This window comes from Elephantulus edwardii, unplaced genomic scaffold, assembly GCF_000299155.1.
Source record: "Elephantulus edwardii isolate Elephantulus edwardi_28Jun2011 unplaced genomic scaffold, EleEdw1.0 scaffold00276, whole genome shotgun sequence".
Classification (NCBI taxonomy): Eukaryota; Metazoa; Chordata; class Mammalia; order Macroscelidea; family Macroscelididae; genus Elephantulus; species Elephantulus edwardii.
In genome coordinates, this window is record NW_006400026.1 from 388,968 (window position 1) to 448,892 (window position 59,925).

General features: G+C 36.7%; 1 protein-coding gene across 1 annotated transcript; it reads left to right on the forward strand.

Annotated features, from left to right (window-relative positions):
• The first annotated feature begins 13,384 nt into the window (after positions 1-13,384).
• Positions 13,385-52,384, forward strand: LOC102847022 (V-set and transmembrane domain-containing protein 2A-like). Its single transcript, XM_006900194.1, has 5 exons — positions 13,385-13,630; positions 15,403-15,569; positions 16,729-16,779; positions 20,055-20,394; positions 52,138-52,384. The coding sequence occupies exons 1-5, from the start codon at positions 13,552-13,554 to the stop codon at positions 52,212-52,214; spliced, it is 714 nt and encodes a 237-aa protein (XP_006900256.1). The 5' UTR covers positions 13,385-13,551; the 3' UTR covers positions 52,215-52,384.
• The last annotated feature ends 7,541 nt before the right edge of the window (positions 52,385-59,925 follow it).

Consider the following 59,925-nt stretch of genomic DNA (forward strand, 5'->3'; position numbering starts at 1 on the left):
GGGATGGGAGTGTCAGAGACAGTGCGATTGGCACAGGACAGAGCGGAGTTTAGGGCTGTTGTACATAGGGTCGCTATGAGTCGCAGGCAACTCGACGGCACATAACAGCAACAACAACAATGTCTTTCTCTAAGAACTAGTGTCTCCTGGCGACATATCCAAATATGTATGATAAAGCTTCACCATCCTTGCCTCAAAGGATCATCCTGGTTACACTCTTCCAAGACAGACTTATTTAACCTTTAGTATGTCTATGGTTTGTTTAATATCCTTTGCCAACACCATAATTAAAGAAGCTTAAATGCTTTTTCTGCTTTCTTTATTAATTGTCCTATTTTCTAATACATATTGCAACAATTGAAAATGTTATGGCTTGCATTAGAATCATCTTAGTCCTAAAGCTGGCATAGCTGCTCTTTAGGACTTGAAAGAGATCTTTGAGAAAAGATTTTCTCAATTCAGTACTTCTTTTAATCTTTTGACTGCTGCTGCCATGCTATTGTCACTATTCCATCTTTTTAAAGTAAAAGTCTTCAGTGAAGAAGATATTGTTCACAAAAAAAAACAAACAAAAACGGTATCATGTGATATCCTTCTTCCTTTCTATTATCTAAGGCCTATTTTCTTTTCACCTTTGGCCCTCTAATCATCAGTTATACAACTTGATGTCATAATTGATCAATTTTATACTGTAAAAGTTGGTAGAAATCTCTCTTTCTTCATTTTTGTCTTTGTTGTTGATGTTATATACCATAGAATCAGAACTGACCCATAGTAGACCTTCCAATGAAGTTTTAGAGACAGTTAATCACACAGGAAGAGATTACCCATCTTTCTTCCACAGAGTGGCTGGTGGCCTTGAACCACATGCCTTCAGGATTGCAGGCAGTTTCTTGCCACTAGATCACCAGAGCTCCCTTCATTGTCATTAGTGATATTTATACTGTAATTGCATATAATACTGTTACAATGAGTATCACGGTAATATGAACGGAGCAAGGGAATGCTGCATGGTTTAAAATGAGGAAAATTTATTTGTCAAGTTTATATCTTTTCTCCATACCTATTCAATTTAAATTCTGAGAAAATAATTCACAAAGTCAGGCTCTATAAAGAAGAATATGGCATCAAGATTTAAAGAAGATTCAACAGCAACATATATTATACAACTGGCACAACTTGCTGAAAGACAGGAAAATATGAAGAATTTTCTTCAGAAGTATCAAGGATCTAGTGTTGGCATGGATTAGATCTCAGCATTAAAAAAAACAAAGGTCTTCATTACAGTACCAATAGTCAATATTATTTTAGATGAAGAAAGGACTGAAGCTAGCATTGATTTCTTCTTGTGTGGATCAACAATCAACATCCTTGGTACCAGCAGTCGAGAAATCAGGAGACATATTGTATTGGACAAATCCACTGAGGGACCTCTCCAAAATGTGGAGGAGCACTGATGTCAGTATGAATACTAAGATCCATCTCATTCAGGTCATGATCTTCTCTATCATCAGAGAGCTGGACAATTAATAAAGATGACTGAAGAAGAATTTCAACTGTGTTGCTTGAAAAGAGTACTAAATATCCCATGGAGTGCCAAAAGAACAAATAGATATATCTTGGAAAAAATACAGTCAGAGTGTTCTTTGGAGGCAAGATGGCGAAGCTTCATCTTTCATACTTTGGACACGTAGCCAGGCAAGGCTATTTCTTGAAAAGAGATGTGATGCTTAGGAAGATGAAGGGTCAGCAAAAGAAAGGAAGGCCTCCAAGGAGATGGATTGACATGGTGACTTTAGCAATGAGCTCTAGTGTGTCAGAAATTATAAGTATGGCACAAGATAGGGCAGGCTTTAAATTGGCTGTTTTTGGCGTTGTCGTGAGTCATATTTGATTCAATAGCAGCTAACAAAAATAGCATGACCATTACGCTTTAAGGTATATTTTTACAATATTATTTTGGATATATTATTTTTATAATATTCTATATTGGGTATACCATGGACTGCTAAGAGAACAAACAAGTCTCTCCTAGAAAGCATGAAATCAAGTTGTTTCTTGGAAGAAAGAATTTAAACAGTCCTTCTCACATACTTTAGGCATGTTGTCAGGAGGGACCAGTCCTTGAAGAAGGATATCATGGTTGGAAGGGTTGAGGAACAGTGCAAGAGAGTTAGACCTTGGATGAGAAAGAGTGACTTGGTAACCGGGGTAATGGGAGTAGGTATGTCAAAGACAACAAAATTGGCTCAGGATAGGTCACAATTCAGAACTGTAGCATATAGGGTCACTATAAGTCACAAATAACTTGACAATACATAGCAAAAACAATCGTCATTTCTGATGTAATTTATCATATATTTTCCTAAGTCAAAATTGCTAATTTAGATAGATATATAGATGATATAGATATAGATAATTAGGAATAGAGATACACACACCAAATACTACCAGAAGAAAAAGTAATGAGATCCAAAAAGATAGAAGAATATATCATGTGCATGGACAGGAAGACCCAAAAAGCAATCTATAAATTCAAAGCAATCCCAATAGAGACATCAATGTAATTCTTCAAAGAGATGGAATGGCAATTTCCAATTATATCTAGAGAAAAAAACACTTCTAAAATACTTCCAGTCACTTCTAAAAAAGAAAAAGAAAAAGCAGGAGACATCCAACTCTCTGAACTCAAAATCTACTATATAGGCAGGGCCAAAAAGGTAATGCAATTTACTCTTCCTTTCCTTTTCCTGGAAAGAAAGTGCCTTGGCCAAGGGAAATTCATCTCCATAGACCACTGAGAACTTTAGTAGACATTAGACATGATGGGATGCAGTGGGTGAGATTCCTTCAGGACCATAAGACCAAAAAAGGCATCTTCACATACAGTGAGTTATCTTCCTTTTCTCTGGAAAGGAAGTGCCTAGCCTAAGGAATTTTATTGCTGGCCATACCAAATTCCAGATAAAACGTTAAAGACTTTAGGAAAAGTGAACTTAACAGCAGCTGCACAGCTACAGAAAGGACTTTAGATAGAAAGAGTTACTCTCATCCTTAAAGGGAATCTTTATTTCTGCAAATTATTAATAGCACCATGAGTATAAGAAACTGTCAACAATCTATGTAGACACACAGAAACAGTGTCACATACACCAAGAGCTTAAAATAATTTCAAGAAAGCAGCAAGTAGCTTCAACTATTATGGGCGGGGGGGACAACCAAACAAATGACCAAACAGCCTTTTCTTAAGAAAACACTACAGTTTAGAGGGGAGCAAATGTCAGAAAAATATCTTCTAACAAAACAAGAAGGCAAGCAGCTTTAACTCAAGACCACCAGTAAGGTGATAAAATGTGCTACCTTTCCCCCTTCACTTCAACATCCCTGTTCAGCATGAAGAAGCCAGAGAGTCTGTAACCAATTCCCAAATGAGAAACCAACAAGTGAATAAGACTGTTTGTTTAATCACCATTGAACTTTGCTTACCATTGCCCTGTATCATCTGGTCCCCACTGAACCCTTTTAATTTCCTTCACCTGCTCCCCCCACGAACCAAATTGTACAGCCCTGCAACTGCATCCCTGCAAATTTTATCCCTGCCCATTATTACCCTTCTGCTCCCAATCCTCACCTCCTTGTATCCCCAACATGTTTTTCAAAATAAAATTTAAAAAAAAAATAGATTATAGACCAAATGAGCACCCCAAACATAGAAAGCTAGAAGAAATATGTTGATGTGGAATTAAAGAAACAGCTACTAAAGAAGTTAAAAATGATGGAAAAAAAGAATTTTTTTATTATTAAATTTTATTAGTTTCAATGAACACTCACAGGGATTCTGGGCTTTCACTCCTTCATTGCCGCACCATTCTCTCCACCCTCCTCCCCAGTTTGTTCTTCTTCCCCACCATCTGAATGTCTTTTTTAATTGTCCAATTGCCACAGTGCTTGTCAAAGTCAGTTCTGATTAATCTCCTTTGTCGGTGTGTCCTTTGCCATTCCCTATCACTCCTCCCTGAGAGAGACTTCACCCTGATTCGTAAGGAAAAGGGGATGGCGTATTCTCTTAGCTACTTCCTGCTGAAAAGGGACGCTGGGGGTTTCAGGGTGAAGATCTTCTCTCACTACTCTAAAGGGCCCCTTTGGCAGTAGGAAACACATAGACTATTATGGAGATTGATTTTGGAATTTAGATGCACTCTTATTAATTGTGCTTGGCCGTACATGTTCATATCCTGGAAGATGTATCATGGGGGTGTTGCAACCTAGAAGACACAAATTTGACTAACAAGTTATAAGTACATGAGTCAAAAATTATGGAAAAGTAAAAGAAAAGATTCTTTCATTGTTTTACAAACCCTCCCCCAGGTCCCCTCCACCATGTAGCCCTCGCTCTAGTCTCCTGTGATGACAGAAATACCTAGTCATATATCTCTTTTAAACAGTGGAAAAAAAGAATTTAAGCCATAAATAAAGTGAATTCCCCAAAGACAGGGGGCCAGAAGAAATATATTTATGTAGTATTACATGAACAATTACTGAATAAATTATAAGCTATTAAAGAAAGAATAATAATCATAAATAAGGAAGTAAAATAATTTTAAAAAATCATCACAGGACAGAGAATGGCACAACCAATACAGTAGTGAAAATAACAAAAATGCAAGAAAATTCAATCCAGACTATCAATACCAAAATAGAAGAATTTTCCAACAAGTTGGAGGGACAAAAATGTAGAATAGAACTTATCAAGCTAAACTTATCATTTGGAGAAGCAACACTTCTTCATCAAATACTGCAGATAAAACTGCAGAAAACTAAAACAGGATCCACACCTCATAATATGCACAAAAAATCAACTCTTTAACAAATGGTGCTTGCTGAAACTGAGGAGTACCTGAATCACTTGCCGCAGAGGGTCAAGGACCACAGCATCCAATAAGGATTGAGGCTCAATGTCAAGAAGACAAAGATTCTCATCACTGGGCCAATTGGAAGCATCAGGATGGATGGTGAAGAGATTGAGACTGTTCACAGATTTAGTTTGTTTGGCTCCATAGTCAACACTCTTGGCATCAGTAGCCATGAAATTAAAAGACGTATTGCCATGGGAAAGTCTGCTGTTAGAGACCTCTCCAAAGTAATGAAGTGCAATGGTGTCTCTCTGGAGACTAAGGTGCATCTGATACAGGCCATGGTCTTTGCTATCACCTGTTATGCATCAGAGAGTTGGAAAATGACTAAGGAGGATAGAAGGAGAATTGATGCCTTTGAGCTGTGGTGCTGGAGAAGAGTATTGAGAGTACCATGGACTGCTAGGAAAACAAACAGATTCATCCTGGAAAGGGTTAAACCGGGTGGCTCCTTGGAGGCAAGGATTCAGAGGCTCCATCTAACATACTTTGGACATGTTGTGAGGAGGGGTCGGTCCTTGGAGAGGGACATCATGCTTGGTAGTGTGGAGGGACAGCACAGGAGGGAAAGGCCCTCTTATGAGGTGGATTGATTCAGTGAATGGGGTAATCAGGATGGGTGTATCGGAGACGGTGAGATTGGCACAAGACCGTGCAGAGTTTAGGGCTGTTGTACATAGGGTCGCTGTGAGTTGCAAGCGACTTGATGGCATATAACAACTACAACAACAACTGGCAAAATTAGATATTCATTTGTAGAAAATCGAAACAGGATCCATATTTCACATCATACACAAAACCAAACTCAAGACTGATCAAGGACCAAGAGGTAAAATTAAAAAGTAGAAAAATCATCAAAGAAAAAACAGGAGCAAATCTAGAAGCCCTAATCAATGGTATTAATAGCTTCTCAAATAAAACAAACAAAAGAAATACAACCAAAATAAACCCCCAAACCACAAAAGGATAAAATAGATAAATGGGGCATTTTAAAAATTAAATCTTTGTGTACATCAAATTTTTTTCTTCAAAGTGCTCAGGCTGTTCGTTCATAGGGTCGCTATGAGTCGTCTATGACTCGACAGCATTAAACAACAACAACAACAAGGTAAGAAGGAAACCCATAGATGAAGGAAAAATTATATATCTGAAAATATCTGAAATGATTTATCTAAAGTTTATAGAATACTCCAGTACTTCAACAAGCAAAACACAAACCACACAATTATAACATGACTAGATTATATTAAAATACTCTTCACCAAAGAAGATTTCTTCATGGGCACAAATATACAAAGAATGCTCAAGATCTCTTGTTATCAGACAAATGCAAATCAAAACATCTCACTCCAGCAACAATGATCATTTTCAGCAAACAGCAAATATTGGCAAAGATGAGGAGAATTTGGCACATTCACACAGTGCTGGTGAGAATATAAAACTGTCCAACCCTATGGAAAACAGTCTAGCACTTCCTCAAAAAGTTGAAAATTGAAATACCGTGAAATCCAGCTAACCCACTACCAAGATTATACCCTAAAGAATTCAGCGCTGTGAAGTGAACAGAGATGTACACATTCATGTTAATTACAGAATTATTCAAAATATCATGGAAATAAGAGAAAACTAAGTACCCATCAACAAAATAAAGAAATTGTGGTACTCAAACAATGGAGTATTAAGCAGCATTAAAAAGCAATCAACTCATGAAACACTACACAGTACAGAAGATATTATGCTGACTGACTTGACTTCGTTTCAAAAGGACAAATTCTATATAAGGCAACTGTTACAAAAATAGGATAACTGGGTGAGAAAGCAGACAAAGAAAATAATCAATAGACAATTAACAGTATAATGAAATGGGAGAAGTGATCATCCTGACATGAATGGACAATCAGGTATTTTGTGTATTATAACTGATAATCTCAAAAAGACATATATAACTGGCTGAATGCCCACAAAGGGAGGAAGGAAAGACAGAGTAAGGAAAAGTTTATACACAGAAATAATTGCATACCCAGAAACAATTGTGGAGGAGAAAATAGGGTAAGAAAAAGCTTATACACAGAAACATTGTGAAAGATCATCACAGACAGGAGAGGAATAAGCGAGGGCAGACATTAGTGAATACATAGGGTAAAGAGAAAGGGGGAGGTTCAGTAAAGGTTTGATAAGGCATTGTAAAGAAAATGGGTGACCCTGGAGGACATTATACTGAATGAAAATATCTCAGTCACAAAAGGACAAATACTGTATGGTGCCACTGTTCTAGAATGAGGCTGACATCAGGGTGGGGGTAAGACTGAGAAAAGCTAGATAAATTATGTATACTGCATTGAAGCCAATGAGGGAGAGAACAGTTTAAAAGTAATATATTTTAGGACGTTAGGATTATCCTAAGAGTTCGAAATGAGGGTTGCAGAGTGGAGTATACTCGGGGTGGGGGGGTGCGGGGGGATTGTATACCAATGAAGGACTTTTTCTTTTGCTTTTCAAGGAGAAATGCGAACTGGGTGTGGGTATGGGGTGGGTGGGGAGAAAAGTGCAACAATGAATGAATGGAAATCCAAAATCTTTGTAAATGTTCATTGAAATTAATTTTAAAAAATTACAAAAAGAAAGAATGGCTTTATACCATCATAACTAATGTTATAAAATGAAATGTGTATGAGTGAATGAATAAAAGTCAATTAAAAAATTAAATATGTAAATATTCTAAAATAAAATAGCTACTTACTGTCCATTTCAGCTGCCTGGGATATACATTTTTATTTGTCCCATTTCATCTTTTACAACTATCAATTTTCCTATTTTTTTTCTTTGTACATTCCACATTGTAGCTATTAATGAGTATTTGTAACTTTTTTATTTTGAGTCATGCTACATCATTGTTGTTGTTATTAAGTGCCATAGAGTTGTTGGCAACTCATAGCAACCCTATGAATGAAAGTCCTCAACAGTTGCATGACTTTCATCCTTTCTCCAGGTTCATAGGGTTTCTCGAAGCCAAACTATTTATGGACGTGGATGCCACTCCTGCTACCAAGCTTGTTTTAGCTGGGGAGTTTCACCCAAAACTGTCCGCCATGGGTAACCATTATCACATTTAACACATATGTGTCACAGTGTTCAGCTTCACAGTGACCACAAGTTGTCTCTGTACGGCAAGTGGACACACCAGGGCTATAAGACCTAGATGAATGTTTCACCAAAAACAATTAAAGACAGGCCAAGGGCCCTATAGGATTTTAATCTTCTGCCTGGAGCAAGCTCCGCAGGCTCCACCCTTACTTCCCCTTAGTTTAGGGCTCTGGGCAGCCCACCTACTTTTGAAGGGGAAAAAAGAGCAGTAACACACAGCAAAAAGGACCCCAGAAACTTTCCTTGCCTTGACTGCCACCAAAGTCGAGCCCTCATAAAGATGCCAGCCATCTCGCCAGTCAGCCAGCCAACTTCCAGAGTAGAGGGAGACTCCAGTGTCCAAGCCTCATGAACATTATAACATGCTACATAAGCAAATAAATATGTACTTCATTGACTGAGAGCTTTCTTCCAACCACAGCATTATGTCAACTCTACTTTAAGATGACAGCTCTTTCCTATTGCATTTTGAGCATTTTCCAACTGAGGGTCTCATCTTTTGGTATTGTATCACATGATGCCACATTGTGCATCATAAAATTTTCAGTGGTCTGTTATTTCAGAATTGGGTGGTTAATTCTGCTTCTAAGTCTGTCTTAAATTGGTGGTTCTGTTCATGTAAATCACCAAAACACAACACACTGACAGATCAGTGATAGGTATCTAGGCAAACATTACTTTTAAGAAGAAATTAATATTAATGAGGAAACAGATGTGATAAAGCTATTGTTGGTTGCCATCCATTGATTCCAACTCATGGAAGCTCCATGTGCTCAGACAAGAACGGCTCAATAGATGTTTTAAATGAGCTTTGGTGCCCTAATGGGTAAGGACTTTCTCTGCCAACCCAAAGACAAATGCTTTGAATCTACCAGCTTCTACAGTGAAGAAAGATGGGCATCATCCTCCTGATCAATTTATTATCTATGAAAGCCCTTTGGAGGGTCTGCTAAGAGTTAGTTCCAAATGTGGCACATAATAATATATGTGTTTCAAAGCTATAGCCAATGACCAAGCTTATCTTTCAAGGTGTTTCTGAGTTGGTTTTGAACTACTTTTAGGCTAATCACTTAATTGCTTATAACATCTGCTGTTGTTCTGTCAAGTTGCAACTGACCCATAGCTGACCTTCCAGGTATCTGCCCATAGCTGACCCTTCAGGGAGTATTCAGAGACAGCCAAACCCATGGGTTGGTGAAGACTGCCCATCTTTGTTTTGTGGAGCAGCTGGTGGATTCCAATCTTCAGCTTTTGGGATTGCAGTGCAGCTTCTTACCATTAGTCACTAGAGCGGGATTGGAGAGTGACACATCAATAATCTGTATTACGCAGATGACACAACCTTGCTTGCTGAAAGTAAAGAGGACATGAAACACCTGTTGCAGAATATCAAGGAATGCAGCCTTTGGAATGGATTGCATCTTGATGTCAAGAAAATAAAGATTTTTACCACTTGACCTATAAGCAGTGTCATGATGCATGTACAGGAGGCTGAAACTATCAATAGCTTCATCTTACTTGGATCCACAGTTAACACCCTTCATACCAGCAAACAGGAAATAAGGAGATGCATTGCACTGGGAAAATCTCCTGTTAGAGACCTTTACAGATAATTGAAGAATAATGATCCAGATTTGAGGACTAGAGTGTGTCTGATTCAGGCCATAGTTCTTCTAATTACTTGCAATGCATCTGAGAGCTGGGCAATCAATAAAAAAGACGGAAAAAGAATTGACACTTTTGACCTGTGGTGTTGCAGAAGAGCACTGAGCATCTCATAGATGGCCAAGAAAACAAATAGATATGTCTTGGAAAGGGTGCAGCCAGAGTGGTCTTTGGAGGCAAGAATAATGAGGCTTTGCCTCACATACTTTGGGCATGTTGCTAGTAGATGCTATTCATCAGAGAGAGACATGAGGTTGGGAAGGGTGATGGGCCGGCAAAGGAGAGGAAGACCCTCAACCAAATGGATTGACATGGTGACTGCTGCAGTGAGCTCTTGTGTATCAGGAAGTGTGAGGATGGTGCAAGACAGGACTAGGTTCAGATATTTTGTTCATAAGGTCACTATTAGTTCCTAATAATAGCAACAAGTTTAAAACTAAGAACGGTGTATGCACGAGTTGTATCTTCTTTTCATATGTATTCAATCTGTCTGCTGAACAAATTATTTGAGAAGCTAGACTATACAAAATGTGGGATCAAGATCAGAGGAAGACTCATGCAATAACCTACGTTATGAAGATGACATAACTTTGCTTGCTGAAAGTGAGGAGGGCTTGATTCCCATTTCACTGTAGTCTTTGGCAGTAAGGTTTGGTTTGAGTTGAAGGCATCAGCAAACATTTTGAGAGAGATGACATGAGCAGGGGATATCTTTCTTATATTTAAATGCACATAACTTGTCTTTTTGAGTAAGTTATCTCCAAACTTATTAAAAAATATGTTTTAAAGGGACCTTAAATAATGACATTTTAGGGAGTAAAGAAATGGAAAAGGTCTGGTGTGAAAAAAAATGTATATGAACTTCATTTGATATGATGGATATATTTACCTTTTAGTTAAATTGTCATAGCATTTAAGATTTTTATTTTGAATATTTAATCTATCAGTAATTAAATCAATTGTTAGTTGCTCTAGTAGTTAAAGTTAATTTCTCCACATAAACATTCAATTAATAAGAATCTCAGCCAACATATCCTTTATGGTACCTGCAGGTAGGTTCAAATGACCAACTTTTGGAGCTATTAATGAAGAGCTTTGCCATCTGCACAACCTAGGAACTTTCTAAAACTTTTAAGACAAAACGTCTTAAAAAAATAAATGTTTTTTGTCAGAGATTAAACAAATGTCTTTTATCACCCCTTAGGAAACTAGTGGCACAAGGAGGTACACTGCTAACCCAAAGATCAGGCCCTTGTCACAGTTCAAATCTATCAACAGCTTCCTGGGAGAGAGATGGACAATATCTTCCTGTGGGATTTAGTCTCAAAAGCCCAATGGAAGGTCAGTTAACGGACTATAATGAGTGAGTGATTTGTAGTCCTTAAAATGTCCATAAAAGACATTTAAGGTAAAATTCTTGGTCTAAAATGTAATATAAAATACCCATCAGAAAAAAAAAATACCCATCAGGCACTTTTTTATAAGAAACAAATGTTTTTCCAAATATATTATCTCTTTTTCTTCTTTTCTTCCTGTCTTTCTTTTCAATAGCTTTAACTTTCAAATGCTTATAACTTTCTATTTAAAGTAGTTTGATAATTTATCTGTCCTATAAAAGTTTTTTTCATACTATATTTTTCAGTGTAAGTCTTATTTTTACTATGCTATTACAGGTAGTAATCAACTTCTTTCAGAAAGAAGCTGAAATGCTTTACTAAATTAATTCAGAACTTTCCTTGTTTAAAATGAATGCCCTTTTCTTTGTGTTGAAAACTGTTCTCACAGCAGATAACCTTTAGCTCAGGTCTTTTTCATAGCATATTAAACTCACATTTATCCTAATTGTTGAAATAAAGGTAAAATCTTGTATTAACCATTTGGAATATCTTGTTAGGCATAAAATTTTAACCTCTGAAGATTTAATATAATAAAGTTTATCCCTGAGGCAGGTATATTAATTTAGATTGAGCTTTTACATTCTGGACACATTCTCCATGAAAGAATGTTTGGGTTCTAAAGAGAAGCATTTGCTGATTAGTAGAATATAGAATCTGCTTGGTCTAAACATAAACAGATGTAAAATATTTTCTGTAATTTACTCTAAATCTCTTTTTTGTTTCTATTGACAGTGAACAATAAGCATATCTTTGGAAAAGAAGTAATAGTGCTGTAAGATTTCTCATAGCTTCCTAATAATTGAAGTAGCTACTACAGTCAGTGGTTAACCCAAAAGCTATGCTAATTTTATTGTTGTTGTTATTATTATTATTATTATCATCATCATCATCATCATCACTGGCCAACTTGGAGTCTTAGACAAGTACAAATTCTTCATTCTTAAACTGGAAATATATATTACTGCACTGGTTTACTGACTTAACAATAAGTAGCACTATTAAGACTACTGATCATTTCAAATAACACAATTTATGGTATAATGATATGGAAATAATATTGGTAATAAAATATTTGGTACCCTGTTTAAAAGACAAATTATCTTAATTTTGCTAACAATATTTAAATTATCTAATATTTGAACTCTGTAAGGACAAGTAGGATCTTTGACATAATAGATAGTTATTTAGATTACTAGTAAGAAATGCAGACATCTCAAATCTTCTCCAGGGCAGAAAACGTCATTTCTCACAGATTCTATGACTTGTTATTTTGTTTCTAAAAAACATATATATATTCTATATATATCCATGTGATCACAGGGAACATTACATAATTATTGTGCTAATCAAATAAAAAACAAGTGAACACAAATATTTTAATAAAGATCTTAATGCCTAAGTACTCTTTACAACCCCTTCCCAAAAATACATGTCTGATGGAGTCAGAGAAGATAAAGGGAATAATAATAATAATAACAACAACAACAATAAGTAAGGATAGTATAGTCAGCTTTGTTATTCTGGAAAATTCTCTCACTACGTGACTTTTTGTACTTTTCCTCTTTCCATTTGTCAGCTTCAGTAGCATGGTGTCTGCATGTGCTGCTTCTCTCCAGGGAGTCTGTGCAGCAAGAAATTCGTGTGAAATAATAGCATGTAATGATTCTAGTTACAGCAGTTAATAACTCGTTAAGCAGCATTTCCCTCAAATGGCTGTTTTCATTGCCCCAAAGCAACCTCCTCCATCTCAAATCAATTCTTTGCTCCTTTTAGATGATGCTCTGACTTCCTCCCAAAATCTCTGCTCCAATCCTGTATCACACAAGGCAATCCTACAATGATGCCCTTTTAAAGCACCCGAGGATCTGCTTTAAGAAGACATTGTAAGGTTGTCATGTGTTTCCCGAGAACAGGAAAGAGGGTAGGAGGAGAAGAGAGAAGAAGGAAATCCGAAAAGAAAGAAAGACTGCAGCGCCCCAGAAGGCAGCCTGTGACCCAGGTGGGGAGGCGCCCAGTGAGCCAGGAGTTAAAGGCCCCGCGCAGCCTTGGAGGAAAGTTGCGAACACTGGCCAAGGAGTCCGCGCTCCGGCCCACTTCCCACTCCCCACCCACAGAGCTAGCTGGGGTTGGTGAGGGCAGTGAGCACGCAAGACAAGCGGAGGCTGACGTGGAATGAGCTGCCAGGTAGCTCAGCGCCGGCAGAGGCAACACGCAGTCTGCAGCCAGGATCTGGACTCAACATTCTTCCCAATTCGCTCCGCGTGATTTTAACCTCCGCGAATCATAGTCCCTCTCTCCAAAGCCAGTTCTCCAGAGCTAGCAGCAGGATGCTAGCAGCGCTGTGCCCAGGGCTCAGAGACAGAGCCTGGGAATAAATTTTCTTTTAGGACTTTCTGGCTACTGGCTACACTGATGTGACTTACCCCTTTGGAATGATGGGGATCTTTATGGCATATGTTGGATTTGTTTTCTTTTCTGTTTTACATATACAGCAAGGACTTTCTTCCCAAGGTAAGCTAATGCTCATTGGCAAATACGTGTGTGTGTGTGTGTGTGTGTGTGTGTGTGTGTGTGTGTGTGTACACGCGCACGCGTGCGCGCTTTTGTGTGCAGCGTTCTTTACATTCAAAGAATGGTCAGACAGAGATTCTTAGCAAGTCTCAATTTACACCGCATGAAGGGTGCCTTTTTTTTCCTTTTAAGTTTATTACATTTTAGGCAAGCTAGGTTAAAAACATTTTAGTTGGTGCTTAGTGATAGAGTGGGTCCTTGAATGACCACAGTTGTGTGTGTGTGTGTGTGTGTGTGTGTGTGTGTGTTTTCTGTGTCCATGCACAGGATCACCACTCATGCATGCATAATTATCGCAAACCAACAGCTGAGGATGGAGGACTCTGCCTGGCTAGTTCTCCTTTTCTTCAGACTAGACAGGATAGGTTCAGGAGTTTCCCTTGTCTGAGTCACTGTGACTTTGTTTGCATATTTATTTTTCAAAGGACATAGTCTTCTGAGGACCTGGAAAAAAATGATAGACTTGCATTGCAAAATTAATCAGCAGCTCTGCCAGAACCCAGTTGTTTGGAATTTAGCAGCCTGCAGTGCTCTTTTCAGTGCCTTCAACAGATCACACTGCTGCTGCCAAAAGACTGCATCACCTTAGCACGCAAATAACCAGGCTTCCTTCCCCAGAAAAGTCCTTTCAGACTAGTGTACCAGCTATGCATCCTTTTAAAACTGTACAGATACAGGTCTGGTGCAGTGGAGATCATTTTGGGATTTCATATCATTTTGAAAAGATACAGTGTAATGCTGGAGGGGGAGGATTGGGTAAAGTGTATTCACCCCCCATCCACCATTTAGCCCCTCTGTTCTCTCATCTCTCCCAAAGTGGGCATCTTGTCCATCAACCCCTTTAGCCAAAGACTGTTCTAACACTATGTTTTGCAAACTCTCGGTGCTTTGTAAAGCATCCCTTACAAAAGAAAAAAAACATGGAGCTAAAGAAACATCTTTGAGAAAAAGGATATTTTATTTATGTAAATTTCACCATATGTCTATGAAATCTTGTGAGCTAGAAGTGGCAAGATAAATAAAGAAAAATTGAGAAGAAATATGTAATGACTTCAAAATAATCTATCATCTATACCGAAACTGGAAATGAGACCCTTGCAATTTAAGATTAGTGGTTTGAGAGGAACAAATATGAAGGTTAATTTTCAAATAGAAATCTACAGTCAAGAAAGTGTTCAGGTTGATCCTGATGTAGGCTTCAAAATTACAACTGTTGGTAACTATTTGGATGTATCAGAAATGTGCATTTTGACAAATAATCATGATTCACTCTCTACTGCATGAAACACCCTGTTAGTCATAGCTTGTTTAGAAACTTAAGAAGCCTCATACATCACCTTGACAGACTGTCTAAATTTTACTGCACTGTATCCCTCAGTAAGTTTGGGAGAATACTGCAATCTGACAAAAGGTGTTTGGGTCTGGGAGCAGCTTGGCTAGCAGAGGGGGGAGTTATTGGCAAGCTCCTTAACCTTTCCATTATCTGGACTTGATCAACAACAAAGCGATTTAGGCCCTATGCCAAAAATAAGACAGGCACAGCAAAAGAACTGGGGGAGCTAGACAAAGTCAGGCTGTAAAAAAGGGGTTGGCTGTGCTGTTCTATTAGTACCCTTTCCCATCAAAAGCTGATGCAAAGAGCTTTCTCAAAGAAAGAGACCTTAACTACAGTGCTGTGGGCATTCCAAAAAGATGCATTTCTTTTTTCGCAGCAAAATTCACTGAGTTTCCTCGGAATGTGACAGCGGTTGAGGGCCAGAATGTGGAGATGTCCTGCGCTTTCCAGAGTGGCTCAGCCTCCGTGTATCTTGAGATCCAGTGGTGGTTTCTGTGGGGGCCAGAGGACCTGGACTCAGGGGCTGAGGTAGCAGGTGCACAGGTAATGGATGCTTTGCCTGGAATCTCCCCCCCCCACACCCGTACCTGTCCCTGCCCCACTTACTCTAAGTCCTCTGGGTATCCAGCTTGGATCAAGGTCCAAGCTGTGCCTAGGCGCCCTATGCACTCATGAAGTGAACTTGATGGCCATGAATGGCACGAGTGAAGTGGAGTTTCATGGTTACATTAAGTAAAGCTAGGGAATATGTCTAAAGCTGGAAGACCCTCTTTCTCTTGGTATTGATTCTTATTAATGTTTTCAGAAAGCCAATACAGCTCCAAAGACACCAAAGGTTCCTTTCCGGAACGAGGGGGCAGGAGGAGTAGCATTGTGTCAGGTCTCCATTTCCATCTGTCCATAGGTGTTCACTTCGGTTGCAGAAAAGAGTCTGGAGAGAGAAGGGGAAATTGAGGGGGAGGGAGAGAAGAGGAAACTATGGAATTGGGAGAGCGAGTGCACAAGAGCAGGAAGAGGAGAGAGGAGGGAAGGGAAGAGAGAAAAGAGAAGGAAGGAGGGGCACCAAGAAGGCAGTGGAGAGAGCAGGGGATCAGTGGAGAGCAAATGAGGGGGTGAGAGGTTGGGAAAGCAGAGAGGAGAGAGGAGGTGGAGAAGGGAATGGTAAGTGGGAAGTATAGAAGGAAAGAGAAAAAAGCAAGGTCACAGAAGAGGAAGCCTCAGTTGAGCCAAGGGAAAGGCAGTGAAGAAAAAAAAAATTGTGCCAGCGATCCCAAAAGAAGGGAGCTGGGGCCCTTCTGAGACCAGACTTCTACCCACTCCCTGGAGCCACCTGGCCTTACTTTCTCACTGCTCAGGGTGTTCATCTACCCTACATGGATCCAGAGCTGGAGTCAGAAGGGACCTGCCAAGACAGGGCTGCGCTTCAGCGCAGTAGCCACAAGCCCCGGGTTCCTTGGCGCGGTGGTGACTGACACCATCCAGCCCTGTGAGGGATGGACACAGGCAGAGAGGTAAAATCGGAGAGTAGCCCACATGCAGTTCTGGATGACCTTGGTTAGAATGTTTCTATAAGCACAAAAACCTATGTCTCCAGTGGCACTTTGCTTCGGCTCCCTGGACTCTCAGTTCAGGGAGTTGGAGGGTTTGGGAAGGGGCAGGGCACAAGAGCCTGGCCAGCTTGAGCTTTTGTGTCCTTGCACAGGTGGAGCTCTTACCTGAGAGAGACCTGGACAATGATGGCACCAAGATCAGTGTAAGTATCCATGGGGACAGGCCACAAACGCCTTAGCAGCCACCAGACAGGCCCATGGTGGGATTGTAAATGTTGAAAAACCCTTCAAGTTATGCATTGGTGACAGAAAAATTGAAACACATTTGGATGCAAATCATGAACGTATTTAACCTGTGAGCAGAAGATTATTTTGCCTGACAGAGGTTTTTTATATTGTAAAAAGTAAAAGTCTGCAATACTAGCATCCATTAAAAATTACAGAGACCATTACTCTTCAGTGGGAAGTAGGACACAAATCTTCCTAAGGAAAAAAAGAGCTACAGAATTCAACAGGATGCCAATGTCCAAAAGGAAACAATGTGCTTAAAATGTCTTTCATAACCTCCGTAAAAGATATGCATTGCTCCTGCCAGGGTTCAAAGTCCTATGATATGAATAAAAAAACCATAAGAGAGGAGGTTGACCTTTTGAGAATGCAGAGATGTATTTTTACTTTACCAGTCATTAGTTTTAATAATTTAATGTGAACTTTAAATTCAGCAAAACAAAACATGGCAATATTAATCCTTATTTCTATGATTTAATAAAGTCATATAGAACCATTAGGTATTAATAAGGTGAAATACACTATGTATATTATTACCTTTTTATTTTATTTTAGATTTTTCCAGTTGTTATTATTTGTTCATGCATGCACTTTCCTCCCCTTTTCAATTACCCCTTTAAGACTGTTAATTGTCATACATGTAGTTTCTAATTGCCACTTTCAGAAAGCTCTTCCTTTTTAAGAGCCTAAAAATTCAATTAGGCACACTCAAAGCTAAAATTTCTTTTGAAACTATTACAACACAAAAAATAGTATTAAGATTGGATTTCCAACACTCTTAGAAGTGTAAAATTATAATGTAGTATAAAATTATAATGTAAAAATAAGATTAAGTCCTGTCTTCTAAATCTACAGTCTCAGCATAGGGAAAATTATTGACTGCAATATATTATTGTAAGATAAGAACTGATTTCTTTTCATAAACATACTGACTGTTTTAACAGCTCAATTTCAGTTCTTATGTTACAAAAAATGTTACTTTCATGCAATGAGAGAAAAGCATGACTTATAAGAGCAGTTGTAAAAAATACATTATTTTAAATTATCTTACTTTTTATATCACATAATTGGAGAGACTGAAAGTTGAACATTCACCTTTCATCATTAAATACAGCCATTTTGCCAATATATCAATAACCAAAAACAGCCTTATGGGGCCCTGGCCCACGGATAAGTAGATGTTGTATGTTTTCAAGTAGTAACTAACTCATATTTGAGCCTCTAGTGGGATTTTGGAGGCAATGAATCACAAGGAAGGAGACTGCCCATCCTTCTCCTGCAGAATAGTTACTATACTTGCCTTTGGGATTGCAGTGCACCTTCTTACCTTGAGGCCACCAGAGCTCCCGTGTATAACCATAAACACAATTGCCAGAATTTTGATCTGTGCTGGTGGCACTCCATAAAATCTAGTGAGCTGAAAAGTGTCCTAAAGTAAGTGGAAAATATCATTTTACCTATCATATAACTTTGAACACGTGTCCTAGATCAGTAATTAACTAAAATTTCTCTTGGTAATTTTATAAACTGGTAGTATTGGTCCCAGTAAAAACTGACTTAATAGTTATACTTTATTACATTTGGGAGTATTGTGAAAAAAAAATACATACACACCCCCTTTTCCTGGTGATTCTGACATTCAGCTGCAAAGTACTGCCCCCAGCCCCTTAAGCATCATTTTAGTGATCTCTAAAAAAACAGGATGAATCCGAAAATCTCTGTAGATGTTCATTGAAATGAAAAATAAACAACCTAAATTTAAAAAAAAAACAACAAAACAGGATGATGTCAATAATTTAAACATTGTGACTACATCAAAGTTTGCTAGGAGAGTTCACTGAGAACATACTTGGTAATATTTACTTCTATAATCTTTATAGTTGTTATATTTAATTTTGCATTTATAAATTCATACATTGGAATTTAAAATTATTCATTAATATCTATAAAACATATATATTTATATACACAATTAATACTTCTCACATTATCCTAACAATTTATACCCATGTTATATGTGATGATCAGTAGCAAAACTTAACTTCTTCACTTTTTTCTTTATCTTTAAAATCATACCAACTATTAAATGTTATACACCAACTTTCAACAACTAATAATACATGATGTATATAAAATGTAACTGTTCTAATAAAGAGAGAGAGAGAGAGATTATCTATAACTATTAATCTGGGATAAAGATTTGCAGAAGGAATCAGAGAACAAATTTCAATTTTTCAAATAAAACTGGTGTTTTAGTTTATCATAAAGTCTTCATGATAGTAGGTGTAAGACTTTCAGGCACAGATTTCAAGTGATAATAATACGGCCATTCCAGGATCATACACAAGATTTCACCAGAAAAGTTGAGGACAATCTCTAATACCCAGTGTTATTTTGTTAATGCCTTTAGGAATCTTCTTAATGTGCAGATAAAGGTGCATCCTCACCTGGACTCTGTTGTAGCAAACAAAATTATTTCATGATCTTTTAAAATTCAAGAGCTTATTTTTAATACAAGGTGAAGAAAAGTGGCAAACTTCTACTTGATCTCAGTCTGTGTTTAATTCAACTGAATATACAAGGTAGAAACTGGCTCCAAAATTAGGAAAGGACAGTTAATGTTGGACCCTGGGAAAGGGCTGATTGATTCTAGAGCTGGGTTGATTAGATCCAGATTCTGTGAACCCAGCTGTGAGTAGAATGAGATAAATAAGACCTTCTGATTTTACTGTTGAGAAAATGAAAATCTTGCTCTTTATACTGGTTGTAAGGCCATTCAAAACTAAGCCAGACCCATGTCATGTGTTACACAGGTTTTCTTGGTTGGAATCTTAATAGAGGAAGTTCTGGTCTTGCCCTTAGTGATTTGTACTGCTAACCCAAAGGTTGTACCTTTCCAACCATCACTCTAAAAGAGAATGGTGGACAATCTTCAGCTCTACAATTTATACTTTCAGAAACATGCTGGAGGGTCAGCTATGGGTCACTTTTGATGAGTTTCAGTTTGACTCTTCACAGAAGAGAATCATTTCTCCTTTTCCCCCATGACACCTGATGTCAAGTGCAAGTCTTGTAGACCCATGAGATCATTAAGATCATCAGTTTTCAAACATTAGCAAACTCCACGAAAAGAATGTGTACAAAGTAATTTTATGTAGTATTCTATTTTATTTTACCTGTTATCTTTCAGACAGTGAAAGTTCAAGGCAATGACATTTCCCACAAGCTTCAGATTTCCAAAGTAAGAAAAAAGGATGAAGGCTTATATGAATGCAGAGTGACTGATGCTAACTATGGAGAGCTTCAGGAACACAAGGCCCAGGCCTATCTGAAAGTTGAAACCAACAGTCACGCAAGGAGAATGCAGGCCTTTGAGGCTTCTCCCATGTGGCTGCAAGACATGAAGCCTCGCAGGAATGCCTCTGCAGCTGCTCCCAGCAGCATCCACAGCTCTGCCAATCAGCAGCAGGTGCAATCCACTGCCAGCCCTCAAGCAGTAGCCAAAATCCCCAAACAAAGTCCACAATCAGGTATGGAAACTCATTTTGAGCCTTTCATTTTACACTCACAAACCCTCCACAGGAAGACCGACCTGACAGAGTAGACAGATATCTATCTGACAGATTTTAAAATTAAAGACCTAGTAGAGTTTCAATTATGAGCTTTTCAACTATGCAGACCTGAGGCTGGCTCTCACAGAAGGTGTGAGATTGCCACATTAGTCACTGGCAGTGCCTCAAACCCAGGGGACATAAGAGCTGGACTCTTTCCTTTCCCCTCTGTATGTATACATTATCCGTACAATAAATCTTGTAGTGTTGGTTACATTATAAATGCATGTTCATTTTCTCTACAGATTTATGAATCAATAATGACCTCAATTATGAGACTTATGCTTAATCAAAATGTAAATCCAAGAGATACACCATCTTACCTCAATTTCCAGTGGCCCAAAGCTTTCACAGAACTATTCTCCAACGGTTTTTATTTTGAAGGAGAAACTTCAGCTGCATGTGCTGAAAGTGCTGATTATAGTGGGAGAAAGTGAGGAGGGATAGAGGCAAAGATAAGGCAACCCCTGTAAATGTGCCCCTGATGCCAATTTAGAAGCTTAGTCACACATTTCCTAAGTCAGCTGTGCAAGTTAAAGCTATTCTGAATAGCATTAATTTATGCAATAATTCAGCCAATGGTAACTCATTGAAATTTTAACCTTGGTGTGGGATAAATGTCTTCTTTATATAAGCAATACTCTACATGACCTCATTGATGTTCAGTGTGTGTATGTGCTTGTGTGTGTGTATGTGTGTGTTTCCAAGTACTTGACATTAAGATTATAGGACATAAGGAGCACAAAAATATTATACTTCTCTTTATTTAAAGTTTTCATCTTTACATTCTAACATTGAAAAGTTATTTATATCACTTTATATAAGTATACAATATACAATAGAAAAATCACATTATTACTCAAGATCTCTTCAGTCAGTAAAGAAACATCGTATCACTTTATCATTTGATTCCTGAGTGATTTGTGTGTAGACACACACAGAAACACACATCTATAAATCTTACTTGTAAACAATGTTTTGAAAATATCAGGGAATGCTTGTTGTTGTTGTTATGTGCCGTTGAGTCGCTTGCAACTCATAGCGACCCTATGCACAAGAGCCCTAAACGCTGTTCTATCCTGTGCCAACATCACCATCTCAAACACACTTCTACCGCCCCAATCACAGAATTGAACCATCTCATAGAGGGTCTTCCTCTCCTGGACTGTCGCTCCACTCTCCCAAACATGATGTCCCCCTCCAAGAACTAGTCCTTCCTTGAAACATGCCCACAGTATGTCAGACAAAGCTTCAGAATCCTAGTCTCCAAGAAGCAGTCTGGCTTCACCTTCTCCAGGACAAACCCGTTTGTTCTCCTAGCAGTCCATGGTATATTCAACACTCTTCTCCAGCACCACAGCTCAAAGACATCAATTAGCTTTCTATCATCCCTAGTCACTGTCCAACTCTCCAATGCATAGCAAGCAATTGCGAAGACTAGACCCTGGATCAGGTGCACCTTAGTCTCCAGCCTGACATCGTTGCTCTTCAGTACTCTCGAGAGGTCCCTCACAGCCGACATTCCCAATGCAATTTGTCTCTAGATTTCCTGGCTGTTGTTACCAAGAGTGTGGAATGTGGAGCCAAGGAAACTAAAACTATTAACTGTCTCAATCTCTTCACCCTCCATACTGATTCTGCCAATTGGCCCAGGAGTGAGAATCTTTGTCTTGATGTTGAGCTTCAATCCATATAGTATGCTGCAGTCCTTTATCTTCTGCTTCAGGTCCTCCTCAGTTTCAGCAAGTAGGATTGTGTCATCTGCATAACGTGGGTTGTTGATGACTCTTTCACCAATTCTGATGCCACATTCCTCCTCGTACAGCCCAGCGTCTTGGATGATTTGTTCTATTGAAAAGGTATGGAGACAAAATACATTCCTGATGGATCCCTTCTTGATTTTGAACCTTGTAGTGTCTCCTTGCTAGGAAACATTTTATATACCTCCAATATTGTCTGATTCCTGGTTAAGAATCTGGGGAGATCCAGTCTTTTCTATCACGTCATTTTCTTAATGAAATTTTTCTCTTTGTACTTCATGTATTTGGGTATGTGACTTATAAGGCATTTGGCTGGAATGCCCTTCTGCGATTTCACTGTCCTTCAAGTATAGGTAGTGAAGGCAATTCTCCCTGCTGTCTTGGTTCTATCCAACTGTGAATCTGATGAGTAGATGTCTTAGCCTTTTTGAAGTCCAGTTTTCATAGCTTTCTTTTACTATCCTCTTTATCATATCTTTGATTTCTCAGATTAAAGGTTAAAGTGATATAATCCAGAGTAAAGAATATGTTGATGCCTTAGATATAATTTCGGTAGTCATTATTTTCAGAAACTGAGTTCTGATATCATAACCCATAGTGAATTGAGCTACTAACTCTCTCTGGTGTTTCATATCCACGAGTAGTTCCATAGAAGAAAGAAAGGCAGTTTCCTCCTAGGAGATTTACAGCCTGTGAAAAATCCCCTGGAGAGTCAGCTATGAGTCAGGTTCTGGCTCCACAGCAATCAGTACTTAGTAAGGGTATTCGAAAAACATTTTTTAAGACATTACCCCATGATGCTAGATACTATGTGCAAAACTACAGATTAGCCTTTGTAAATAATTTATGACTTAATTAGTAAGAACTCCCAATCATCGAAAATAAAATTGTTAACCTGCATAGAATATGCCAAGCTAAATAGCATAAATCCATTCTATAGAGTAATTTCTGACCGGCTTTTCCAAATGAAGAATTCTTATCGAAGAGTGAAATCCTCCTTTTTCAGAATTATTTTTCTTTGAGGCTTGTGTTAAATCACACATAAAGTTAGCGTCACTTTCTTAGTGTTGTGATTGGAACAAGATGGTAAACTTTCTGTATATTCTAGCAACTTTCAAGAGACAAAAAACTGCTCAGTTTTCACCAACATTCCTGCCCCACCATCACCACCACTCTTCCTCTCAGGTACAGAATTGTTTGGGTTTTGTTTGTTTGTTTTTCTCTGGAGTAAAAAAAAAAAAGTTTGTGTTTTTAAGTCTTGGGAAAATAAGTATAAATTTTATTCATCATGCATTGCTTTCTTTTTATTGAATCAAAGATGAGATATGGAGAAGACTTGATATTAAATCTCATTTCACAGGTCAACAGCTCTGCTAATCTTTTATCTGTGTGGCATTTGATACACGGAGTGTATCATAGTGATCTATGATAAAAAGTAATAATTATCTGAGTTACAAAAGGCACGTCTAGTTTACTTTTTGTTTTCTCCAAAACCATTGACTTGGTTATCTGGGTTAGTCAGTGAGTGTTTACTACTTCCTAATTCTTTCTAATCCTTTTGATATTTCTTTTTAACTTATTTTCATTTAATTCCAATTGCCAATCAATAATTACAGCTAAAATAATGAAGAAGAATTAAATGTGTGTGTGGGTTTCTTGTTGCCTATTCTTTCAAACCTTTTCTGTTTTTGTGTACCCATGACAAATATTGTTCTCATTTAAATTTGTTTTCTCATTTACCAAAAGCTTAGAAAAAGAGAGATACTAGCAGTGAGTGTTGTGTATTGGTAAAAAAGCACCTAATGTTAGAAGTGTATGAGATATTCAAGAAGAGTTCTGAGGAAAGAGAATTTTCTAGCTGCAAGACTCATGGAGTGCACCTGGAAGGAGAGACTATAGGGAGAAAGTGTTCATAAGATAGATATGAAGCTCTTTCACAGAGGAGAATGGCCTCAAGTGGATGTTGTAAATTGGGGATCTTTCCAGGATGAAGTTATTTAGTTCTTTCTTCACAGAGAGAAAAGATAGATATTTCCTTCATCTCTCCTCCAGTATGTTTTTATGCTGAATATACTAAACTGTTCTATGAGTTTCCTTCCATTTTGTTAAATATCAGTCAGCCATCTCCATAAATCATCTCTATTAGTTCTATTTAGTCCTATTAATGTTCCAATCTTTAGTCTGTCCTTTCTTTTCTAATCTTATATCATTATTGTCTCTCCACCCTAACTACAAATAAGCTATAACACACACACAACTGTGTTTGCAACTTCCTGCTATATCTCCCACTGCCACCATCCACTATCCTTAGATGTATCTGTGTGCTTGATATATCCATGATTATATTCCAACCCCCAGCAATCCTTTCTCTGAGCAATCCTGTGAGAAATTATCTCTTGTAAGTCACTGATGTCTCCTATACCTCCAGTTCAACACCTTCTTGTACCTCATTCATTTTAGTTTCTTTGTAGAATTTGTCCACTGATCACTCCTCTTCTTGATGCTTTACTCATCTTGTCTTATTAGGCTGTGTGTCTCTATTTATTTCTTATTAGCATCTTTCTCTGTCCTTTACTGGATTATTCTCCTAATTTGCTCTCCTAAATATAGTCCTTTTAGAATTCTCAACTCCCTGATCGCATATAGTTCTATAATCTTGACTTTCAACATTTCTGTGGAGTCCCCATACACATTTCTAATTCTTATTTCTTTATGAAAATTCAGGTTAGAGTTCACTGTTGACTCTAAAACATCTTAATCTTGTGAAACACGCAAATGTTTCACAAGTACTATGACAGAATAAATATGGCAGCTCATCAAGATGTAGAGTCTACTTTCTTCTCCTTGAAACTGAGTTGGCCAGTGGTTACTATGGCCAAACAAATATTACTCTGAGAAAAATGTTGATATGACAATTATAGGCCAAGTTTTTAAGTAGCCTGGCATCTTCAACTGTGGTATTTTGAAGGGTAACCACCGTACCAGAAAGACAAATAACTTGAGTCCATCATACTGAGTGAAACAAAGCAAGGCACCAGATAAGTGCTTCAGAAAGCCATCTTGGGCATCAAGGTTACCTCGTGCTGATATCTCCTTGGAGCCTGACTAACTCAAGCAAATATAATCAAGCTGAACCCAGATAATACAGAGAAATGTGAGAGATACTAACAAACTGTTGTTTTAAGGAACTATCTTTTGAAATAGTTTATTAGTCAGTTATAGATACCAGTAAGAAGTCCTGGTTGCAAAACCAATAAGCACCTGATTTTTAACCAAAAGGTTCTAACCTGCCCAGTAGATCTGAGGAAAAAAGAAGTGACAATCTACTCTCAGCCTAGAAAATTCTATGTTAGTTCCACTCTTGGCACATGGGCGTAAAGTCAAGTTACCCAGAACATACATCCAAAACTTAAATATTCTAAATGGAATCTGTTAGTTTTCCCACCAAAAACAAATGTTCTTCATTCTGTAGTCCTAAATTATATTAGTAATAGCATTACTATTAAAAATCTTGGTGATATTGTGAACATGCTCCAAATTGATCTGTCCATTCCATACTGTTTGTCCAAAATACCCTAAAAAAACACCACTGCATCTTTTTCAGTTTCACCAATATTGGCTTTATTATCTTAACTTTCCTCATTTATTATAGCCATTACTATCAGTTTTCTCATTTATTATAGCCATTACTATCAGTTTTCTGACCAAGAATGTATTTTAATACAAGTAGTAGATCACATCAGAGTAAATACTACTATACCCAAAGCAGCATCACTAAAATGTTTTTTAGTCTAAATTCTAAGCGCCCTCCCCCTTTTAAATAATCTTTCTTACATATCCCTGTTTGGATTTCTGAATCTTCTCTTGAGAATCCTTACAAGAGAGATGATACTATCTAGCCTCTATAACTTTGCAAATGTTCTTTATTTATACGAGTCAGTTTCTACTTGCTGAAATCTTATTCAAGTGTGAAATTCTTTTCAAAAGGTTTTTTCCTATTGCCTTAGAATTGCTCTTTCCTCTTCCATGATTCCAAAGTGGGTTATGATTTGTTGTTTGTTTGTTTTAATTTATATATACTCGATAACACTTTAAACACTGAATTCTTACTTCCTGGGAAATCCCTCCACCTCTGGTAAAGAAAAATGAATTAACACAGGGCCTGCATCCAAGTATATCAGAGATTATAAGGACAGCATAGAATAATAAATGGCTCAGATCTGTTGTTCATAGGGTTGTCATGAGTTGTATTTAACTCAAGGCACTCAACAACAACAATATTACAATTTACATTTCTTTATCTCTGCATCTAGTTAAGTGTGCTCAGTAACATTTGAGGGAGGGAGGAAGAAAGACAGAGAGATAGTATTTTTTGTTCTTTTAATGGTTTATTTAAATAATAACTTTGCTTTCAGAAATAGATCATTTTACCACAACTCCAAAACTTAATGCTTCTCAAAGTATGTAGTGCAGACTACCAATATCAGATTCCGCAAGATGCTCATTAATAATTTACTTTCTGGGACCGTGCACAACAACTTCTGAACTGTAATCTGTGTTTAGAACCATAAATAGACATTTTTATGTACAACTAATTGTGAGGTTTAAAATACTTTTTTAGGTGAGTTAAAAGTAGTATTTCCTATGTATTATATATGCTTGCACATAGGGTTTTCAGAGGCCAGCTATTTTAGAAGTGGATGGCCAATCCTTCCTCCTAGTCTGTCTCAATGTGAATGTTCAGATTTAGAAAAGTATCAGACCAGCATCTCTTTGGAGACTACGGTGCGTCTGATACAGGCCATGGTCTTCACAATCACCTGTTGTGCATCAGAGAGTTGGACAATGACCAAGGAGGATAGAAGGAGAATTGTTGCCTTTGAGCTCTGGTGCTGGAGAAGAGTATCGAGAATACCATGGACTGCTAGGAAAACAAACAGATTTGTCCTGGAAAGGGTTAAAATGGGTGGCTCCTTGGAGGCAAGGATTCTAAGGCTCCGTCTAACATACTTTGGACATGTTGTGAGGAGAGACCAGTCCTTGGAGAGGGACATCATGCTTGGGAGGGTGGAGGGACAGCGCAGGAGAGGAAGGCCCTCTATGAGGTGGATTGATTCAGTGACTGGGATAATCGGGATGGGAGTGTCAGAGACAGTGCGATTGGCACAGGACAGAACAGAGTTTAGGGCTGTTGTACATAGGGTCGCTATGAGTCGCAGGCGACTCGACGGCACATAACAACAACAGCAACATATATGCTTGCACATTTATGTGTGTGTGTTTGTGTGTATGACATGGTGTAAAATATATTTTCAGAGGTTCTATTATTTTGTTACTATTTTCTAGTCATGGGATAGACTTTTGCTAAGTCTTTTCACTCACGTGATCAACAGCTGGTGCTTGTAAGACAAGTGGCTATGGCTGAGGCTGTAGTTATGTTTCCATGTGTGGAGTCTGTAGTCACTCAGCAGGAATGTGAATTCTCTGAATTAAAAAATGTGATTATTATATTTTCTCCATGATATGAACCTGAGCGTTGAGAGGCAGCTGCTGCTACAGCTGCTAGGAGCCAAGAACTCACCGAGGCTTCTCTGCTGCTGACAAACACGGCACCTTTCCAAACAGGGCATGTTTTAACAGGAATGATTTGAAAACAGAATTTCAAAACTGGAGAGAGGAGGAAAATGAGCACTTCTATGTATCTAGGCTGAGGGTCTTTAAAAAGTCCTGTTTTCCTGAAGTAATGGATGGGTAAATGGTACACATTTAGATAGAAAACCAGTCTTACATGATTCAGACATTAATGCTAAATTTAGTTTAAATGATCCAACTTGGCTGCTTACACAAGCTAAATTTATTTGATCAGCATAAGTCCAACAGTTAAATGGCTACTATGTAAAGAAAGTATCTATGGATAAGATGAAAAATTGATTTGAGGCAATAATTTGGATACTATAGGTCAAAGAATCTTCAAGAGATATATTTGAACAGGAGTTATATAGACTAAAGATCTATTCTGATTCTATTACCCTGAAATTATATTTACCTTTACTTATTGAAGTTCGGTAACTAGCTGAGTATCTCAGTTTCTGCATTTGTTAAAAGGGAACAAGTTTGAAATGCTCATAAACTTTTGAGAATTAAATAGCTCTGGTGGAATAATCTGTAGAAGTTGCCCTCTCAGGTGGTTTGAATACAACAATGATTCCTTCAGAAAAAGCATTCTACTCTCATTAATTTCCAGTCTTGGAAACTCAATGCAGTGTCAGCTGTAAATCAGTTCTTTCTCAGCAGCAATGCATATTTTATAGGTAGATATAGACATAATAATAGATATATAGCTATCCTAGCACTTAAAAAAGAAAATACAACACAGCTTCCCAGACTTACTTCTCACTTTTCTGGATCCATGTGTTTGTTCTGGACCCACTAGAACTCTAATCCATTATGTTTTCAGGGCATGATACGTTTTTTTGAGGAAGGGGTTTTTTTAAATTTTATACTGTTTTACTTACAAAGTTGGTATATAATGTTTGCAGGCTGACTTTTCTTCTGTGGTACCTGTAGGTAAACCTCTAACCGTTGACTATCATCTGAATTCATGGAAGCCTATATATACCATCATGGAGGCCAATAAATGGTAATTATTAGATATGTAGGGAGCTCTCAAGGCTTAGTAGGAAGAAGTTGCACTATCAACTCAAAGACAGGTGGTTCAAATTCACCACCTACCCCACAGGAGAAAGATGGACAGTCCTCTCCTATGAGAATCACAGCTTCGGAAAACCCTCTGGAGGGTAAGCTATGAGTCAATAGATAGAAAAGCTCAATATCATTAATCAAAGCAAAACAAGGGCCTGACTGTGTAACAGTATGCAAGTTCAACTTAAAATTTATTGAGAATCAAAATATGACATTGACTATGTATCATAAAAATTTAGAGACAATCTCAAGAATAGATGTCATATACTGAGTACCAATGGTCAAAGACCAGAACAGTTGTGGAATGACATCAAGAACATCATATATGAAGAAGCAACACATTAACAAGACAGAATAGAAAAAAAAAGAGAAAAATGGATGACATAATAGAGAATAAAAATTTTACCTTGGACTTAAAGTAGCTTAAGTAAATTGGAGGAAAAAATAGAAAAATAGAAACTTTCATAGGGCAGCTCAAGAATACAAATTAAAGGATTACAATGAAATGTGAAAAGCCTAGGGTTATAAAACAACACAGAAGAACAGGGTCAACCTTTCTCAAACTGAGAAGACTGAAGAACAAGCTGAAACTTTAAATTTTCAAAAATAAAGGATTCTATAAAGAACCTTAGGATGCTTGGGTGACTTAATGGTAAGGAATTTTGTTGCCAATGCAAAAGTACATGGTTCATATCCACCAGCTGTTTCATATGAGAAAGATAGGCAGTCTCCTCCCATATGATGTATTACCTCCGAAACCAGCTGAAGGGTCAGCTATGTGGAGCAGTTCAGACTTGATGATACACAACAACAACACATAGAGCAGAACCTGTGCGAAGACCAAGAGGCTGTTATTCAAACAGAGCAAAGGAGTGTTACATACTTTACCATCAGAATTCTAGTAAATAAGAGTTATAAACATCACTATACTTTTTCAATCCTTTGTAAAAGATTAAAAAATTATTTGCTCAGCAAATAATTTGAAAAGTTGGACTGTATGAAGAAGAATGTTCCTTCAAATTTAGAGGAAGACAACAGACTGCAATGTGCAAACAAACACCATCTTGCTTGTTGAAATTCAAGATGTCTTGAAGCATTTACTGATGAAGATTAAAGACTTTGGTGTGAATTAAACTTTAGTATAAGGAAAACAAAAGCACTTAGACTAATAAGCAACATTATGAAAAAGATAGTTGTCATTCATTTTATTTTACTTGGATCTACAATCAAGGCTGATGAAAGCAACGGTGGGGAAAAATCATATTACATACTGTATTGGACAAATAAGCAATGAAAATGTGTCTTTAAAGTGTTAAAAGGCACTTTGAGAAGTAAGGTATGCCTGTCTCATGCCATGGTATTTTTCTGTCACTTCATATGCCTTTAAAGTTGAACAATATGTAAGGAAGACCAAAGAAGAATGACTGAATTTGATTTACATTGTTATCAAAGAACATCATATGTACTATGGAATACAAGAAGAAAGAACAAATCTATCTTGTGAGAAGTACAGCCTTAATGCTCTTTGAAATTGTGATCGTGAGACTTGATTTCATGTGCTTTAAACATGTTATAGGAAGAATCAGTCCCAGAGAATATCATTCTTTTTAAAGTAGAGGGTCACCCAAAAATAGGAAGATCATGAGTGAGATGGATTGACACAGTGGCTACAACAATGGACTTAAACATGGAAACAATTATGAGAATTTTGCAGGACCAGAAAGAGTTTTATTCAGCTGTGAATATGATCACCAAGAATCAGATCTTACTAGAGAACCTCTAAACAATGGTTTGCATTAGTATGAATATCATTGGATGTGTTATGTGTTATTACTGTTCATTGAGTAATAAAAGTAAATCATCTAAACTAACCAGTCCTTTAAGACCAATCAGTCAAGTAATGAATTAATGAAGAAAGATGTGATGCTTTCTTTCAATCTTTTGATTATGTGTATAATTCAGGAGTTCTCTTTCTTTGCTTTTGTCTTCCAATATGGTATCATTAGTTGATGTTAGTTGTTCTTCCATATAGATGCACTGTATCACCCACCAGTTAAGTTGTAACTAATTCCTTAATGAAAAATAAAATAAAATTCCCAAGAATTATTAAGAATTTTAGCTGTGTGACCTGAATAAATAACATATTTTTAGAAACCATAATTATACACACATGATGATATCTTAATTATACTCAATCTTTCAATTCTTAAAATTATAAAATATTCTTGATACGCCAGAAAGCATAGGCAAGTAAATATTTTGTTAAAAAACCATAAAAGAAGATAAAATGAGAATAGCAACATATAGTAAAAATTACATAATTGACAGTTACAGATAGATTCAGATTTGTAACACTGCACTCATCATCTATTCATTTACTACTTGACTTGTTTGCAATATTTGGTTTTTTAAACTTCAGTGTCCTTATTTACAAAACTGACATATTAAAACTCAGATACTCATACTTACTTCCTAAGGCCCATTGTTGTTGTTATTAGGTGCCATAAGAAGCATTAAATGAGAAAATTCATTTTAAGTAAACTTGGTACAAAAATTCCTAGTTGTACAGTGGTTGAGCATTTGGTTACTAACCAAAAGGTCAATGAAATTGTTCAAACTCACTAACCACTCTACAGAATAAAAAGATATGGGTGGCAATCTGCTTTCAGATTGAAAACTGTAAGGGACAGTTCCACTTGGCATGTGAATCACAGTATCTCTCAGGGCAGCATGTTTGGTTTGGTTTTTTTTAAGACTGGAACATGAAGTGATCTAAGAAATTGTCTCTCCTCTTCTTTACCAAGATGATGACAAACATTATTAAACATTCAAGATTGAAGAGAATAATAAAAGAACAAAAGTAAAAGTTAAATATAAGGAAAGTGTAAAGGAAGCCTGAAACATATTAAAACTATGTAAAGTAATACACAGTATGATGTGTATAAAAATGGTTAAAAATTAGTAATCAGTAAATGCCAAAAAAAGAACTGTATCACAATTTATAACATAGAACAAAATAAACTTCAAATAAAGTGCTAAACAGAGAAAGAAAAATCAGACTAGTGTAAAATCAGAAGCCTAAGGTTTTAAAAGCTTTAAAACTATTTACAAACTTATTACAAGTTAAAAGAATAATATTTTAATGTATAAAATATAAAATATAAAACATCTGCTAATTAAATAAGCTATACGTAGAAAGTAAATAGACAAAACATCAGTGTGTGTTCCTGTTTTATAGAGTTCAGATGAAATTATACTATCTACACTTAGATGCATGCATATAGAAATGCAAAAAAAAATAAAATATCTCTAAACAAATACAAAATGCATGCTGTCATAAAGTACTGCTAAGAATATAGTCTATCAATAAATTACATAAAGCACATTATATTTTATTTCTCTTTAGGGGTAGAATTAAGAATCTATCTTTTTTTTAGTTTTCTAAATTTAATAGGTATAGTCTTCATAAGTGTACATTGATTAAATCACTTAATTACATGAAAAATCCACGAAAAAATATCATGCAATTAATTTTCCTATCACAGCTGACTCATGTGGAATCTAATTTATAGGATGCTCAAAGTGAAGCAAGCATGCTTAGGTGTATCATAGCAAACCAATCCATAGAAAGATTTATAAATAAGATTATATTTTACTTGGTATGACTACTTCAAAAAAGCCAGAGGGAACATTTTTCAAGAATTTAGAATACTAAAGGTATAAATTGAGCTTTAGTTTAAGAAACTGGGTTAAAGTAAGACAAATATGGTATCAGGACTAGATGAAGACTCATCAGCAACCTGCTTTATGCAGATGACACAATCTTGCTTGAAAATGTGCAGAAGACTTGAAACACTTTCTACAGAAGTTCAGAATATAGACTTAAACAAAGATTACATTGCAACATCAAGAAAACAAAAATTCTCACCACAGGACTGATAGATAACATCATCATTGGTGGAGAAAAAAGCTAGAAGTTGCCATAGATCAACTTGCAAATTGCATCCATAATCAATAGCAATGGTGACAGCAGTAAAGAAATCAAAACACATTTTGCATTGGGGAAATCTGTTGTCAAGGACTCCCCCAAGTTCTAAATAGCAAGGATGTCAGTTTAAAAAGATAAGATGCACCGTATCCAAATGATGATATTTTTAAATTTTTGGTATGAATCTGAAATTTGGACAGTAAATAAGGAAGATCAAAGAAGAATCCATGTCTTTGAATTATGGTGTTGGTGAAGAGTGTTGAATGAACTGTCAAAAAGACCAAACAGATCTATCTTACAGGAAGTGTAATCAGTGTAATCACAGTGCTTCTTAGAGACAAAGATAGCAAAACTTTGTCTCACTTACTTGGGGCATATATTCAGGAGGAACTACTTCCTGGAGAGAGATATTATGCTGGGAAAGTATAAGGTCAACAAAAGGCCCTTAACATGGTGGACTGACACAGTTGACACAGTGACTACCACATTGATAGTGATTGTGAGAATGGCAAAGGATGGGACTAGGTTCAGAGCTGTTGTTCATAGGGTCACTAAGAGTTGTGGTGACTCTAGGATACCCAATAATAACAACACTATGTATAAAATGGACTTAACATGAATGATAACTCTGTTGTTGTGTACCATAGAGTTGGAACCAATTCATAGCTGACCCTCCAGTGGATTTTCAGAAGCAGAAAATCACATGGAAGATTTTTCTTCCTTCTCCCATGGAGCAACTGGTGGATTTGAACTGATGGTACCAAGAGTGTTGACTGTGGATCTGAGAAAGATCAGTCAACAACTTCAATCATTTCTCCATTATGATACTTCCTATTGGGTCTATGGTGAAGATTTTTGTTTTCTTGATATTCCATATTGAAGGCTACAGTCCTTGATCAACAAGCACTTTTGTGTAACATAAATTGTTGATAAGTCTTCTTCCAAGTCTGATGCCAAATTCTTCTTCATAAAGTCCACTTCTCAAATTATTTGTACAGCATACAGTTTGAAAAGGTATGAAGATACATTCCTGATGGGCTCCATTCTTGATTTTGAACCATAGAGTGTTCTCTTTCTTTGTTCAGACAACAGCTTCAGTATTTCAAATAAACACTTTTAATAATAATAGATAATGAAGTAACTCCTGGATGATCAAAAAGATTGGCAATTCAAATATTCAAAATACCTCAAAAACCAAGCCTGGATGGATATCTGCTTCCCAGAGGCCACAACTTGGATAACCCTATGGAACAATTCTATTCTGAACACATGAGTTCTTAACAAACGAGTTGTAAATAAATTCAACAATAGCTGACAATAACAATATTTTTTAAAAATCCCAGACAACTAATGTAGCCAATTTTCAACATAGAACGATCAGAAGCACAGCAATGATATCGGTCTAATGACTTAGATGCACCTGACCCGGGCCATGGTGTTCACAATTACTTGTTATGCATCAGAGAGCTGGACAATGACTAAAGATGACAGAAGAAGAATTGATGCTTTTGAGTGGTAGTACAGGAGAAGAGTCTTGAACATACCATAGACTGCCTAGAAAACAAATAGGTCTGTTTGGAAAAGGTGAAAACAAATTTCTCCTTGGAGGCTAGGATTTTGAAGCTCCATCTCACATCCTTTGGGCATGCGGTCAGGAGGGGCTGCACCGCAGAGAAAGGCAGCATGGTTGGAAGGGTGGAGGGACAGCACTGGAGAGGAAGACCTGATACAGTAACTAGGGCAATGGGGGTAGGTATGTTGTAGTCAGTGAGATGGGCTCAGGATAGGACAGGATTCAGAACTGTTTTGCATAGGGTCTCTGTGAGACACAGGCAACTCGACAGCACATAACAACAACAACATTATGAGGCCAGTTTCATCTTTTTTTTTTATACTGTGTATTTTACAGATACATTGTAGTGTTTCTTCAGTCATTTTCAAAATAGTTTCTTTTTTTATTTCTGATTAAATAAATTCTTATGCTATAGAGTCAATATTCTCTCTTTTGCCAGCATCACAAATAATGAATGTTAAAATTCCATAGTAGGGAGTAAGTAAAAAATCTAAATAGAGGGGGGAAAAATGCTAGAATTTAAAAATTCAGTCTGTTTCAAATTTTCATTAAAAAAGTGTATTTAAAAATATGAGTTGCATTTTGAGATTTTTGGTGTTACTGTACAGCTAACAACTATTGCTGTCATGTGTTCATTATTAGGTGACTTTGAGTCAGTTCCTCATTGTAGGCCTTTGAAGAAGGGAATCAAGCAATACCTAATCCTGAGCCAATTTCTCAGTGTCTCCTGTGCTTATACCTGTTCTTGCTTTTTTTCACTCACTCTCAACAATAAATTTTTAGAGATTAAAAATTGGTTTTGGTTATATATAATGCAAAACAGTTATGGAGATAAAACAAAACTAAAAATCTAGTTGATTTTTAAGGCAGTTTGTCCAGTCTTCAAGAAATCCACTGCAGACTGATCATTTATTGATGACCACAGAATATAAGAAAGTAAATTTTGAGCCATCTCTGATGACATGCAAAAGACAACAGTAATAATGAGTTTATTTAACTCAAGAAATTGTGTTTCGGAGGGAGAGGGAAAATGAAAGCATTTGTTCAAATTTGTATTTGAATTTTGTACATAAACTAGTAGAAAAATAAAAATAAAAGCAAACCCACAACTCATTAAGCCAAAATGAAAGGATGGATTTGAGAAACAAAGAAAGTGACACAAAATGAAATCACCACATGCTACTTGCAATCATAAAATAATCTGAAATCACAGCAGATGTAATTCTACATAAAATTCTAAAAAAAAAAAAAGAAAGAAATTGTATCTAGGAAGTTTGGTGACTGTCAACCACGTACTATTCTCATTTTATTTTTATGCCTCACTAAATAAGATAGGGATTTTTTTTTTAATGATCAAGATTAGTTTATTTCAGCTACACTTGGATCTTTTATAGTGATGTTGATGAGTCAGAATTGGCCCAGGCCTATAGGTTTGGGTGGATTTTTAGCACTTTTTTTTTCTCTCTACTAGTTTATTTATGAAACAAAGTTTAATTCTATTGTACATAAAGTAACTCTAAATTGGGGTAAACTGGATGGTAACAACATCATTAGATTATGGAAGAGAGTAAAGCCCTTGGACCAACCTTGGAAAAGATACATGAAAACAAGGGCTGTTTTTGAGGTCATGTAGATAATATATGCATTCCACCTATGTTGTTGTTGTTGATTGCCTTTTAATTGAGCACGACTCATAGTGACCCTATGAACAAAAAGCTTGAAGTCCCTCTACAACTATCAACTATCGACATTTATCAAAGTTCACAGAGTTTCTGGAGGCGTATTATTTAGGAAATGAACGCCACTCCTGCTTTCAAATATAGTATATATTTATATTTCACATGGGTATTACATATCTATGTTATTATGTACCATTGAATCAAAACCGACTCATAACTTTCTATTGAATTTTCAGAGATTGTAAAATATATGTAAGGAGATTGGCCACCTTCATCACACAGAACAGGTGGTAGAGTTCAGCTGGGTGCTTTTGGACTGGCAGCACAGCTCCTTAACATGAAGCCACCAGAGTCCTTATATATGTATAGGTACATGTTTTGAACACACATTACATATACTTATGGATAATATACGTATTTAACATATATACATCTGTGTATATCTATATCTATGTATATATATCTTACTCTCATTTTCCAAGGAGCCTTGGTTGCTCAGTAATTAAAGCACTTGGCCAACTGCTACCCAAAAGATCAGTGCTTTGAATTCATCACCTGCTTTGTGAAAGAAATATGTAGTTGCCTGAGGAAGACCTGAAAGGCTCGATGCAGAGGGTCAAGGACTGTAGCCTTCAGTATGGATTGAGGCTCAACGTCAAGAAGACAAAGATTTTCAGCACCGGACCAATTGGCTGCATCAGGATGGATGGTGAAAAGATTTAGATTGTTAACAACTTTAGTCTGCTTGGCTCCACGGTCAACACTCTTGGCACCAGTAGCCAGGAAATGAAAAAACGTATTGTAATGGGAAAGTCTGCTGTTAGGGACCTCTCCAGGGTACTGAAGAGCAATGGTGTCACTCTGGAGACTAAGGTGCATCTCATACAGGCCATGGTTTTTGCAATCACTTGCTATGCATCAGTGTTGGACAATGACTAGGGAGGATAGAAGGAGAATTGATGCCTTTAAGCTGTGGTGCTGGAGAAGACTATTGAATGTACCATGGACTGCCAAGAAAACAGATTCAACCTGGAGAGAGTTAAACGAGGCTTCTCCTTGGAGGCAAGGATTCTGGGGCTTCCACTGGCATACTTTGGGCATGTTGTAAGAAGGGACACGTCCTTGGAGAGGGACATCATGCTTGGGAGGGTGGAGGGTTGGCACAAGAGGGGAAGACCCTCTGAGGTGGATTGATTCAGTGACTGGGGTAATCAGGGTGGGTGTGTCAGAGGCAGTGCGATTGGCACAGGATAGAGTAGGGTTTAGGGCTGTTGTACATAGGGTCGCTATGAGTCGCAAATGACTAGACGGCACATAACAACAACAACAACTGATCCCACCAGACAGCTTCCATTAGTCAGCTTATGCCAAGATTTACAGCTTTTTAAATTCTGTGGGCAATTTTACTCTGTTCCACAGGATTAGTATATGTTCAAGTACTCACAACAGCATTGAGTCTGGTTTTTATTTTAAAGGAGTTATCTCCTCACATACTTTTTCCTCAGAAACAAACACTGCTGAGTAAGGTTTGCAAAATACTGGATTCATAAGTGATAGAACAGTCTTTTCTTTACATTTCAATTTACATAGTCTGCAAGTAGATGTAATGGCTAACAAGAGATAATGTGGATTAAAGTCCATTACTCACAGTGGTCACTTTCTCTTTCTTTGCCTTTTGTTTTTGGACTCAGAGTTCCTCAGTTGCCTTTTCTTTAAGAATATGAGATATTGTTCCTTATTTGACAATATATATTCTCTCAGGGTGCTTGAGATGGATATCTACAACTAAATTCAAAAGGAGTGACATGAGAAATTAAATTCTTAGGGGGCTCTAGTGGTCTAGTGGCTAGAAGCTATGCTACAAAGGTAGCTTCTCAAAGGTGCACAATTCAAATCCACCAGATGCTCTGCTGGAGAAGGAGGATCAATCTCCTCCTGTTCCAATCTGATCCAATCTGATGATACACACACACGCGTGCGCACACACACACACACACACACACACGTTCTTTATTCTCTAATTAGTGAGTGTTCAAACTTTCATCAAAACTGATTACTCATTTTCTTAATTCAGAGGATGTATAATGTATTTCCCCTAATAATTCATTCAGTAGTCATTAATATAAGCCCAGATCCATTTGTTTGTATTTTCTCACTTAGGGGAAGCTATCCGAATGTGTTTTGAAAGCATAATCCCAGTAACAAGGCCAGAGGACGTCAACATCAATTGTCCTCATGTTTTCCTTTATTCCAGTTCCCATTGCCCCTAGTCAAATCTGTCATAACTCAACAGTGTTGTCATAGCAGCAACAAAACCACATGTGTTTGCAACCCTTAAAACGGAGTCTATGATCATTCAAATTGTGGATTAATTAACATCTACCTTTGTATTATGACTCATCATTGTCATGGAGTCAACACTAGCTCAAAGCTGACTCTCCAATGAGTTTTCAGAGATTATAAATTCTTAAAGAGAGCTCTAGTAAGGAGGTCAGGCTTGGTGGTAAGGAGTTGCACTACCAACCCAAAGGTACATGATTTACTGCCTCTTAAAAAACCATTGGAAGGCCAACCATGGATTGGTTCTGACTCAGCAGTACACAACAGTAACAGTGCCTTAGTAGAAAGCACTTGTACTTCCAACCCAAAGTCAAGTGATTCAAATCCACCAGCTGCTCCTGGGGAGAAAGCTGAACAATCTTCTCTCTGGAATTTTCAGAGCAGTAAGTTGAGTTATAGTATGAATAAAAGTTCGCAATTAATAACGAATGCAGGAGTATATCTAAACTGTAAGTATTTTCAAACACGTTAGTGGTATTTGCTTATATTATGGTAACTACAGTGTTAATTTCTGATTTTGAACCATACAATATTTCCTTGCTCTATTCTGTGCTTACTGGTTCAGCACAATCTGGTGATCCTATTCTTCTCAAAGTCAGCCAAAATTTGTTCTGATCCATTTAATCAAATGCCTGTGTAGTCAATGAAACACAGATAAACATTCCTCTGGTATTCTCTGCTTTCATCCAAGATCCATCTGACATTGGCTATGGTTTACCTAGTACCACGGCCTCTTCAAAACTCAACTTATACGTCAATCAGTTATCTGCCAATGTACTGTTCAGTGGTTTTTTTATAATCTTCAGCATAATTTTACTTGAATGTGGTATTAGTGATTTGTTGTTGTTATGCGGCTTCGAGTCACCTGCGACTCATAGCAATCCTATGTACAACAGCCCTAAATCCTGCTCTGTCCCTTGCCAATCTTAGTGTCTCAGGCACACCTATCCCCATTATCTCAGTGACTGAATCAATCCATCTCATCCAGGGTCTTCCCCTCCTACACTGTTCCTCTACCCTCCCAAGCATGACGTCCCTCTCCAAGGACTGATCTTGCCTTGAAACCTGTCCAAAATGTGTCAGACGAAGCTTCAGAATCCTTGTTTGATAATGTACACACCATGTTGGATCACCTTGAAATGGGAATAAATATGGATCTCTTCCACTTAGTTGGCTAAGTAGTTGTCCTCCATATTTCTTGGCACAGCTTGGTGAGCATGTCTAGGGCTGCATCTCTGTGTTGGAATATGTAAATTGGTATGCCATAAATTCCTGAGGTCTAGTTTTTTGCCAATTCCTTCAGAGCAGTTTAAATTTCCTCTTTTTGTCACCTTTGTTTCTTAGTCATATGTTGTTTCATGAAATTCTTATGTGTTGGTCAATTATTTTTCATACAGTGACTCTGTGTACTCCTTTCCTGAATCATTCAGTATTTTGCTCAAAGCAACCTGATGCTTCAATTTGTTCTTCAGTTCTTTCCACTTAAGAAATGCTGATAATCTTAGAACTTGATTCAAAGTAGAGGATATCAGAAAGATGTTCAGCTGTCTTTTATTCACTATTCAAAAACATTCATCCATGTGGATTGTATTAATTTATTATAAGAATGAGAATCCCAGAATATTTACTCATGCTTATGTCAAACTTGTACATAGACCAAGTGACAATCAGAGTTGTATTCTTACACAGACATACTCAGTCTTTAGGTTTAATAAATTTTCTGAGAAGCTGTACCCTCCCCCCAAAAAAAAGAAATGCTGAGCGAATTTGTCCCTTTTGATTTTCTGACTCTAGCTTTTTGCACATTTCATTACTTTGTATTTTCTCCCCAAGCTACCTTTTGAAATCTTCTGTTCAGCTTCTTAACTTTCTGATTTCTTCTCTACGCTTTGGCTTAGTGCAATATTTAGTCACTTCTGACATCCATTTTGGTCTTTTCTTTCTTCATTCTGCATTTTTCATAGATAATATTCTTGATATCCTCCCACAGATCATCTGGCCTTTGTTTATTAGTGTTCAAGGCTTCAACCTGTAACTGAGATGGTTTTTAAATTCTGGTGATAGACTCAAGGTCAAGTTTTGGTTCTGGAGGATATGCTTTCATTTTCTTTAACTTCATTTTGAACTTGCATATGAGTAGTTGGTTGTTACACAATCAGCACCTGGCATAGTTTTCACAAACGATACTGAGTTTCTCCAGGGATTATTACCACAGATGTAATAAGTCTATTTTCTGTGCAGAACATCAGGTGAGGTCCATATGAAGCTGTCTCACATACTTTGGACATGTTGCCAGAAGTGACCAGTCCTTGGAGAAGGATCGCATACTTGGAAGGGTGGAGGGCATTGCAGGAGAGTAAGACCCAAATAAGATGAATTGAAATAGTAACTGGGGATAATGGAGGTAGGTGTGTTGGAGAAACTGAGAGTGACTCTGGAGAGGGCAGGATTCAGAGCTATTTTGTGCGTAGAGCCACAATGAGTCTCAGACAAATCAATGGCACATAACAGCAAAATCAATGTTAATTATAAGTCATGAGTTTATATGTTAAACTTAACAACTCAACTCATAGCTGCACAGTTTGGAACTGACTCATAGCTGACCCTTCAGTGGTTTTACAGAGGCTGTAAATTGTAAAGGAGGAGATGTCATTTTTCTCCCAGAGCAGCTGGTGTATTTAAACAGCCTGCCTTTGTTTTGGTACTGCAACCACTTATCCACTAGACGAGCAGAGCTCCTTAAAAACAGTAGTAAAAATGTGTAGTAGCTGTAGTACAGGGAGCTCTGGTGGGCTAGTGGTAAGAATCCATGCTGTAATACCAAAGGCATGCGGTTCAAATCCGCCAGTTACTCCATGAGAGAAGGATAAGCAATCTCCTCCTGTGAGATTAACTGTCTCTGAAAACCTCTCAGAGGGTTAGCTATAGGTTGGTTCCCACTTGATGGTACACAACAATAGTAGTAAAACATATTTTTGAAAGTATTTTCTTTTTTCAACTAGAATAGATTGTTCTTGATTCCATTTTGTCAAAACCACTCACATTTCCATATCCCCAGAATATGCAATATATTGGGAATAGGCAGAACGTGAACTATCATCACTAGGTATGAAGAATAATTGTTGTTGTTGTTGTTGTTGTTATGTGCCATCGAGTCGTTTGCGACTCATAGCAACCCTATGTACAACAGCCCGAAACCGTGCTCTATCCTGTGCCAATCTCATTGCCTCTGACATACCCATCCCGATTACCCCAGTCACTAAATCAATCCTCCTCATAGAGGGTCTTCCCCTCCTGCACTGTCCCTCTACTCTACCCAGCATGATGTCCCTCTCTAAAGACGTCTTTCCTTACAACATGTCCAAATTATGTCAGACGAAGCCCCAGAATCCTTGTCTCCAAGGAGAAGCCTGGTTTAATCCTCTCTAGGATGAATCTGGTTGTTTTCTTGGCAGTCCATGGTACATTCAATACTCTTCTCCAGCACCACAGCTCAAAGGCGTCAATTCTTCTAAACTCCATAGTCATTGTCTAACTCTCTGATGCATAACAAGTGATTGAAAAAACCATGGCCTGTATCAGGCGCACCTTAGTCTCCAGAGAGACACCGCTGTTCTTGAGTATTTTAGAGAGGTCCCTAAGAGCAGATTTTCCCATCACAATACATTTTTTTTATTTCCTGGCTACTGGTGCCAAGAGTGATGACCATGGAGCAGAGCAAACTGAAGCTGTGAATAATCTCAATCTCTTCTCCATCCATCCTGATGCAGTGGTGAGAATTTTTGTCTTCTTGACATTGAGCCTCAGTTCATATTGAAGGCTGCAGTCCTTGACCCTCTGCAGTAAGTGCATGAGGTCCTCCTCAGATTCAGTGAGCAGGGTTGTGTCATCTGTAGGATGCAGATTGTTGATAGATCGTCCACCAATCCTAACGCCACGCTTCTGCTCATGGAGCCCAGCCTCTTGTATAATCTGCTCTGCATACAGGTTGAAAAGGTATGGAGATAGGACACATCCCTGGCATACACGCTTCCCAGTTTTGAACCATGCAGTGTTGCCCTGCTCTGTTCTGACGACTGCCTCTTGGTCTAAGCATAGGTTTCGCATTAGCACGACTAAATGTTCTGGAATTCCCATTCTTCTCAGAGTCAGCCACAGTTTGTTATGATCCATGCAGTCAAATGCCTTTGCATAGTCAATGAAACACAGATAGATATTCTTCTGGTATTCTCTACTTTCAGCTAAGATCCATCTAACATCAGCTACAATATCCCTAGTACCACGACCCCTTCTAAACCCAGATGACCATATGATATATTATTCTGGAGATGAAAAGGTGAGGAAAACTGGAGTTGCTTTCATAGTCAAAAAAGAAATTTCTAGATCCATCTTGAAGTACAACATTGTGAGTGGTAGGATTATATTCATACACTTACAAGGAATTCCAGTGAATACCACTATCATTCAGATATATGCACCAACAACCAGAGCCAAAGAAGAAGAAATAGATGATTTCTACCAACTCTTACAGGCAGAGATAGATCAAACATGCAATCAAGATGCATTGATAATAATGGGCGACTGGAACGCAAAAGTTGGGAACAGGGAAGAAGAATCAGTAATTGGAAAACATGGACTTGGTGACAGAAATGAAGCTGGAGATAGAATTATTGAATTTTGCACAATCAATGACTTATTCATTGCAAATACGTTTTTTAAGAGACATAAACGTAGATTATACACATGGATTTCACCTGATGGTATGCATCGGAATCAGATCGATTACATCTGTGGAAAAAACCGCTGGAGAAGCTCAATATCAGCTGTGAAAACTAGGCCAGGAGCTGATTATGGAATAGACCACCAACTACTCATATGCAAGTTCAAGCTGAAGCTGAGGAAAATTAAACCAAATCCACAGGAGCCAAAATATGACTTTGATTTCATACCACCTGAATTTCAGAATCATCTCAGGAACAGGTTTGAGGCCTTGAACACTAATGAGCGAAGACCAGATGAGTTGTGGGAGGATGTTAAATGTATCATCCAGGAAGAGTGCAAACGGTCATTACAAAGACAGAAGAGGAAGAAAAGACCAAAATGGATGTCAGAAGAAACTCTGAAGATTGCACTGGAATGTAGAGAAGCCAAAGCACAAGGAAGAATCCAAGACACTAAAGAGCTGAACAGAAGATTCCAAAAGGCAGCTCAGAATTACAAAGCAAAATATTATAATGAAATGTGCGAGGAGCTAGATTCAGAAAATCAAAAGGGCCGAACTCGTTCAGCATTTCTTAAGCTCAAGGAACTGAAGAACAAATTTAAACCTCGAGTTGCTACAATCAAGGATGCTTTAGGCAGAATGTAAAATGATCTAGGAGGTATCAAAGGAAGATGGAAGGAATATACTGGGTCATTGTATCGAAAGGAATTGGCAGATAGAGAAGAATTTATTGAAATAGCATTTGAGCCAGAGCCTGTGGTGATGAAGGCAGAAGTTCAAGCTGCTTTAAAGGAAATAGCAAAAAATAAGGCCCCCGGAATAGATAGTATACCAATTGACATATTTCAGCTAACCGATGCTGCCCTGGATGTGCTCACCATGCTGTGCCAAGAAATCTGGAGAACAACCACTTGACCAAGTGACTGGAAGAGGTCTATATTTGTTCCCATCCCAAAGAAGAGCGACCCAACTGAGTGTGGAAACTACAGAACAATATCATTGATTTCACATGCAAGCAAGGTTCTACTGAAGATTATCCAAAAACGACTGGAACAGTACATCAGCAGAGAACTGCCAGAAGTCCAGGCTGGGTTTTGATGGGGTTGTGGTACTAGGGATATTATAGCTGATGAAGAATCATTAGATAAAAAAATTGTGGTGTAAGTTAATTGATAACATCTGAGTTCTAGTGTAAAACAGAACTTTGCATATTAGCCTTACCACTAACTGACTGAGTTTATTAGAACAAGCTACACAACCTCTTTCAACTTAAGATGGGATAAATTATGTGTACTGCATTTAAATAGATGAGAGAGGGAACTGTTTAAAAGGGATGTGTGATTAGGTATTATTGTCATGAAATGAATCCAGAATGAAGGTTATATGGTAGAGTGGACTTGCAGGGAGAGATTGTATAACAATGAAATATTTTTTCTTTTACTTTTCAAAGAGAAGAACGAACTGGAGGAGAAGGGTGGGCAGGGAGAAAAGTGCAAGAGTGAATGAATGGAAATAAAAAATCTCTGTAAATTTTCATTAAAAATAATAATAAGTCAAAAATTCCCTTATGAATAAAATTATTATAGTAATCTTACAGGATCATGGAAAGTGATAAAGAAATTATAAATCTTCAGGAAAGATTTGCAGCTACTATCATCATTACATCTGCACCAAGATTATCTTTTAGTTGAAAGAGTTAAATATGATGAAAATAGACTGTTTTAAAGTACATTACAGCCTTAGCAAGGAGAAGCTATATTGCTTCTTCATGGCCATTCTTTAATTATTATTATGTTGTTGTTGTTGTTGTTGTTGTTGTTATGTGCCATCGAGTCGCTTGTGACTCATAGCAACCCTATGTACAACAGCCCTAAACTCTGTTCTGTCCTGTGCCAATCTCATTGTCTCTGACACACTCATTCCAATTACTCCAGTCACCGAATCAATCCATCTCTTAGAGGACCTTCCCTTCCTGAGCCTGTCCTCCACTCTCCCAAGCATGATGTCCATCTCCACGGATCGGTTCCTCCTTACAACATGACCAAAGTATGTCAGATGAAGCCTCAGAATCCTTGCCTCCAAGGAGCAGCCTGGTTTAACCCTCTCCAGGATGAATCTGTTTGTTTTCTTAGCAGTCCATGGTACCCTCAATACTCTTCTCCAACACCAAAGCTCAAAGGCATCAATTCTCCTTCTATCCTTCCTAGTCATAGTCCAACTCTCTGATGCATAATAAGTGATTGCAAAGACCATATCCTGTATCAGAGAAGAGAAAAAAAATTAAAAAAAAACTATGATGACTGGATCTGGTATGAAAAACAATGTATATGAGCTTTGTAAGTAAACCAGTATAAAATAAAAATATTATTAAAAATTTAAAAAAGGTGTGATACTATTGTTGGTAAGTGAGGTATCACTGGGTAGCTTATTGTTTAAAACTTGGTATTTGGACAACTGTACTTTTTCCTTTAGCTATAATCAGAGGCCTCATAACTAGAATGGAGTTGTAAATTTGCTGACTAAAGGAAAGCAGTACAGGAAATTTAAACAGCTGCTGCCAACAAGCCAGGGCATAATAAAAGGAGCTATTTATATATCGGATCAAAATGAAATACATTCCTCCTAAAAAAAATATTTCTGGGGGAAAAATTGGCACTGTTTCACAAGAATTTTAATAAAAAATGCATTCTTCTCAAAAAATTATAGGATAAAAAATATCCTATTATCTGACCTTTCTCCTTAATTGTTTTAGTATGTGCAAACCTGAGTAAAATTTGCATTAAAAGCTTCATTAATTTTCTCACATAGATATTTTCATTTCTGAAAGTTGACATTTGTACTAAATAAATTTGTCAGAAGGAAGTGGTAATGGACACTAAGATATTTATAACCTTGTCATTTTTATAGACAAACATTACATGACTATTTCTTAGATTATGTTGGATTCTTTCCATTTTTAGGTTGGTTCTTATATGGCTTCTTGTTATGAACTGATGTCGAGCCAGCCCCTCAACTGGGCAATCCCAGACTGCTGTGGAACACTTCTTTCTCACTGGTTGATTTTTGAAGCAGATTTCCAGGCCTTTCTTTTTAGTTCATCTTAGTGCGGGAGCTCTGCCAAATCTTGTTCAGCAGTGTAGCAATAAACAAGTCTCCACAGATGGGGATTTTATTTTACTCAAGTAACATGGTCTGAGAATCAATGGAAAGCCAGAAGTCTATGACCGAGACCATTGTCTCCTATTCATATGCTAAGCATTAATACTCAATTTTAGATTTTAGAGTTAGAAAGTCAACCCAGAGAGGGAGAAAAACTGTTTTCTCACTTCTGGATTCCACTCAAACAAGAAGTGAAAAAGTCTGGAGAATCATGTCTGTAGTTGCAGACATGCCCTCAAGAGTGATTGTTATCCATACATAAATCAACCCAAACTTTTACTCAGATAGTAAATGAATCCGTATGAAAGTGCTCAAAGCCAAGAGAAAGCAAATAATTAAGGAGCCAATAAAAATTAAGTAGACCAATTTGTAGAGATCATAACTCTCCACTTAGCTCTGTAAGTGAAATACTCATTTCACATTTTCTTTCCTGATAGCAAGCCTACCTGATTGCCTGTTACTATTGTTGGAATCAACCCATAGCTGATCCTCCAGTGGGTTTTCAGAAGCAGTTAATAAAACAGGAGGAGATTGTACATTCTTCTCCTGCGGAGCAGCTGATGGATTTGAACCTCGTGCCTTTTGGATTGCAGGACAACTTCTTACCACTAGGCCACCAGAGCTCCTATTAGTGGCACTTTAAATCATCATTTTACCCTTCCTTAGTCCCAGACTTATAAAATTTACACTCTAAAGATGAAAAAGATAAAATCTTGGAAAGGAGAGTCAAATTTTGGAGTAATTGTTGATCCACTGCTCTCCCATATATTTTAATCAATTCTGAAGAAAATTTAATCTCTGTAAGTCTATGATATAAACATTTCTAAGTAATGTTATATTAGAAAACATTTGATATATTATAAAGATTAAAATAAATTTAGTATGCAGGAAAACCAAGATGCTTTTATTTTTAGGTCAAATATTTTTTTTTAAGTTCAGAATCTAGAAAAAGAGAAATGTATAAAATATTTTTCTCTAAGTATTTTATATTCAGGGAACACTTTTGTGTTTATCAAAGAGTTGTACTGTTAACCCAAAGGTCATGCCTCTCTACCTGCTTGAATCTACCAGCAGCTCTCTGAGAGAAAAATGGACAATCTCCTCACATACAATATACAGTTTGTGAAAACCAGTAAAGAGTAACTTATGAGTCTCTTCCTATTTGACATCAGTGTGTGTGTTCCTACTTGACAACAGTGTGTGTGTGTGTGTGTGTGTGTGTGTGTGTTTGTGTGAGAGAGAGAGATTCCTTTCCCCTGAAAAGATCAGCATATATTGAAATAATAGTTTCATATATATTACTTTAGCATAAATTGGGAATTTCAGAAAGAAGCCTATGCTGACTTGACTGCATTACTGTTGTCCTGTCAACCCAAAGGCATGAGGTTCCGCTACCCTGCAGGAGAAAGATGAGCAATCTCTTCCAGTGCATTTTAGCCTCTTACAACCCACTGGAGCATCAGCTATGAGTTGATTCTGACTGAGTAACATTGAGTCAACCTATTATTCATGTAAATTAGGCTGAGTTATTTCATATTAATGAGATAATTTCCTGATTTTTAAAAGAATGATTAATCATTTTGTTATAGCTGTTTATCAAGAAAATTAACAGAAGCCATATATGCAAAGTTCATAATGCATATTACCTGACACATAGTATATACACAAAACATTATAGCCCTTGTACACACTAGCTTCAACAAGAGAAAATATCCAATAATGGCCTTTGGGTTAGCAGTGGTAATCTCTATGGACTGAGCCACCATTAATCTCTGTACATATATACAAGGCAGACAACACTGATGGAGCAGTTCTTTGGTGGTGTCACCAGTTAACTTGCTCAGTGGCTAACCTAAGAGTTGGAGGCTCCAGTATACCCAAAAGTCTATCAGGGGAAAAAAAGACCGCCCCCCGGCACCATCTTGGTTCTGATAGACAGCAATCAAATAAATATCAGATCCACAGACAGCATGTCCATTCTGATTCACTGAAACCCCCTTCTAGGGAGTTGTGAATCTTTCAAATTAGTTTTTGACAAACCTTATGGAGCTTAGTTCTACCATAACACAATGGAGTCACCATTAGTTGGGATCCGCTTGATGGCAATGGTCCATTTGTCAGTGATGAAAAGAACCAGGTGCAAGAAAAAGGGGAATTATTACTGTGGATATTCTTGGCAGGAAGTTCCACTCAATTTAAGTAGTTGAGGCAATAACTTCCCCATGGCAACAACTTCCTCTGCAAATATATAGGAAAGCACAGAAGTTACAGTAGCAGATATACAGAAGACAATGGAAGCACTATTGCCAGTAGCCTAATTGCTGGAGATATTAAGATCTCAAACATTACTTTTACGTGTTTGATTGTGTTGTGTTTTATTTCATTTTAAAAGTGTGTATGGTTTTTTCTGTTATTCTACAAAACAATTATTATAGTTAATATTCTTTCTGCTTTTTTGTTTGTCTCTTCTTGGTCAAATTCTCATTTGTCACAGACATCCTCTGGAGAAATGGTTACTTGTCCTCATCTCAGAGTAGGAAATATCAACACAAGCTAGCATATGTGAGGTGAGAAAAGGAAGAAAAATTCCTTACTTTTAGACTTCTAAGAGGACTTCTTTAACTTTTCCATTTGCAAATTAGAAAATATCTCCCGCTAATATCTTGTCTTCTTTCAAAGCCATGTGGAATTTCATATACGAAAGCATGAATGTCTTTACGCAAGAAGAAGAAATTTAAAAGCTTTATCATTTCATCAAAGTAAAGGGATGTTGTGAAATGGCATCTGAAAATAAATATCTCAGTTGTTTGACTACTTACTCTTCATCTATACTTGTGACCATTTTCACTTTTCCTTCACATAATTGGGATAAGAGCATCTCTTTTTCTTATTCTTAGGGTAGTTTATGTGGGATACTTTTTATGAAAGTCTAAAAACTGTTCAGCATTGTTTTTGATATTTAGAATAATAAAAAATGTTAAATTTTTACCTCTATTGTTAATGAGTATATAGTTTCATCAGAGAAATAAAATATAATTAATTAGAAGTCTACTTAGGCCATAGGAAAAACAAAAACAAAATAATTCTGTAATTGGGAGGAGAGATAGTTTACAATCATCTGGTAAGAACGGACTCAGCAGACAACAGTGTCATGGAGGGTCAAAGTTAATTAACAAGTTGTGATTAAATAAGAGGTGTAATAGGTTATATTGATTGGCCTGTACATAAAGCAAAAGAAAGCAAATAAAAGTAAAGGAGGCTTCCTGTTCAAAAGTAGTATCTGACATGCTAATACGAAAAATGTAACACATGAACAGTCATTGTGCTCATTTTAGAAAATGTAGCAGTATCTCCTTTGAAATCTGAAATGCAATAGGCAGCAAAGGAAATTAGAGTTCTTGGGGCTCCTGGCTGCTATTCTAATCTAACTCTCACTGTACAAAAATAAAATGTTCCAAAAGTAAAATGAGATTCCGGTGTGTGCAGCAGTGTTCTCCTTTTACAAAATATGAAGTTTCTGTCCAACAGAGTGTGAAACTTTGAGAAACAATATTCATACAGGTGGAACTGTTAGAAAGATTGTACTAATATTATTAATACAGATGGAACTTGAATGAACATGGCTAAAACAATTATTTGTCAAAATAACACAGCACAAACCACAAAACAGTCAGATTTTGTCTGAAGGGCTTTGGGGTTACATGCCCATATTGCTTATGTATTTAATATGTGCCTCTCAAAATTTAATATCCATTACACAAACTATGTGTAAAGGATAAACACAAGTTATTTGATGAAAAATAGTTATACCAATTTACTGTATATTAAAAAAACCCACATTTTATCTATAACCTGCCTTACAGAATTAAATTTTAATGAAAATCTTTGTGTCTAGATGGATGACTGGGTATAGCCTGTAACAAAGTACCATATTGCAATGCTACATTTCATATCTGATGGTGTTTTAAATTTCTATTAGCCTTAAAATTATAATTAGTACATTAATAGTTTATTTTCTAATTAGAACACTTATATAATGTTTGCTTTAACTTGCACATACTAGACTTCATATTATAGGAAATATTGGATGAAACATGAACTATTTTCTAGGGATGTGAGGCCAGTAATTTCCTGTGAAGGGAGCAACAAATGACACAAATTCAGAAAATGTAGATCATTGTCATGCCCAGACTGTAAGGGAAACCAGCATTTCAGAATTTAAAGACCAAAACAACTATTTTATCCACTTTTATTTCCTAAAGCATTTATAAATTTTTAATTAAAAATCTAGATATTTTGTATCAAATCAAGTGTCATTGGCTATTTAAAGAGCCATATAATGATTACATCTATGCATGTATGTCTATATCTTCCTATGGAATTAATTACCTCCGAAAACTTACTAGAGGGTCAGCTATGAGTTAGTTCTGACTAGAAGGCATATATATTTATATATATCCTGATTAAAGTATCTCTCTTCAAAGATTCTAAGAATACAGTTTCATTTGAAAAACTAAGGGGCATGGTTCCATATAGATTGGGTATGTTCTCCTTGCCTGATGCTGTACTTAGATCTATACAAGGACTCAGATATCAGTTTGCATTTTGAAACTTGTCACTAAGCTGTAATGAAAGAATGTCCTCTAGAGACTAACCACAAACTTCCTGGATCTTCAATCACTATAAGGCTGTCAGGAGACAGTTTGTTCAATCAATAGCTCACTTTACAAAAGTAAATTAATGCCAACATACTGAAGTAATGTAACAGGGGGAAAATAGCAACATGAATCTCCTAAATGGCCATGTTAGGACTCCCACATATTTACGCTGGCATGACTGTATGGACTGCATGGTTTTGCATCAGTTTTTATCATTGATGTGAATCTGAAATATTTTAGAGATTAAATTCTTCCACTTTTACTCTCTTCAAATTCATCCAGCTTTTCTTTCATTATAATTTAAAAAGAATTACATAGTTTGAATCTTATCACAAGTCCACCTTTTTTACTTTACATGTATTTCTACATGTAAATAAAATTAGTTAATATATTGTTACTTACGAGTTTATTGGATAAAATACATAAATAAGTATGTAAAGGTAGTTATTACATTGCTTGTACTTGGAGTTTACAGGGCAAAATTTATGAAAAAAAAATGCAAGTTAATCCTTTCACTTACTTAGCGCTGGAGCTCTGTCAGAATTCCTAATTTTTGAGAGTGTTAATGTTTCCTCAGCCTTCAAGTATGTACATTTCATAAACATCTGGCTCTAAAAGTAAGTAACATATCCAAATGCACTCACTCTAAAACACGTCCACACTCTTATAAAATGTGCTGGGTTCAATTTTATTTTAGCTCGCTCATGTACTTTCATGCTTACACAGTAATAAACAGAAAATATAGTTTTAGATTTTAGGTTCCAGTGTAGGGACTATCAAATGGCAATCCACATTAATCCTTAAGGAATCACTTGAGAGAAAAGAATTTGGATCTGTCCCTCAGTTATTCCCAGCCATAGGAAGGCATTATGTGAAATCAGAACTAAAAAGACCAACTTCCTGGGACTGAAATACTTTGTATGTGTTGTTATTTGCAGTGCATGCCAAGACATTCATGAGCACCAGAGCCAAGCAGGCGAGCTAATTAAATATATATATATATGTATGTGTTTAAAACAACCTAATAAGGAGCATTGGAAATCTTCAAGATGAGCGAATATCTTATAACTTCTTCCGCAGGTGCGAGGATAGCTACAAGCCATGGACTTTCTGTCCTGCTTCTTGTTTGTGGCTTTGTGAAGGGTGCTTTGCTTTAATCTAAAGTGCTGACTTTTTTCCAATATCACTTTCTCTTCTTAAAGCAAAGAGCAAATCGCCTGTAAATTCTACGGAGCAGACAGCAAAGTTGACCCTAAACGTCAAGCACCACCCTGCACCCTCTGTACTCTAGTTACCTACACAAGGAGCGCCTGCTTCAAGAAGTATAAACGAAGAGGCTGTCACACGTTTTGTTGATATTTTCTTTCGCAAATCAATGATCTTTTTATTTCAAGTGAATTATTGTTATGCGACAGGACATAATTCCAACAGCAAGATTTTTCCCCACCTCTTTTCTTTCTGCAACTCAAGGCATCATCTCACTGACTGCTCAGGGATTGGCCTGAATGTTTTCTGTCTAGTAAATATTTACTAAGGAAACCATTCATTCAAAGACCCTCTCACCCAAGGAATCAAATAGAGTTCTTAAATATACAGAGCAAACTCTGGTCAAACAAAATGCCTGTGTTGGGACAAGAACAACGTTTCAAGCCAATGTAGAGGACTTTATTTTAAACAAGAAACAACAAAGGATTGTGTTGTGTTTTTTTAATTGTCATTTTTTTGATTGAATACTTTCTATTTTTTTCAAATATCTTGTTCAATGGTGGTAAATGCTGATTATGGCCAATCCTTGTTAATTCAAGGAGGTTCTTATTAGATGATTTCCAGTGTTCTATATTTCCATGTCTAGTAATTCATTTCATAATTCCTGTATATGCAAACTTAACAAAATCTGTAAATTGCTTATAGTATATGTGATATAACTTTAAAGTAGATATATTATGGCACTCATGCAAGCTGATTTTTATCTATATATATATATATATCTATACACACACACACATATAAATATCTAAATGTCAGGCAGGCCAAAATCCAATTTTTTATAAAGCTTTTGTTTTCCATTATAATTCATATATTGTTTGAATTCTGTACTGTACAGTTTCACTTCCACAGGTCTCTGTTGTCTTATGCTTCCTTTAAGGAAATCCAAATTCAACATTGTATTCACCTCTGATAAATGAATTAATTTCATTATATGTATGCTGCATTGGAATTTGCTATGTTCCTTTCATATTTGGTGGTTCTTAAAGTTTGAGAGTCTTTCAGATCTGAAAAATAACAACTCTGGCTATTCCTGTATAAACATCTATTCTTGTATTATCATTAAAAAGAGATGTTGCTAGAAATTTTTACTTGGGGTGAATATGGTTGAAGTGATAAGGTCACCATGATTCCCAAATTCATGGAAGAACTTCTTACTATGGTTAAAAGTGTTATTTTTTTTACATTTATGATTTTTTAAAAACTTTATCACTGCTATTTGCTGATAATTGAATTTTAATATATCTTAATTAAAAATTAAAGTTTGGTTGCTGACTAAATATAGTCTACAAAGGATGACCGCAAATCACTAAACAAGATAATATATTTTGGTTTTGCTAGTTAAATGAATTATAATTTTAAATATCTCATTCTTATTTTTGGCTTTCTTAAAAGTCAGACTATTTATGTTTAGAATTTCTTTTCACATCTGGCAAAAAAGAGTGGTAAAAACTTTAAGTGTATTCCATACATACACATCCTCACATAGTTATGTGTTAAGAAAGAAGTGACCTAAGTTTTCCTTCCAGAGATATTCTTCCATTTTCTTTCATTTCAAAACCAGAAGATCATCTATGTGTGACGCCCTACGCTCAAACTAAGGTCCAGAACTGAAGCCTGAAGGCATTGAATAGTTCTGTTTTCAAAGGTAAACACTTTTGATTTCCTGAAGTTTAGCTAAGAACAATGTACATATGTTCATAATATCCTTAATATTATTTTTTGAGAAATGATATTTCATGACAATTTTCTATTACCATTTACCCTGGTTGTTTAGGTTTAGTATTTTATGAGAAAAAGAAATAGAGCTTTTGATTGTGCTATTTTACTAACTTAGAAAGTTATTTTCCTTCAAATTTTGATATTTGAAATAGAGACAATAATAAATATGATTCATTAAGTCCATGTGGACTTTAATATTATATGCATTAAAGTGTAGATTAGCATACTGATTCAAAGCCAGTTAAGTTTGGGAAATCTACTTTGTGATTTACTAATTCAAAATCTAAACAGTGAGATTAAGTAATTCTAAAGGAAGCATGACTTGTGTCATAGGCTGTCTCTTTCACAGAGCTCTCCAGAGTCTGGTATACAGTTCTCTTTAGGGAAGAAGATGGCACACTATTTACTTTGAACTCTAAAAAAGTTAATGAGGAACTTAAATATGGGAAGCTAAACTATAACTTATAAAAAGTTCTAGTGTTTTTCCACATTATATTGCATCCATATGGGACTAAACTTTGTGTGTAAAAATGAATATGGAAACGAATAAAGATTGAACAAAGAGTTGTCTGACTTTCTCAACCTTGATTCCCAAGGTTATGTATAAGTCAAAATAAGAAACTGAACAGAGTCTCACCGTAATTTAAATAGCCTTCCTTATTTCTTTCTGAAAGACATGTGAAGCAATGCAATTTCACACACTTGAGGATAAAATAACAAAATTGTCTGAAGCAGAAATTTTTAGTCTTAATCAATAATCTCAGTGAAGTTCCCTGCAATATTATCCCTATTTCTGCACACTTGTATGTGTTCTTTAACATACGTGTTTTTTAAAAGATGATCCTTTCCATTCACTGATTCTGAAAGTAATTATGACCTGCTAGCCTAAAAGGAGAGTTCTTGAACTTGTTAAGCACTTAAGAGGACGTGGTTATTGTAATTATGAACTAATTCGCCTTGGAATTCTTGAGAGTAAAATATGGTTAGAGTAATATATTAAGTCACATTTACTTTTTTGGCAAAGAAAACATGGTTTTAAATTCAGAAGAAAGTATTCCTCTGAAACTTGTCATATACAGTATGGAGTAATATATAGGATGTTTGTTGAAGATATTTATAATTAATATTAATACCTTAAATAGCATTCTGCAAGAGATATACAGTCATTCAAAAAAGTCTGTCTTTACATATTTATCTTTTTTACAATTATTTAAGTTAAATATTAAATATAACAGTGATTGATTCTATGATAAAAAGAAATTACAGAACGTAAATGTAATATTTGCATAACATATATAATTTTATTATTTTTCCTTAGAATTAAAACTGCTAGACTTTAAAGAAGATATATATTTATATTTTATATTAAGGCCAAATTTTCTTTTTGGAGCCACTCATTAATTAAAAAGTAACCAGTCATTTAGGAAATGTTGTAGATTAGAATTTCAGTAATAAAGTTTCTAAGTGACAAGAAATAGTCAAAACCCAGAAAATATAAAGTAGTTACAAATTCTATGAGTCCAATAGAATTATATAAAAAGATGTGTGCAAGAGTAGTCAAGGAGTCTGATCTTAGAGGAGGGTTTTCCAGGGAGAGGAAACAGCAACCTATATAGAATTCCCTGAGGGGAGTCATCTAAGCTTGTTCAGGGACTAGAAAAGTAGCCTGGGCATGAATACAGTGGAGAGTGTGTGGAGGCAGGGAAGAGGATGAGGAGGTTTGAGATAAGGTCAAATAAATTAATGCCAAGTTTAAACTAAGGACAGAGTAAGCACACATGCTTATGAAAATCCCTTTGTGATTGTCTCTGTGAAAGCAGGAACTAGGCCACACCAGGGTTCTCCCAGTACTTCTTCGGAAACATCAAATCTTTCAAACAACCTTTATAACTTCGTATAAGCTAACAGAGCTGTCATCCACATTAGGCACTTTAAGTCAACATTTTATAATTTTAATATTTTTTATTAATTGTTGCACGTTATCTTCTCTCAATCATCAGCCCAACCTACAATGCATTTACCATTTTAATAACTTAGTTGATCACTTTGAGGACAAAAGGAAAGCTCAAAAGATAAGTGAACTTTTAGAAATAAAGGTCTAAGTATATAAATTGAAAATAAAGACTGAAAAAAATGAAATCAATATCCCAATATTTAACAAAACTTATAATTAAAAGGGAGAATGGGGAAATTCTACAACTTGTACACAGAATATGCTTTTTTAAAAGACTATAAAAGAAGCTTTCAGAGTTCTCTACAGTGCACATCTCAGAAAACAATGGATTGCATAATACAACATTTGCCAGGAAATAGATTGTGATAAAATAGTTATCTACTTAGAGAGTTATATTTTCATTGCTAACAAACAAACCATTATCTTCAAGTAAGTAAAGCTCAGAAGAAAATACTTTACATGTACTCTTCCTAAAAACTGTTTGTCCTCATTTCCAAAGTGTCACAAATAAGAGATTAAATATAAAAAGGCATGATATACATAGTTTACCATATGACTTTGAAATGAAGAATCAATGGTATCACCAATATGCAAGGTCCTGTCAAGACATCACCTATACCTAGAACAAGAGTGAAGTCAAGGACCTGCCACTCAACCATCACAGAGAGTAGAGAAAACAGTTGAGGATCCTGGCTGCACCACTCCGCAGACCATGAAAGTAGACAAATGCTTACATTGGAGCCCCTTGTCTCGTACTACTTCTGAGACAAAGGGAGACAACCAACTTCAGGAGAGAAGACTTCATCAAAAAGACATCACACCCATGCTGTACAGAAACACCAACATCACAGGGGGAGTGGAGAGATAGTGGGAGAAGAGATATTATTGAATATCCTGTGGACTGACAAAAGAACGAAGAGGTTCAATCAGAATGTTCCTTGAAGACAAAAATGATAAAGCTTCATCTGGCATACATTGATCATGTTGCCAGGAGATGTTATTACTTGGAAAGAGACCTCATGCTTAGAAAGATGGAAGGACAGAGAAGGAAAGGAAAACTTTCAACCAAGTGAATTGACCCAGTGGCTGGAACAGTGAGCTCAAGTATGCCATTAAGTATAAGGATGGTACAGGCCAGGATTAAGATCTGTTGTTCATGGAGTCATTATGAGCCATATTCTACTCAACAGTATCTATCAAAATCAACCAAGTTCAGCAGAAATGCACAGTAACAAAGATCAGTGGTAAACTGAATAGCAGCTGTTTGAATGATAAACTGATTGTGTGCTCCCCAAAAAGGAAAGGGAGCTCTGGTGATATAGTCTGTAGTGGGCTGTGTTGCTCACCAAAAGATTGTACCTCCCTAGCGGTTTTAATCTACCAGTAACTCAGCTAGAAAAAGATAAACAATCTCTTCCCCTGTGATTTACAGCCTTAGGAAATTCACTGCAGGGTCAGTTATGAGTCATTTCTGACTTGACCACAATGAGTTTAAGGAAAGAAGTACAAGGATAACCCCTTGAGGGCTACACTTGGTTAGGATAACCTTGAAATAAAATTAAATGTGATTTGATAATACTACAATAAAGTCACATTCATCATCCAACTCCACTACCAAACATTTGCATCAGAAAAGTAAAATATCCAAACTTGCCAGTGTTTTCTGACAATGATGTGGAGCGTATATTATTTCTTTAAAATAAACTAAAAGCAAAATCAGATACTTTATATTGTGATTTGAATAAAAGTTTAAAGAGAAAACTTTCTCTCCATTCTCTAGTTCATACTTATGTTTCATGACATGAATTACATACAAGAGTACTCTTCCACTTTTTCCTGAAATTTCTGTTTCTACTCATCTCTCTTCAGACTTCTTAACTTTATTTCTGGGTGTATTCTGCCTTTTGATCTTGCATGATTGATTATCCTACAGAATGCCTTCCTCTCTATTATTATTAATCATCTGATAGGCCTATTGGCTAAAAGTTGAGTCATTGAGGTAATTTCAATCTCACACTTGAAGGGTGAACAAAGCTCATAGGCTTGGAGGTCCTACCAGTTTTATCAGACAAGAATAGGCCTCTTATTGTTATGATTTTAAAAGACCAGAATAGAAAAGATATACACACTTGGGGAACAGAAGCCATTAGAAGGTTGGCAATAATCCAAGAAATGTGAAGAATTATCTAGAAGAAAATAATCAACAAAGTCAAGTCAAGTAGATGTTCAGCGTTCAGAACTGTCAGAAAATATTTCTCTGGTTTTGGAATCTACAATTCCACTATTTTTGTTACAGAAGCTCTCTGATTTATTTACTGAATGACCTGAAAGTTTACCAGTTTTGAGTATGACCCTTTATCTTTCCAGGCCGTAATAAATGTAGCTCTACTTCTAGGCCTTTAGAATCCTGTAAGTCCAAAGGTGTTTGAAGCATCTGGTTAATTTAAATATTCTATGGTCAATTAATAAGTTAGACTGAAGAAAATCTGATGTCCTCGAATTGTGTTGGCAAAGAATATTGAATATATCATGGACTACCAAACAAAAAAAACAAATTTCTCTTAGAAAAAGTGCACTTAGAAAGAACCCTTCTTAGAAATACAGGATAGTGAAGTTTGATCTCCCACAGTGTGAGCATGTTATCAGGAGGAGCAAGTCTACAAAAAAGGATTTGATGCTTCATAAAGTAAAGTTGTTGTTGTTGTTATTGTTATTGTTGTTGTTGTTGTTGTTATGTGCCGTCGAGTTGCTTGGGACTCATAGCGACCCTATGTACAACAGCCCTAAACTCTGCTCTGTCCTGTGCCAATCGCACTGTCTCTGACACTCGCATCCCAATTATCCCAGTCATTGAATCAATCCACCTCATAGAGGGCCTTCCCCTCCTAAGCTGTCCCTTTACCCTACCAAGCATGATGTCCTTCTCCAAGAACCGGTCTCTCCTCACAACATGTTCAAAGCATGTTAGATGGAGCCTCAGAATCCTTGCCTCCAAGGATCCACCTGGTTTAACCCTTTCCAGGACGAATCTGTTTGTTTTGCTAGCAGTCCATGGTATTCTCAATACTCTTCTCCAACACCACAGCTCAAAGGCGTCAATTCTCCTTCTATCCTCCTCGGTCATTGACCAACTCTCTGATGCATAACAAGTGATTGCGAAGACCATGGCCTGTATCAAATGCACCTTAGTCTCCAGGGAGACACCATTGCTCTTCAGTACTCTGGAGAGGTCCCTAACAGCAGACTTTCCCATGGCAATGCGCCTTTGGCTGCAACAATAGATTTGCAACAAATAGAGATGTGATTGTGAGGATGCATGGGATTGTGATGAGTCAATGATGACTTCTTGGTAGATGATGTTTGTCGTAGACAGCAAATTGCACAAGAGTTGGTTGCCCATTTTTCTTCCACAGAACAACGACACGCCTTTAGGTTGGCAGCACAAGTCCTTACCAGTAGGCCACCAGAACTCTGTGTGTTTGTGTGTGAACGTGTTTGTGAACAAACTAAACTCATGCACACACATATAACAGGTAAAAACTGCAAATTCATGTAGCATATAGTAATTAGTGAAAATTGTTGTACTGATTATTTGAAACAATTGATTAAGTATTTGAAAGTAAAAACATTAAAATAAAATAAAATTTAAGTGATAAAATTAAGTGGCAGCACAAATCTTAAAACATATGTGGACAAAGGTTCTACATAAAAAGATGAACTAAGGGGGAAAATATCAATATATTTTATAAGACAGAATCAATAGACTTACAGCTCTAACAAAAAAAACACAATAAAAATACATTGCTGAGCAGAATTTAAAAAAATATTCAGCTTTTATGTTTTTTTATTATTAAATTTTATTAGTTTCAATGAACATTCACAGGGATCCTGGGCTTTCACTCCTTCATTGCCGCACCATTCTCTCC

What these genes read in the sequence shown, in the direction of transcription:
- LOC102847022 (XM_006900194.1), top strand. Translation starts at nt 13,552, where the DNA reads ATGATGGGGATCTTTATGGCATATGTTGGATTTGTTTTCTTTTCTGTT. An exon ending in CTGAGGTAGCAGGTGCACAG is followed by an intron (nt 15,570 to 16,728) that starts GTAATGGATGCT and finishes GTCCTTGCACAG; the next exon opens with GTGGAGCTCTTACCTGAGAG. An exon ending in CAAACAAAGTCCACAATCAG is followed by an intron (nt 20,395 to 52,137) that starts GTATGGAAACTC and finishes CTTCTTCCGCAG; the next exon opens with GTGCGAGGATAGCTACAAGC.